Source organism: Sphaerodactylus townsendi, linkage group LG07, assembly GCF_021028975.2.
Source record: "Sphaerodactylus townsendi isolate TG3544 linkage group LG07, MPM_Stown_v2.3, whole genome shotgun sequence".
Taxonomy (NCBI): domain Eukaryota; kingdom Metazoa; phylum Chordata; class Lepidosauria; order Squamata; family Sphaerodactylidae; genus Sphaerodactylus; species Sphaerodactylus townsendi.
In genome coordinates, this window is record NC_059431.1 from 76,311,611 (window position 1) to 76,372,558 (window position 60,948).

A 60,948-nucleotide genomic window follows, 5' to 3' on the forward strand; every position below is an offset into this window, starting at 1 on the left:
GAAAGCTCACCTTAACTGGAACATAACCTGTTCCAAGAGACAATATTAGTAGCCATGATTGTTTACTAAAACTAAGTAGTACCATGGGGTGGTGATTTCAGGTTAGCTAACGGGCTAATCACGTTGGAAGAACATCTCTTAATCTGTTTTTTAATCCTACATTTACCACTGTGGGTTCAAACTGAGAACAATGATTTATCCAGACTGTTGAAGACAACTCTTGGCTCAAATTAGGTTTCTGATAGGCCAGTTTGTGAGATGGATTTGCAGTTCTTTAAGACAAATTGTAAGGAGACTTTTCTTTGACTTTTCTTTCAATCTTAGCATTACTCAAGTAAAATCTCAACCAGCAAGATTCTTTCAATCTTAGCATTACTCAAGTAAAATCTCAACCAGCAAGATTCTAACTTTAAACTTGACGAGAACAGAGTTCTAGACACTTTCAATATTGTTCTTAGAACTTTGTTCTGGAATGCTTTCAGATCAGATGAACTAGGATGTCTTCATACATTTGTACCACAGAGGCTTTGAATCCACTTGAGGAAACCATGTGAGTCATATTCCTAAGAATGGATGTGACCTGTTTGCCACCAAAAACATTCTAAAATGTTAGTGCTCTTTGTTCTGATTGCTCGGCCTTCTGTTTTCAAGAATATGTTGCTTTTTTATGTACCAGAGGCAGAAAAAAAATAAAAACACTGCAAGGTCCAGTGCATGTATTCATTTGGGTCACTTGATCCCTCTTTGATCAACATTCCTGATCAAATATTCCTGGAAGAAAGAAAAGGCACATAGAGTTTTTAAAAATGCAGATTGAAAATGTAGATTGGTACAGTGTGGCAAATTGGGACAGTGTCAGGAATCTTAAGGCAAATATGATCAATTAATTGGACTGTTCAGGAGGCAAGACAGCAGGCATTGAAGGCATTAAATGGCTAAGAATTAGGACTAATAAAAGGAAACATTTCTTCATGCAGTGCGTGATTGGTGTTTGGAATATGCAGGAGGTGGTGATGGCCACTAACTTGGATAGCTTTAAAAGGAGCTTGGACAGATTTATGGAGGAGAAGTCGATCTATGGCTACCAATCTTGATCCTCCTTGATCTGAGATTGCAAATGTCTTAGCAGGCCAGGTGCTCAGGAGCAGCAGCAGAAGGCCATTGCTTTCACATCCTGCATGTGAGCTCCCAAAGGCACCTGGTGGGCCACTGCGAGTAGCAGAGTGCTGGACTACATGGACTCTGGTCTGATCCAGCAGGCTAGTTCTTATGTTCTTAACATAGCTTGGCTGTTAACCACTCAAAATGGCTTTATTATCTGAAACAAAAAAGCAGCAAGGAGGGTCGAAGGCCTTAGCCTTGCTGTGGTCCATTTCTTCCAGGGCTTTTCTTTCAGCCTGTCTTGGTTCTGGTACCAAAGCCAGGCTGGGAGAAAAAAGTAGAAAGGAGTGGAGTGCTGTGGTAAGGGATGGGAGGAAGCAGGCGGTACCTTTTCTTGTGTAGGTGTTCCATTTTTGTTTTGAAATTAACAGTGATTTGAATGATAGATTAGAATTTTAGGATCCAGGGCCAATTCCCATAACAGAAAGTTTTTATGGCTGCCCGGGGAACTTGTAATTACAAAAGTGTTGGGAGTTCTGTGCTTCCCAGGCATGTGGCAAAGGTGCTTCTTCCTTCCAGATGCTTTTTGCAAACAGAAATGGGTTTGGTGAACTGCTAATTCCTGTACTGATAAACGTACATGAAATGACGGCTACATCTAAAATTCCTACATTTATATGTATATGTTCTTTTGTGACCGCCACTTCCTGCCTTCTTGGGTTGCAAAACACCTTCTGGTGCCTGCTCTGCAAGTGAGGATTTTTATTGCTTACAAAATGGGGTGCTTTCTCACATCAGCCTGAAATTTTACAGAGAAGATCCTTTAGTCTGAGGAAGGGGATAGAAAGCCTGAGAATGTCATTGTAATAAGACAGGCTGGAGTGGAGAAGGAGAAGAGTCAGAGGTGCAAATGACTTCTCTATTGAAATGGATGAGAAATTTTTTTTAAAGATTTTCTTTAAAATACAGCTCCCACTATAAGGCAACTCCTAGGTAGGGACTTGCCGGAAGAGATGGTTGAGCAGCAGTCCCTCCAGCCTTGAGCAACACAGGTGCCACAAGCCTCCTCTCTGCTTCTTCTCTTGGAGGACTGTGTCATACCTCTAAGACTTGCTTCTACAACTGGCCTGCATGGTGGCATCATGATTAGCACGCCTTGTTTTCTGGCAATCATTATTCTGACTATTCAAGAAATATGAGATTTGCAAGACAGATCTCAGTTGCACACATTTGAGCAAAAAAGTCTTTGAGGAAAGCATGTGTGGAATGCCTTCAGTCTCACCACTGAGCAGATACAATTTATCAACACAGACGTTTAAGACTGCATGGGGCAGGGCATCCCAGTCAACAGGCTTTGTTTCAACAGAAACTTGAGCCACAGCCTGGATTGCTGGTTGATTTCTTTGGAAGGAAGCAAAATCATTGTATCTGGCCCTTACATGGGTTTTGTAATCTAGAAAGATCACAAACAATGAGGAGGTTTTACTCTTTTGCCTGGCACCCAATTAAATGGTTTGCTTTGCTTTGGAGAGAACAGTGCCACCTTCTGGAGTAAGAGAGTCCCAGCCAATACTCTTGAATTTCTTCAGTGCTTCATTACCATTTCAATTACTTGTACCACCATGGGATCTTTCTGTAACAAGGATGAAGACTTTTGAGTAAAACCAACAGCCCCTGGTTTTTTTTTTTTTACCTAGGAGAGCTGCAAAAGAATCTACTGACTAAATTGCATGTAAAAGAAAAAACCCCAGCAACCAAAGCCAATAGATTTCAAAGTGAAATGATTATGAATTTAAAAAGCTGACTCAGAGTCTAACTCTACCAAACAAAATGTGATACTAATTAACATTTCTGAAACTGGGCTAAATAAGAAAATAATCCCAGAAATAATTAGGGATTTGTAACCAATGTTATCCAAGACTAAAAATACAGAAACAAATTATGCAAGGAGCATAGGCAGGTGGGGAGGGGGGCCTATAAAAAAACATATGTTTTTCTCCAGTGGTGATCACTTCTGTGCATTCATCAAACCACTTAACATCAGGGTGGCCATTTTGTACAGAGTCACCTGAACTGGCACCAGTAGAGGGTCACCAGCCTCTGGTGGGGCCTGTAGATCTCCTGGAATTGCAGCTGATCTTCAGACTACAGACATAAGTCCTCCTGGAGAAAATGGCTGCTTTGGAAGGTGGTCTGCCTTTGTACTATTGGCATTAGACCCATCTGAGGGCTGTCCTCATCCCAAGCGCTGCCCTCCCCAGGTTCTACCCATCAATCCAGAATAAATATCACTTCAGAGGCAACAAAAGTTTCTGGCTCTCTGGTCACAAAGGCTTATGGGGCTGACCTCTTCTCCTGCCTTCCTCTCCAGCGTTGCTCTACTGTCTACTTCCAGCTCAGTAGACAGGAACATATCACAGTGGCATAGTTTCACATTTTAGACTTGGCACCCTTGGCAAAAAAGACTGACCACCAATGTTTCACATTCTGTTATCATTTGTTGCCACTTTGAATGGCCCCAGGCCAGTGTAGTTCTCTAGGTAAGTAGATAACAACAATCAAACCAATGTAAAAACATTACTCTGTAACCAACAAAATTAACAACAATCATCACTGAGAAAAAGCTTTCAAATCCAAGCCATCCACAATTCAGTCGTCCTAAGAAGCCAAAGGCTCTCCTATTTGAGAAGCCCCTCAAAGCTGCAAGCCAGCTGTGATGCATTCCAGAACTTTGCTGTTTATAACCAGAGCAAAGATTCCTGCAAACAAGGAGTGGATGTCAGCAGCTTCTGTTTGGCTGGCAGCTAGAGAGCCAGATTTTCAGTCAAAGCTGTGAGGACTGAGATGGAGTCTGAGGCAGAGAAAACTGAGAGGCAGTAGTGGAATGAAATGCTCTGTTCTCTGAGTGAAAAAGCTCTCTCTTTGTGAGGGGATAAATCAGGCAGACAGGTTGGTCTGTTTTGAGTTCTCAGAACAGTTGTGTAATGCTAAAAACACACTGGTTACAATTATATCTCTGGGAAATATACTGAAGGAAAACAAGTACAAGGTCTTATTGGTCAGTGCCAGTGGTATTCACAGAAGAGAAAATGCATTTATTCTGAAGAGAATTAGAAAACAGAAATCCTCAGATTTCAGTGTGAGAAAGGACATTTCTGAGGACAGATTGATCTAAATCAGGGTAAAATAAAATCTGAGAAAATACATTTTACCTGAGGGTAAATAGAGAACTCTCTTGAAAGAGGAAAAGAGAAAAGTTTTCTGAGTAATAATATCTTAAGAAGTCTTAAAACTTGACTAATATTTTAAGTTTTAAGGAAGAAAAACATCTATTTGAAATAATTGAATAAGAATTTGTGAACTGTTACATAAGCCTGGACAACTGGATTAATTTGAAACAGTGTCAAAAGATACCAACATCATACTTGTATATAGTGCCTGATCAACTTACTTGTTTTATGTATATTTTTCACTTCTCCAAACGTCTTTGTTATTTTTAAATACATTTTATTCTAGTTCATCTTTTTATCAGTTAAAGAGCCTTGTCTGCCTGCTTTATTTTTTGGACTAGGGAAGGTGGTTTTAGCAAGTAACACTCTCCTGCTTTCTGAGTGGTGCCTGCAATCTGAGCCTAGAAGCCAATTTCATTATATTTATATTTTGTTTTAGTTATAGGGTAGGAAAGCAGTGAAAATATTATAATAAATTGCTCACGTGCTATGTTTTCTAAAGAATTATTCTTAAAGGGTGGCTCAGAGCCTAGCCTGAAGGGACAGGCAGTTATATTTTTGAAGGGGGGGGGGAAATTTCCTCAGGGCACTTGAGGGCAGAGGGTTTGTCTCACCATCCATCCATCCATCTTCTGGTTTCTACCGTCACCATCTTTATTATTTTAGAACCGAAGGAGATCAGAAGGACCTGACCCCTGTCGCCTGGCAGGCTCAAAAAAATTGTTGCCTATATATAATCTGAGCTGTGGGTTCTAGCTGTTTCTCCTGCAGCCAGTTCTACCTGGAACCAGCAGTAGGACCAATAGCCCCCGCCCCCCGGTAATTTTTGCTGCAAAAAGCAGCATAGAATGGAAGGCTTGAAGCTGCTCCTCCTGCAATGCCAACTTGGGTTTTACAAATGCGCCAACAGAATTCCATCCTCTCTGCCTGGTTGCCAAGCATTTGTTCTTCTTGCTGGCCTTTTAAGCTGCCACACAATCTGGGTGTTGTTGTTTTTAAAAAAGACAGTAGTACTGGTACTACCTGCTCAGAGTGCAAATCTTTTTTTTTAAAGGCATAAGTGGGAAACAGATTAAAATATCCATCCCGCTTCAGAGAAAAACATGGCATCACTGGAGAAAAACTGTGCAACATTTGCATATGAAAGATGTCCAGCTGAATATAATCACTTAATTCAGGTTTTCTGATTCTGGGCTGGAAAATTCCTGGAGATCTGATGGGAGGGAAGAACCCAGGGAGCGCAGGAGTTGGGAAAAAGAGGAGTCTCAGCAGTATATAATGCTATATAGTCCATCTCCAAAGTAGACATTTTTTCTAGGGGGCTGATTTCTCAATTCTGGGGATCAGTTGTAATTCCAGGAGATCTCCAGGCTCCAGCTGGAGGTTTGTAACCCTCATTTGGTTTAAAAGAACAGGAATTGGTAGCCTTGCATGACTGATATGCATGTTATGATAGTCTTTCAATTTCCATAAAACTGTGCTCTGTATGGAAGTTTTATTTTTAATCCCTTTCCTAATCTCTAACATTTAATTGCCATTTTCACTGCTGCAACACAATGGGTTGACACTAGGGGTGTGCATTTGGATATGCTGAATCAAAAAAGGTAGCAATCCAGATGAAGCAGAAAACCAAATGCCAAAAAGCTGGGGTGAGGGTGGGGATGGCTTTTTGACTTTCTCATAGATCACAGAAGGGTGGAAGTGGGGTCAGAAAGTTAGAGTGGCCAATAGGATTTTAAGTTTGGGACAACATGACTCTTTGACCAACTACAGAAAATGCTTTTTTGCTTGGGTTTCTTTTACTGTGCATGACCAAAAAATAAAGGTCTGATTCCAGCAGACCACATTCCAAACAGATTTGAGAGCTCACTGCACAACTTAGCTTTAGCTGCTGCTCCTAAAATTTGCTGGGCACCTACATATTGAATTGGCTTTCAACTTCATCTGGACTTGCAAAAATGCGAAAGTTGCTCATAGGCATGTCTCTTTTCTTTTCCCCTGGAGGAAAAAATACTGATTTTTCCTCCAGTGGAGACAATGGGGGCCTGGTAAAATGCTTTGCTCCATTTAAATGTAATGGGAGATCTCTGGGGACTTGGGTGCTGTTTTGAAGGTAGCTGCATCAAATTTACAGTACAACTGCTAGTGACTGTCCTCAGAAGAACTGATGATCAGGAGAGCCAATTCTATGGGATCTAGTTTTCCTCCTTTTGGGTGCCCATAGAATTGGACCCCATGACCCAAACTTCACTAAACTTGGGGGTTCTTCTGAAAAGATTCACCAGCAACTGTGCTGCAAATTCAGTGCCTTTACCTTAAAAGCCAACCATCACCAATTGACTTAATTATAGCTGATGAAGAATATTTCCTGTTTTCTAGGGGGGCTGCTTTGTAAAGTAAGAGACTTTACAGAATAGCTTCTAATTACCCTCCTTAGGGGAACTCCCAAGTTTGATACAGATTTGGCCAAGCCCTGCAACCCAGTGTAAATGCATCAAAGTGGGTTTTTATGTTTACACGGTTTCCCCCCATATTCAAGTAATGTATTCATCATGGTGGTTTTAAAGGGCTGTGGTTTTAATTTAACTGTTATCCCTTAGCAGAGTATATGACACCAAGATAACAATGGAATATTGTATGTCACCCTGAGCCCTCATGGGGAAGGGTGGCTTATAAAATTATTTTTCAAAAAAAGTAACCAATTGCACATCAGGATTAAAGTTCAGGAATGAGGCCTCTCTCACCATTGTTCAAGTAATATTTTTGGAAAACACAGATCTGTTTGCTTGGCCATTTTTCTTTTGTTCCTTTCAGGTCTTCTCAAGGCCAGTTTTTTATCCATATCTGCTAAAGCCACCAGAAGATTAAAATTTCTGGATGGCCCAAAAAATCCAGAACTAAAAACTTCTGGATGGATCCAAATCTTCCCCATCCCCCTAAAGTTTAACCATTTCCACCCTCCAAATAACAGACACCCAAAATGCTAACTGGCATCTAAAGTTTGTTTATAGCCTATAGCATGTGGATAAGCCAGCCTTTCCTCAAGGTGTATACTATAAAGGGGCACTTACCATGTATGGTGCATGATTCCTGTCATGTATGCAAGTTCACCAAACTGAAGAAACCCAAGCCCAAAACTAAGTCCAAACTGAAGTCATTTGCAACAGCGGGCTTCCAAAATGCATGTTTCAGCTGTATTTCTCTTGAACCGTTATTTCTTCTCCCCCGCACCCTGCCCAAGCAAACTGTCAGATGGTAGCTAAAGTAAACACCATTTCTTTATTTTGTTACATCTGCACAAAAGTGCTCCTTTGGCACAAATGACAAGAAAGCAGCCAGAACACAAAGCAACAATCACTATTCCAAATGAATTTCTTACCCAGAAAAATGCAACCAGAAGAAGATAAGGCTTGGCAAGGGTATTTCTTCCAAAAGCAGTTTCAAAAAACATTTCTGCAAAATGGAATCATAATGTACTTCACAGCCAGCACTGTTTGCTTGTTACATGCTGGAGAGAGGGGCTGAATGTTCCCCTTTTGACATTATGCACATCCTAAATTTAATCAGCAATCTAAATAGCCCACTACCTTTTCCTGCCTTGGGCATATGCTAATTCATTTACTCAAATGCAAAGCTAAAATGAGTGTGTTCCTCCCCCTCCACTCCTTTTTTCCCCTGGTCTTAGAGTTATGCAAAATCTTCTGCAGACTGAAAAAACTGAGCCAGATGGTTTAATACTAACTGGCAGACATCATCCATAGTTGAAACTAACAAATATGAGGAAGAAGCTACAGAATACAATACCAACATTGCTTCCCATGGGAGTGATTCTCCATTTTGCTCTCATTGCTGCTAGAAATGCAAATGCCTCTGTTGCAGCAACAGAATCTCTGCACAAAGATTTTTTTCCCTTGTAGCCACCATTTCCTCTATTTGCTTCTCCTTGCATCCAGTGGCAGTAGGTAAGACATTATACTGATAATATATATACCCATCTAACATATTTTTTTAAAAAAAAAACAGCAGCGGGATGTTGGGCATAAAAGGAAATGGGCGTTATGGGTGAGGTGGGGGTGGGGATATGCAGAAACCCTTACCTTCTAGGGCAGTGGTGGCGAACCTATGGCACAGGTGCCAGAGGTAGCACTTGGAGCCCTCTCTGTGGGCACGCACACACAAAGTTCGTCATGTGGGGGGTGAAAAATCATCTAGGCTGGCCTGGGCCACTGAGCACGACATGCGCCAACGCGGTGAGCAGGGAGGACTTGGCTGGCAGGCCTGATGCCTGTGCTCCGGGTGGCTGTTGCCCAAGGGGTGGGGGGCACAGCGGAGGCAGAGATTCTACAGAGGCACAGAGCGGTGCGCGCAGGGCTTGATGGCTAGAGCAGGCTAGCCCCTGCTCAAGCGGGAGGAAGAGGGAGCCAACCGTTTTTTTCTAAACTAAAACCTCAGCATTCAGGTTAAATTGCCGGGTTGGCACTTTGCGATAAATAAGTGGGGTTTGGGCACTTGGTCTCAAAAAGGTTCTCCATCACTGTTCTAGGGCAGACTGTCTACAAACCCTTTTTGGGTTTGTATGCAGAAAAGCAGTACCTAAGCATGGGGAAACCTACCAAAGAGCCAGTAAAAACACAGGAGGTAGCTGAATAAATGACAATGTCTCGCAGAAACCTAAATAAAAACTATGGCTGTTTGTGGTACAGCACAAGAGCTCCATGTGAAAATTAGACAATACTACTGGCTCTTTTTTTTAAAGCAAATTATTCTAAGCAAATCAATGCTAACATAAAAACAGCCCATGATCTCTAAAATCTGTGAGTTCCACATAATAATTAACCTTCAGTGACTATTCAAATTATTATGGTTGTTCAGAAAATACAATGTTCTTGAATTGTCATATGACACCTCATTTTTCTAGTCAGAATTTAAATTATTTTTACAAACAGTAGCCCTGCATTTTTTGATGTAAACCATCAGGCTAAAGCCCTTTACTTATTTGTTTGTTTATTGGTCCTGTTGTCTTTTAAAGCAAAGCATACACACTCAGTACATTCAGAGGAAATAGTTGCTATAAGTAAAGTGTGATCCCTATCTTTCACTAAACCATCTCTATCTGCAAGTACTGCAGAACACAAAACACAGGCAAGGCGGCATTTTAAAGTGCTGACCTCTACTTGCCACATACAAATAATTTAAACACCAGCGTAAAGCACAGGGTACATTCAGCAGCCGGCTTCATTAACATCTTTAAACCAAAGGGTAACAAGTGAATCAGTAAGAGAAAGACAGATGGAAACATTTGAATAAACCCCATAAACCCCATTTGCAAATAAAGAGAAGGTGCTCGTGTTTACAAAGTACACACTGAAACAACTGGTCCCAATCAGTTAGATTTTCATAAACTACCTTGTCTCTAACTTATGTTTTGACATAGGACATAAGAAAACTAATCCAGTATCAAACTTGGTGAGAATCAAAATGATGGAGAACTTGGAGGTTTCTTAACAGATGTTTTTCCTAAGGGTTTGTCTTGTGTTTGAAGTGTTCAGGAATGGGCAATGAAACTCCCACAGATAACATCACTGATCTGGTATTTTTGTTTCCTATTTATTTTGTTTCCCCTCTGCAGTTGATATACATTTGTCAAGGGTTTCTGTTTTGTCTATGCAACAAAGAAAAGGCATAAAAGCATCATGACCTTTTCCTTCCAAGAAACACCAGGGACAACACTGCATGACAGCAGATAACCTAAAAGTATCTTACAACAATATGAAAAGGATTGAAAGAAGGCACACATCCTTCCAAGAGTGCTCTCTCTCCAGGCTTGGAGTTGTTTGCACCTGCCTGGCTGTCAGTGCAGATCAAGGTTTTGTAATATAATTACATTTATATTATATTATTTTCCTAAGTGCTTCATATACATTATCCCACTAATCCTAAAACCTTGACTACTATCGCTGTTCTCATATTACAGAGCAGGGTGTTGAGGCTCAGATATGGCAGTTTGCTTAAGGCCTCCAAGTGAGTCCATGGCTGAAGTGATATTTTAACTGGAGGTACCTTCACAGTGCATGTTCTTAATATAACACCCCAGCAATTTAGAGTGCTTTTATTTATCAACCAGCTGCACTGCATATTAACAATCAGAACTGCTACTAAAAAGGAGCAGTAGCAAAGGACCCTTTCTCCTTCCAAATTCTTGAAAGGAAACTATTCCCTCTCAAATGAGCCACTGTCACTCCTAATTCATATCTCTTGATTTGACTCCCTTTCATCAAGAACTGTAGAACTCCAGAGGGCATCTCTGTAAGCTCTGAAGGATGTCACTGATTGTGATTCTGAGCCAGGATTCTTGCTCAGATGGCACTGGGATTCGGTCACACAATTTGCTAGATCTAAAGCAAAGAAAGGTTGTTGTTGGCCACGCAGCCATTATCTGACTGGAAGGCTTGTTTAGGTCAGAGTGTGAGACTTTGGCAAAAGGTGCTTCTATACATTTTGCTTCCCCTGTACCAGCAGCTTCTAATATTAAAAGGTAGGAAATTTTGTAGGGATTACAGCTTTAAAAACTTTTTTAAAGACAAACATTGCAAACCTATTATAAAAATACACATTTAACTTTAAAAGTACGCTTGCAACTATAAAAGGAGATCAATATGTGCAGTGTTTACACTGGGGTTCATATTTTTAATATTAAAATTAATACAATGTGTCCCCCCAACACTTTGTTCAATTTTTACATGCAATGTTACCCTCACTTGCCATCATGTGAAATTTGCTCTTCCTCTTGCATGGCAAAGAACTATGGGGAGGGTTTGGATTGAATGGTAAGTAAAAATTGAGTCACTTTAGTGCAAAATGTAATTATTTTAAAAGGCATTGTTCGTAAGGCCAAATTAGATACTAAGTGCATCCACACTGGTGTAAATTCACTCCAAAATACTTTTGAAACCAGAAAAGCCACTTCCATTGACATAACTAGAAAAGCACTCCATGAGAAATGCTTCACTTTGTCTCTGGGCCTTTCCCCACTCGAAGCGATCCCCCCTATGCCGTGCGCTGCTCTCAGCGCGCGGCATCCCTGGCGAGCGCCCCCTCGAATTCCTCAAGACTCTTCGCGTATGCTGGGTCATCAAAAGTGCTACCGTTTTTCTCCAGCGCCAGGGATGCCACACGCTGAGGGGGCGCGACCGCGGCAGCATCAGGGCGGCTTCGCTGTGGCCGCCCCTGTTGTGGGGAGTGCCCGAGGACCCCGCGCTACTTGAAGAGAGTAGCGCGGGGCTTAAGGTAAGTGGGGAAAGGCCCTCTGTCAACTCTTGCTATTCACCAAATCTCCCATCCAAACAGCATCTTCTCTTGCAAAGGCTTAAATACAAGGAAAGAGGTATTTGAACTGTCACAGAGAGACCAAATCTTAACTGATGAGGGAAATGACAGGGGGAGAAAGGATTAGCACCTCTTCCCCTGCTACTCCTCTGATCCCAAGTAGATGAAGTGGGTTTTTTTTCCTATTTCAAATGGAAAAGTGGTGTGATGTTACACACAAGGGCATGTAATGTTTGGTTTGGTCCTTAAAATTTTATTCATAAAACATTTGAAACAGAATTAAGCAACATCATTCTCTTAGGCAATGAACATGCAAATGCTGTTGCTGAAATAGCACTGAAACTATTCAGATGGCTCCCAGCCTATCCAGTGTGCATTCCCATTGTCTATTGAACCTCTGAAGCTGCCTTAGACTGTGGGCCGTTTAGCAGCAGCAGCAGCAGCTTTCTCGGGTTTCAAGAAAAGGTCTTTTTCTACATCAGTTACCTGAGATTCTTTACCCAGATCCACTGTGGATTGAACCTGAGACCTACTTCATGTATAAAGTATGTGTTCCTGAGCCTCCTGCCCTAGAACAAGACAGGTGCCTAGATCGGTAGCAGCTTCAGAACTGAGATTAGGGCGTGTGAATGTTCTTCTGAAATTGTTTGACCAAACAAGATCCATGACAAAGATAAAAATGCACAAATAGTTACTAGTACTTTAAGAAAGAAGTGGGCCAACAGATTGTGATCTTACTGCTGGCCTTTCAACCTCAAGCGAAAGTGATTCTCAAGGGAAAAGGAAAATAAGATATTACCAAAATGCATGGATGGTTACAAAATAGGATTCCACAGAACTGGGAAAAATATGGGTCTGTGCTCAGCTCTCCCTGGCCTGTCCCTACTTAACCTCCTTGTGAATAATTCCTGAGTAGTTTCTATCGTCATCAGGGATGAAAAAATGGCTTTTTGTTTTAACAGTTTAACTTATATTTTTCTGTGTCAAATAGCGTTTAAAAATACAGTTTGGCTGTTTGAGCCCCTGCCCCCCCCACCACCACCATGTGTACCTTCTGAAAAGCCATTCCAGAGGATTGAGTGACTCTCTAGAATAACATGCACAAGTCAGTACAGTTCAGTGGCGGACTCATTCCCCTCTCCCCCTTCCCAGTCCTATGAACATGCAGAAGTGTTTTTCTGCTCAAATGTAACCCAGAGCTTTCCAGCCTCCCTTTATGAAGGTAGCCCCAATAAACTGATGGGACATAAATATTAGGACTATTAGAAAAATATGTTAAGGGATGGGGATGTATACATGGAAGGGGCTCTTCATATAAGTGGAGTAACTTTTTGGCATAATACTTATTTTGTATCAATATTTGTGCAAATCAGAAACATACTAAACAAAGTGAGTACAGCATCACAACAAGGCACCGCATTTTCACCCACTCTTTCCAAATCACAGAGTTACCACCAGAATATTATGCAGAAAGTCAATCTAATCTTATACAGAACTTGAAAATGGGACCACCAGTTTGCCAGCCACATAGACTTCTTCAATATTCCGGTCATCACCTAAAATCAAACATACACAGAAAGACTTAGGATGATGTATGCATGCCTGTGCCTTTACAAATCAAGGGCAGAAAAACAGGAAATAATTAAAACATGTTTGGAATTTCAGCAAGATATTTCACTAATTCTGAACTCTAAGCCTATATACCCGGTAAGTCTTCACGTCTCCACATATGAGTCTTCCCTAATTATGTCTAAGATGGGGTGCAGTTAAAGCAACAAATGAACACATTTCTGAGTTGTGTGTATGTGCTGGACTCTCTCCCTGTTCTCTACTATTACCCCTACAGAGAGCAGTGGAGGTGGTGCGTGCCCTACGCTGGTGGAAATGTCCTCCCTGAGGCACTTACCCTGACAGAGAGGCAAATCTACTGATGGACAGTTGCAGCAGCCTCCCAGGGCTCCCCTCTTGACTCTGAGTGCTACAGCAGCGCCCCAGCACCATTGCTGGCTCCATCAGCATAGCAGAGGCATTCCAGAGGCATGGCTGGGGGCAGAGCTGATGTTAGTCAGCTTCCACCCCAGCTTTCCCTCCTGATGTGCTGCCCCTTTGGGTCCATGGAGCCCTATGAACGTTTTTCTGGTGGTGAGGAGGTTTTTTTTTGTCTTTTTTCATCCCCTTGCCACCAAAAAGCCCTCCGGAGATGGTGGCGTGGTACAGCAACACCACTATACCTGCCCACCTGGGCCTCTGTATTTGGCTGTAAGTATACTAGGATAGATCCAGTAGTTTTTAAATCTATAGCTTAGAAAATTAAAGACATTTTAATTGTATGGAAATACATTGTATTAGATGATACAAGAAGATTTAGCTAAAACAAGGCAGAAGGGTATCTGGTTTATAGTGAGGTGAGAAGAATATTTGTACAACTAATACATACCCAGATACAGGAACTTCTGGATAATATCCTTAAGAGGGAAAAAAACAAGCATTTTTTAAAAAGTTATTCCTCGCTAGTAACAACCACCACCGAATTGTTGTCTATCAAACCAAACAATAATCACACAAAATGAGATGAAAATTCACTATTATAATAAATGGCCTTCTAATAATGCATTTTATTATTTCCCACCACATCTTCTATTGTTTCTCACACTGTCAAATTACCCTGTTTTCTTTTTTTTCCAATTGAGTCTTTTAATGATAACTCCATCTTTGAGGAACAATAGCATGTTTGAACTAATCCATATTATTGTGAGAAATCTTCTGGGATGATTTAATTTATCACTGATAAATTGCCTCCATAATTTTTTTTAAAAAACCCTCTTACATAAGGTAGAAAACAGGGAAACAAATCCAGGATTTTCATTGTTTACTTTAGCTGATTTCTTAATGGTCAGTAGTGACAGCCTTGACATACTATTCTCACAGAGTAGAAGCAACCAGAAAGACAGGCAGTCCAACCCATTGGCCGGTACTCGGGTCTTTCACATAGTGACAACTTATTACCATGATACAATAGCGTATTACCTCAAATGTATCAGAAGCAAACAGGTCAAAAGGGCTATCTGAAGCTTTGGTGTTGATAAGCAGTGCATCAAATTCTTTGCCAACCTCAAAGTTTCCAATGACAGCATCTATACCTAGGGCTGTGAAACAAAATCAGTTAATATATTAACCTTTTCTCTTTTCATGCAAGTTCTAATATGATCCCTGCTCTACTAAGAAACAAAAATTTTAAACCCTGTTTTGTTAAACCAGGGAAGGCTGGAATTATGTCAGTGACAAATCAAGGCAAACTCAGAGAAGTCAGATGACTGTTATCCTGGTTGTTATTCTCAGTGAGAAAAGTAGACTATAAATGATGCAAATAAATTCCATGAGGCAGTCATACAAAGAACTACACACTCAACTGGATAGGATAAATACATATCACCAATCAGACAAGTTCTAGGGGCTCAGTCAGACATCCTAAAATATATAGCCTGTTCCTGAATTACTTCTGTAAAAGATTCTAGTGCTGACCACATGAAAAGTAAAGGCATGACTGGAAGAAGACTTGTTCCTCTACACAAAGCCACAGCCACTGCATCTACCTTGGGAGTGCTGAAACACTTTCCTTTGGGAAAGAATGTGGCCAATTGCACATGGAACATCTCACCTCAAACTGAATTTCCCTTCGGGTTAGATTTTCAATTATGCAAGTGTTTCCAAAGCCACCACACTTCTTGAAGGAGAACTCTGCATTTTATGAATGCGGGCACCAGTGTGTTTGCTCTCTCTACCATTGTGAGCATCCCTTACGCTGGCAGAAAGGGCAAATGTGCCAGCAGATTCCTCTGCCGCTCCCAAATGCTGTTCCCCCAATCTGAATTGGGCCATTGGTATGTCTTCCTAAAGCATAATGCCAATTAAGGCAAGGCTAGGTTGTTTAGTAGATCACAGCTTACAAAAAGCCAAACATTTGGGGACATTTGAACTTCTTTCCTTTTTTCCACTTTTGATTGAAATAAGGTCTGTGTATTTTACCATAGCATCAGATGAAAGAAGAAAATACATTTCATTCTTTTATTTTTATTATTTTAAGTACTACACTCTGGCAGAAAAACTGAAAAAATTGGCAAAATGATACAAAAGAAAGTATAACAATGGTGCCTTTGTAAGATTCACAGACAGTAATTAATTAAATATTGAATAGGCAGGGCTACCAATGGGTATAATTTGTTGTCTCTCTGGTGCAGTTTCCACGTTAAACACAAGAGGGAGGCCAGAGAACAATATTGTTGCATGCTAGCTCTATCCAAAGAAAGCTGATGAAGTTGATATAATATTGCCCCAATTCTAAAATGGAAAAGTGGCTTCTGGAGAGATGGGATCAGAAAATGTTCAGTCTTCATTCCCTGTATTCAAACAGAACTGAAAGGACTCTCCTAAAAACCCTACAGGGTTGCTGTGACTTGATGGCCAAAAACCAAGCTTCTTTACATCATCATGTTCACTTGCAGCATGACAAGCAGGGAAATTAGGAAATGCTACGGACAGGGCTTTTGTGTAGAGGGTCAACACAGTCAATCTAAGGAGAGGGTGGAGCTAAACTCTGCCTTCAAAACAGCAGAGCTCCACTCTCATATCCATTAACAGTTTTTTCTTCTTTTTTCACAGCTGAACTGCAGTGCACTGGGCACTGCAGCTGACCTGTGAAGAAGAAAGGGGGAATTTTTCAAGCTGCAGGGAAGCCTAGCAGGAGATTGGTCTCACGTCAAAGTTTATGCATTGATGCAGCACTGGAAAAGGGGAGGTGCGGCCAGTGTCAATTGCAAACACTACAGAGATGGGATGTGCAGATCGATCCTCACCTGCTTTATTCTACTCACTCCTGCTGCCACAGCAAGGACATGTTTTCACTCCTTATTGTGACTAAATGAGATTGTTTCTGTCCAAATAAATTGCTTTATTGAACATTTTTTTTGCCTCTCAAATGGCAAAAGCTAAAATGCACACACTAAGGTAGTACTGGATCCTACACTCTTCAACTCTCTCTTGCACTGGGGATATTTACAGTTTTATGTGTAAAAATTTAAGCATTTATACCTATAAATTACATTAAAATACAAAGTAGAAAAATGGCATTTGGTAAGTTACAAATTATGCATTTTTATACTTTTTATACTGTAGAGTCTAGTGGTTCTTTGACAAAATTATCCTAAAACATGTCTGCTAAATTGGCATTTCCTAGTAGTGTAGAGGTCGAAGTATGTTTCATTACCTTGGCTTCCTCCAAGAGTTGCTAGTCGAAAAGCCTCCTTCAGAGTTAAGCCTTCTTCATTCTCTTTACTAATTTTCAAGGCATTTGATACAATAACTGCCTTTCTGATGGCATCAAACATGGAAGCTGAATAGCCACCAGCAACATCTGTAACAAAACAGAAAAACCAGCCTGTGAAAATATGCACCATGTAAAACTATTTCATTAACTGTGTGGATTGGGAGCCAGGGGATCATTATTAAGACACAGATGTGTCCAGGGGAGAGTTTCCACTGGACAGCATTTCTTCTGCCACTGCCATGCTTCTTGTAGGAGTTTCCCAGTGAATGCTGTATGGAGTGTGAGCTTTCCCAAATATCACCCACACTATGAGACTTGCAAACACATCTGAAAGCAATCAGAACAAATCAAAAGCATATGCCCATCTTCTAGTTCTGTATTAGTCAGTCTTCAGCAACAGTGGGCAACCTTCATTATAAATGCTTATAGACTGGCAGGCAGGCATACAAAATGGAAAGGCATGCTTGCCTATGAGGGTGTCTATCCCAGCCAGAGTATGTAGCAGTTGTCAGAATAGGACCTGGAAAATTCCTGCTCTGCCATGGAAACTTGATGGGTGGCTTGGGCCTGTCCCACACTCTCAGTCTCAACTCTGGTATGTATTAGGATGGGAGGCCTCTAAAGGATGCTAGGGGTGTTCAGACAATGGCAAACCATCTCCAAATGTTTCTTGCCTTGAAGCCCTTCAAGATTGCCACAAGTCATCTGTGATTTGATGGGGGAAAATACCAAAAAACCCAGCTTAGCAGACCTTCCATTATTCCTGCTAATTAGGTGATTAAGGTCAAACCTACACAAGGATGTGTCCACCCCAGTCACCAGCTACATAAAGCTGTACTGAACTCCATCTAGTCCTAAGTTTGGTTATTTATTTATTTCAAATGTTTATACCCCATCTTTCTCCTGAGACCCAAGACAGATTCATGGGTTTCATCTACTGCAAAATTTCTGCTTTTTCTCCAGCACAAAAGCAGAAATGTAAGAAAATGACCATGGCAGACACTTGCACTAAGTCAAACTAATTGTAACCCCACTTATACTCCAGAAGTGAACTGGCAGCCAGTTAAGATGCTCCAAAAACAAGTGTCAAATGCTGAAAACAGGTAGTGCCTGTCAAAAGTCAAGGATCTGCATTCTGCATAAAAAGACAGCTTCTATATTACCTTAAAGGGCAGTGCTACACAAAGTGATTACAGTAGTCCATTCCAGAGGTTACAGTGGCATGGAACAACATGGCTGCTATGTCAAATGAGATCAAGGAGGGAGACCCAACTGACATGACATATATAATTGACAAAGGGAATGTGCCAAAGCCTTCCTTAACTATGACAGATTGGCACAAGGCAAAACCACGAAGTACTGAAGTGTAAATCCTCACACTCCAAAATAATGCTACTATCAGTATTCTTACTACCCCAACAGCATGAGACTAAGCTTCTCTAGCCCTTCTGGGTCTAAGATGAAGGTCAGGATGCTTACAAGGTGAGTTCCAGAAAGCAGTTATTCTGGTGGCTGTAGCCAATATGGGCTAAGTACTAGAGTCAGATTGAAGCCCCAAAACCCAAGAGAACAATAAAGTATAATTAAGATGATTTATTAAAGGAATGTGCAGAAATATACAACATGAGAGCAGTGAACAGTGAGCGATGAAATAATAAAACTAGATAGCTAAGCATATTTGCAAGCATTGGTTCAAGATCCAGATGTTACTCAGCACCACTGTGTTCAACAGAATTCCAAAGTCCAAAAGAGAGGCTCCAGTCAACATGGTCCACCCAGAATCAAGAGGTATACTACTAAGATTAGATGCAATCCTGACAAAGGGTGAAAGACTTTTTCCTTTACACTGAACAACCCAATCAGATGAGTTTCCTTAATGAGACTATATCCTCTACAGCAATTTAGGGTCCAGTCAAGCAAGTCCCCATAGACATCTAATAAATAATGTAATAGGACTAGAACTGCATAAATCTGCATAAACAAGTATTAAATATAAATAATAATGGAAACTCAAGAGATCCAATATGCTAGACCATGAATATCTGGAGTGCCATAGGTTTGCCACCACGGTGCTAGGACTTAAAAATAAACTATTACATCATAAATTACTTACCTGTACCAAGACCAAGCTTCACATTGTACTTCAGAACCTTTCTTACATTCAAAAAACCACTACACAATCTAGATTGGGAGAAGGGGGAAAAGAGAAAAGCCATCTTTAAAAATTCAGAATTACAGAAGACTGTTGAGACAGATGTATGGCTTTTAAAATTTCCAGCATTAAAAGCCTTTCAAGAGTGAGAGCCTATAAACAGAGAAGAAAGGGCTTGTGTACACTGATCTCTACCATAAATGTTTGTCACTAAATGGATTTTTAAAATAAAACTGCTAAGTTATTTTCCATTGCTCACATTCCTTGTTCCATTTCACTGTTTGGAGCTAGGAGTAAGTCCAGAATTGCATACTCACACATGCTTTGACAATGTTGCCAAAAACTGGTTCCATTTGGAGCTCTCTCACCACCCTCATTATGGCATGTAAGAACATTAATAATTTAATATGTTGTTCTCACATTTCCAGTTTCTCTGATCCTGATGTACATAATTTACTGCTGTTAGTAGGAAAACTCATATCATGATCATGCCACATCAAAAGGTAAATGTTTATGGATGCTTTGAGCCTCACGTATGGTCTCTATGTAAGTGAGGACTGAAGTGGCAGGCATGCCTCCAAGGTTAAGGGGAACTTTTCTGTTTTTCAAAAGTTTCCCAGATTGGCACACTAATGCTGCCTTAGAAGCCCTGGATTGGATACAACACAAAATCTCCATTAACAGAATAGGTTTCTGTTAGCAGAATGAGATTTTCTGCCTTTCCCCATGTTTCTGCAGCCTAGGACCACCATGAGAATGCAGATGGAGATGTGCTGTGGGAGGGGGAAATTGGCAAAAAATGCCCCTCCTACTTTTGTCAAAAGAAAAGTTCACATGATCCAACCCTACCTTCACCTTTGGCGCAGATTTGGTGCAATGTCCCATGCCACTCCAGTTCAACGTTTTTACAAGCTGACATACTTCAGTCTTCCTTGTACCATAAGAAGATGCACTCACCCTATCACTGTTCCTGCAGCTGTTCCCATTATTTTATTTTCTTGCTAAAAGAAGTTTCACCTACGTAATCTGCAGTGAAAGCCTATCCACAGTTAATTCAGTCTAAACTCATTGAAATCAGTAAATTTAGAATAGATTAGTTCAGAAAGGAATCACACTTCCAGTGTGTTAGACTGTTAAAGGTAGAGAAGCAGGGCTGAATTTTGGTTTGTTTTAAAAGGCAACTCTACAACATTCAGAAATCATACCCCAGTGCATATCAGTGGATTGAGGAAACCAGAAATAGATGGTTCCTTCCTTCCTTCCACACATTTTTTTCCCTATGGGGTTGCCATTAGTCACAGTTTTAAAGGCAAGAGACATTTGGAAGTGGTTTGCCGTTGCCTGCTTCTACATCATGACTCTGGTATATCTTGGAGATCTCCCATTCAAATACTAGCCAGCATCAGGGGTTAGAATGTGTAACTGGCCCAAGGTCACCCAGCAAGCTTTCAGGGCACAAGTAGGGATTTCCTTAACCACTATACCACAGTAGGACACCTTAACCACTATACCACACTGGCTCACTCATTCCACAAGTAGATTGTAATAAATATCCATTTCCCCTTTGAGGCTAGTCCTATGCTTATTCTATTTTAAAGTTATATAAATTGTCAGGTTATCTATATCGAAACTTCAAAACATAGATATGAAAGACAGCCTTTTCGGGGGGAAACCCCCATCTACATTATTTAAATCATTTATAATAAATAATACTATTGTTACTTACGCTATGTTTGAATTGGGGCAATGTGCAATGGCAGTTCCTCTAAGAGTTAAATGTTGCAGTTCTTCATCCGAAAGATGGCAGCCATGAGCCAATATTGTCTAAAAATAAAACAGCGTAATTTGTTTTTGCTAGTGCTTGTGAATTGCTACTACTTCATTTGTCCTTGTACTTAGGAAGAATATGTAGCACTGAAGAATTCTCTGACCAGGCCTGGTGTCATATGATGAGTTTTATTGATTCTGCTACTAACAACTTCATACCTCAGCATAAAGGCTGCTGTCAATTGCTGGCAGAACCAGTATCCTTCCTACTTCAGTTTAAACAGAAAATAACAAAATGAACAGGACATAGTGCCACAAACTCCAAGGAGAAATTCAGTAGTTCTTCTCAGGATATTTTCATAGGTGATAAAAAATTGGAATGTGTCTCTTTTAAATTTTGAGAAGGCTAGAATAGAAAAACTAAGGATTCCTTAAAATGGAAACACTCAGAAAACAGTGGGAACATTTATCATCTCTATGTCTTCTGAATTTTAACTTACATCACTATTTAGGATGCTTTGACACAGCAGGCCTGAGAGATTGCTTTAGATTCTCATGTAAATCTACTAACATGCATTTTTTTCACTGATCCAGTTTACTTACAAGTTCAGCCTTGAAGAATAATGAATAGTTTTATGCTTAGAATAAGTAAAAAACAAATGGAACAGTTTGCAAAATTTCTTTTGGAGGAGGTGATGCTCTAAATTGTCTTACATTGTGCTTTTAGAGGGCATGGATCAGAAGATTTAGTAAAGTCATTTATTGGCCTGTGTAATGAGCTGTATACGCTGCCCACACCTTGTAACCTCTGAATCTCTCAGATCTGGAATTCAGTGAAATCTGCTCCCGCACTTTTGACAAAGCTCTGGGGTGAGAAGCTTTGAATCTTTTAACTTTTTTCCCTAAAAGTCAACAGATAGATTAAGAATGAGGAATACTTATGTAGGATTGATTTCCATAAGTCAGTATTCTGTATATCTATTTAATATTTTGTTTAATCAAATCTACAGTAATTAGATGATTTTTAAATAAAAGTTTTAATGAATACATTGGTTGTTTTTTGACTGGGAAATACAGGGATTCACTCAGAGCAAACAAAGAAAAAAAAACCCTCAATATCTTTCTTAGAGACTGAGAGTTGTCCCTGGCATAGATTGAATGTTATAAAAGGACTAAGGTGCCATCCTCCAGGTGGGAGCTGCGGATCCCCCAGAATTACAGCTCATCTCCGGATGAAAGAGATCAGTTTCCTTGAGAAAATGGGTGCATTGGAGGGCAGATTCTATGGCAGTGATGGCGAACCTTTTCGAGACCGAGTGCCCAAACTGCAACCCAAAACCCACTTATTTATCGCAAAGTGCCAACATGGCAATTTAACCTGAATACCGAGGTTTTAGTATAGAAAAAACAGTTGGCTCAGAGGCGCACGTTACTCGTGAGTAAGCTTGGTGGTAGTCGGTGGCTTTGCTTTGAAGCAACTGTGCAACGCTCCAAACGGGTGAATCACAACCCTGGGAGGGTTTACTCAGAAGCAAGTCCCATTGCCAGCAACCAAGCTTACTTCCAGGTAAAGGATCACACTTCAGTCCTTCCCATGAAAATCAGTAGGGTTTAACAGCGCTTAACAGAGTTATGTATACTGCTTCCCTAAAGCTAGGTCTTAGGTTTAATGCTAAATTTCTGCAGATGAAAGCCAGGACTGTTTCCACCAGTACATGCACGCACGCACGCACACACGCGCACACACCCAGATGGGGGTCTCAGTCTTCATGCAGCATTACAATTGTGTTAATGTGTTGCTTTAAATGTCAGTTAAATCTCCATGACTGTTTAAAGTAATATCCCAACTGTTTAAACTAAGTAATATCCTGTCATAGGTTGATCAAACCTGAACATTCGACAACAGACTTAAAAGGTCACAGTCCGTTTCAAAGGGAGATTCCAGTAAAATGTTGTTCAGCATTGGCTTTCATCTGCAGAAATGCCCTCCCTGGGGCACTTTCCCTGGCAGACGGGTGAAACAACCATATGGCTACCAATCTTGATCCTCTTTGATCTGAGATTGCAAATGCCTTAACAGACCAGGTGATCGGGAGCAACAGCCGCAGAAGGCCATTGCGTTCACATCCTACATGTGAGCTCCCAAAGGCACCTGGTGGGCCACTGCGAGTAGCAGAGAGCTGGACTAGATGGACTTTGGTCTGATCCAGCTGGCTTGTTCTTATGTTCTTATGTTCTTAGAAATTCATATGCATTCTTGATAGTATCACTGATACCGTATCAGACTTTGACTCAGAAAGGATTTCAAATAATTAGTATACTGCAGAAAGTAATTATTCCTTCTAACAGGCTTAAATTCATTATTCAGATTAATCCTAATTTGCCATTTTATCAACAGCTGGAAGTGGTCCACATCCACTCTGAAGGGCATCTTTCTCTTTTATCTAGATCTTTTTTCACACTGGGCAACCCAATCTAGGGAAGGGGCTATAGAGTGGTGGCCAGGGACAATGTCACCACACTGCCTCCAAAGATGTAATCAGTGGCACGGGCACCGGTGGAGAAAGGGAAAACCTTTACTCCCCAGGAATGCCCGTTGTGCAGAGTGACGCACAACAACTTTTCAGTGGTGTAAATCTGTACCACTGGAAAAACAGGCCCCAGAATGGCCCCCATGATGCCGGTGTTGGCAGTTGTGGCAGAGACCCACCACCGCAGGGGCCAAGTTCTGAGTTTGGCCACCATGCATCTGGGCAGTGGCCCAATGCCAAGGTAAGTGGCCCAATGCCAGTAGTCATGCCACTTTATGCAGCGCAGTGAGCACAGATGTCAGCATAGGGCTCCACTGCTTCCAGTGCAGCTTCAGCCCCCCCTTCCTGGATTGCACTCTTAGGGTGCTATCCTGTATCAAAAAGGTCACCCTCATGTGTGCAATGTGTTTAGTTCTTTAGTTCTTACATGATCTTATGCTAACTACTTGTCTAAATCCATTGAGGTTTATGGCCTTAGAAGGGGGTAATAGTATTGTCAAATTATATTTACAATTTACTACTGAGATCACAATTTTTCTTAATGTCAAAGCACTTCTTTGACAAAACTTGTCTGGAAAACTCTATGCATTTATGACAGGGGCGTAACGAGGCAGCCCTGGGCAAACTGTAGCCCTGGGCAAAACCTGAGTTGGATGCCCCCCCCCCCCCGGGCGGCCACTCCACCACGACCAAATTTTTTTTGCACCAGAACATTGGTGCCTGCAGGGGGTGCATTTTTAGACACATCAGCACCACAATTTCAGCATATCATCAGGATACTGTTCTTATGCTACTCCCCAAGTCTGATGAGGTTTGGTTCAAGGAGTCCAAAGTTATGGACTCCCAAAGGGGGTGCCCCATCCCCCATTGTTTCCAATGGGAGATAATAGGAGATGGGGGCTACAGTTTTGAGGGTCCATAACTTTGGCCCCCCTGAACCAAACTGCACCAAACCTGGGGGGTATCATTAGGGCATTCTCCTGATGAGACCCTGAACGTTTTGAGACTGTGCCTTCAGAAATGTCCCCCCCGCAGCCTGCAACCACCATGGACAGCAATACAGAAAACTCAATGCAGAACAAAGATTATTGGGCAAATTTCTGGGATGTTCCTGCAGGGGGCGCATTTTGGATGTATCAGCACCAAAATTTCAGGGTATCATCTGGAAACTGTCCTTATGGTACCCCCAAAGTTTGGTGCAGTTTGGTTTAGGGGGTCCAAAGTTATGGACCCTCAAAGGGGGTGCCCCATCCCCCATTCTTTGCTAAGGAGATGGGGGTTACCCTTTGAGGGTCCATAACTTTGGACCCCCTGAACCAAACTGCACCAAACTTGGAGGGTGCCATCATCTACAGATGATACCCTGAAATTTTGGTGCTGATACATAAAAAATGGACCCCCTGCAGGAACATCCTAGAAATTTGCCCAAGAATCTTTGTTCTGCATTGAGTTTTCTGCATTGCTGTCAATGGGGGTTGCAGGCTGTAGGGGGCACATTTCTGAAGGCACAGTCTCAAAGCTTTCAGGGTCTTATCAGGAGACTGCCCTAATGATACCCCCCAAGTTTGGTGCAGTTTGGTTCAGGGGGGCCAAAGTTATGGACCCTCAAAACTGTAGCCCCCATCTCCTATTATCTCCCATTGGAAACAATGGGGGATAGGGGCACCCCTTTTGGGGGTCCATAACTTTGGGCTGCCTGAACCAAACCTCACCAAACTTGGGGGGTAGCATAAGGACAGTCTCCTGATGATACCCTGAAATTTTAGTGCCACTAGCCTAAAAACTGCGCCCCCTGCAGGCCGAAAATGGAAAACCACTAAAATACCCAAAAACGAACCCAGCATTTTGATGCCCCCCACAAGGTGATGCCCTGGGCAGCTGCCCACCTTGCCCAATGGGCATTACGCCAGTGATTTATGATTTGTGTTATGTAGTTTCAATTACCAGTTATGCAAAAACTGTATCTTCACAAGTTACAATATATGGACTTAGAAACATTACTGTTCTCTTCAGTCTTCAAAAGCCCCTTACAAATAGGATCAAGTTGAATATAGATTTATGACCATTAAACTTTTATGCTTCTCCCTCTTCTTAGGTGCAAAAGGTGAATTTTAATTAATTACTACTTTGATAAGCAACATGTATCTCAACAGTACTTTCTTGCCTCTTGGACAAAAAAGATTTACTCATACATTCTCAATAATAAATTTGTATTCCTTAATATACCTTGTTTGTAAGAAGTTTATTTTTATCATATAACTCTGTATAATTTTGATAGGTTGGAAACATTTTTTCTACAAGCTTGATTTCTTCCTCTGTCTCACTTACATGGCTCTGTGAAGAGAAAAAAAGGAAACACTCAGCATTGTGTTTAATGGTTAATTTTAACATCATATTACATATTACACCCTGTTCAAAGTGGTGCCTAATGGCTTCATTAAACAGAGTGGAGTACTGTGGACTATTCACCAGATTAGTAACCTGGACAAAGAATCACATTTTCCCACTAATAAAATATTTGCTTGGTAGTAATATTTCTCCACAAAAAGAAAACACTATCTTGTGGAATGACACCTACCGCTCCCCCTCCCCACCACTCAACAATAACCGAGACACAATTTCACATTTATGATGAAATACAACAATAATTGTCTTTTAACAGAACTGGCACAATCACATGGAAAAGAAATGTTGACTAGAAAGGTGGGGGGGAGGTGTTGTTACCTTATTAAGATTTGAACTATGCAGGAAAATTAGGGCAGACTCAAGGAACTATTTATAATTTTTAAATCCCAGTGGCTGATCTATATATCTATGTATGTACCACACAGACAATTTTATCCTTTCTGATGCTGATCCTATGAACCTGAAAGAAATAGCTTCCATGTGATCTTCTTTCCCATGGATATCATAACAGAAGGACTTGGCAGGATAAGATGCCAATAAGGTCCTTGGATTGGATTGGATTGGATTGGATTGGATTGGATTGGATTGACAGGAGATGTAATTTTTTTTCAAATGTGACACTACTGGTTACCCAAATCTCTTGGGTGTTCCACTGACAGAACAATTGTCTGCAGAGGTAATGCAAAGTCCATTAATTTCAATAGCTTTAGACTAGAGTAACTTTGCATGGGGTTGCACTGTAAGTAAAATAAGGGGGGGGGGGGCTTACCTGCACATGAATGTCATGAGCCTTTGCCAGGTCACCAAGGCTACCAAGCATCTCTTCTGTACAGGATGGTCCAAAGCGGGGTGTTACTATGGGGTGCACCCTTGGGTACTGGGAACAGTCAAATAGTACCAGAAATAAAGAATATATATTTGCATACTCTTGTGCTATTTTTAACAATTTTTGTTTCTTTAACAATCACAACATTCTTCTCCAAAAGAAGGAAAAGTAAAAAAATAAGAACACTGTTTGGATTTGCTTTGGCCAAAGTACAATACGCACAAAGTTAAAAGGAGATATCAACCAGCTAGCACGAAGTGTCTGAGGTGTACAAGTTCAGGATTTAATCAGTTATTATTTACAAGGAAGAGGCCAATTAATTACCAGATGGTCTCTCTCCTTTGATTCATGTCTAGCACAAAATTATTCTCATTTAAAATGAGTTGTTATCTTTCATATACTTGTAAAGATAACTACATAAAATTTAAAAAATGACCAAGCAAATAGGGAAGAATAATCAAGAGAATTTGCTACTTTTGAAAGGAACTGAATGAATACCAAAATACATTATTTATAAATTACAAAGTATTGCATTATCCTCCTCTTATTCATCCACATTGAAACTCTGGGAAATTGTCCTCATACATCCATACTTTAAAGACATCAGTAATACAGTTTAAAATCTAGAATTAATAATGAACTAGGAACATAAGAAAGAGTCTGCTGGATCAGACCAGAGTCATTCTAGTCCAGTACTCTGCTACTCGCAGTGGCCCACCCAGTGCCTTTGAGAGCTCACATGCAGACTGTGAAAGCAATGGCCTTCTGCTGCTGCTGCTGCTCCTGAGCACCTGGTCTGCTAAGGCATTTGCAATCTCAGATCAAGGAGGATCAAGATTGGTAGCCATAGATTGACTTCTCCTCCATAAATCTGTCCAAGCCCTTTTTAAAGCTATCCAGGTTAGTGGCCATCACCACCTCCTGTGGCAGTATATTCCAAACACCAATCACGTGTTGCGTGAAGAAATGTTTCATCTTATTAGTCCTAATTCTCCCCCCCAGCATTTTCAATGAATGTCCCCTGGCTCTAGTATTGTAAGAAAAAGAGAAAAATTTCTCTCTGTCAATATTTCCTACCCCATGCATAATTTTATAGACTTCAATCATATCCCCCCTCAGCCGCCTCCTCTCCAAACTAAAGAGTCCCAAACGCTGCAGCCTCTCCTCATAGGGAAGGTGCTCCAGTCCCTCAATCATCCTTGTTGCCCTTCTCTGCACTTTTTCTATCTCTTCTATATCCTTTTTGAGATGTGGTGACCAGAACTGAACACAGTACTCCAAGTGCGGTCGCACCACTGCTTTATATAAGGGCATGACAATCTTTGCAGTTTTATTATCAACTCCTTTCCTAATTATCCCCAGTATAGAGTTTGCCTTTTTCACAGCTGCCATGCATTGAGTCGACATTCCCATGGAACTATCAACTAAGACGCCCAAATCCCTTTCCTGGTCTGTGACTGATAGCACTGACCCTTGTAGCGTGTATGTGAAGTTTGGATTTTTTGCCCCTATGTGCATCACTTTACATTTTGCTACATTGAACTGCATTTGCCATTTCTTAGCCCACTCACCTAATTCATAAAGGTCTGCTTGGAGCTCTTCACAATCCTTTGTAGTTCTCACCACCCTACATAATTTGGTATCATGATCATCCGCAAACTTGGCCACCACGCTACTCACTCCTACTACCAGGTCATTTATGAATAGGTTAAAGAGCACTTGTCCCAAAACCCCACTTGTCCGAAAACAGATCCTTGGGGGACACCACTCCCTACATCTCTCCATTGTGAGAAATTCTCATTTACACCCATCCTTTTCCTGTTTCTCAACCAGTTTTTAATCCATAGGAGGACTTCCCCTCTTATTCCTTGAATAAGGAACAGTAGTGCAGACCCCATTTCTAGAAATGAGTGTCCACATCTATCACGCATCAAACGGGCACAGGGAATCCAGTATTCAGAGCAAAAGGGCTGCATGGTGAGGATTGTTCAAATCCTTCTGCCACTTGTGGTTTCTTACCCGAAACTGTTCCTCATCATCACCCTTTTTTCAATTGGGTATGAAACTAGCTGCAGGCAAGGTGATGATTAAAGCATTCACTGAATGAATGGCAGCTTTTGCTTCAGGATCTGCTTGAATGGATCAGCTCTACATTTAAACAGATGGGTCTGCCATGTCTAGTTTAGCCCTCAGTTCAAACCTGAGCTCAGACCCCAACAATCAGCATTTATCATATTAGTCAATATTCATATTCCAATTATTCTAAGTACAAGGAGTACTTAGAAGGAGAATATCTAGGTAAACTGGCACCCAGGGCTCACCATGGGCATCGTGCACCCCACACTAATGCTTTTCTTACTGGCTGCCTGGTGGGCAGCAGCCAGCAGAAGTATGAGGGAGAGAGGCAGGTGGGAAGCAATGAGTGGGCGTCAGGAAGCAACAGGGAACCAGGGCACTATTAGGGGGTGTGGGTGGCCCAAAATGCACTCCCAGGAAGTGGTGTCTGGGGCTCGAGTCCCCTCATACTCCTCCAGGTACACTAGTGCTGTTGAGGTGTTCACAGCTGTTTGTTAAATCCTGTTTTCTTTTATAAGATACCTGAAATTCCCATATGACATGAAAGGTAGGATATGAATATTTTAGTGAACAGTAGGTGCCTGGGTGAAACTGAGTTCACGTTCTCTCTACAAATCGGGGTTTAATCCTTATTTAGAATTATTTAGAAATCTATTAACTCATGTGGTTTTATTTGAACATTAACTGGCGTTTAATGAAAGTGGAAGTGTTCAGTCTTCCTCATGCCATACAAAGGGAAGGGGAAGGACAGCGCAAGCCACTAATATGTCAGGCTTGTGTCCATTAAGAACGAAACTTGTTCAGGATATCTGAATAGCACAACAGAAAAAAAAACATGCAGAAGTTCTGCAAGGGTGAGAAATGCACTTCTACTTACTTTCTTTTCCAGGACTCCTTGAACAAATCTGAGAAAATTGGGAAGGGAAATTAAAATATATAAATAGTGCTTGCTTCTGTGTTGTAGTGTTTTATACATGCATTGCATATATGTGCGTGTACAAAAAAGAATTGTGAATGCACAGTAAATAATCACTTTCAGGAAGGTTAATAGGGCTACAAATAAATAAGCCAGCTAAGGATTTTGATCTCAAAAATGCACAAGCTGATAGTAATTAACGACAGATAAGTGGTCATTATTCTGCTTCCTCTGACAACTAAATAGATTGCATACACAATCAAGGAAAAGCATAATTATATACTACAGTGGCAGCTTTTATAAAAGTAAAAAAGTCAATTTTGCCAGTATACCACAAAACTGAATATGTGCTACTGTGGTAGTCCTATTTTTAGACTGCATTAATGCTTCATTTACAGTACTTAAGAATAATGAAGATTTTAGCGACAATGTAGATCTAATTTTATGCTTGCTTTAAACACTCCCTTTGATACGGTTAACCTCCCTTCCATTTAGGAAGGAGCAATCAGCCACTTTTACAGTTTGTAGATAAATGAGAATTTCCTAGAAGACCTTAGGTAACACCTTTTGGGTGTACAGCCTATATTAGCAGCACTTGATCTTGGATACTACAGGCACGCCACAAATGTACCAGATGTGTGAAAATGCTTCTGATATAACTAAGGACACTGGGTCCTTGCAGTGGTGTAGCACCAAGGGGATTGGGTGGGTGCTCCGGAGTGGGCGCGGGTGCGTGGCAGGGGCACAGGTCACACGCAAGCCCTGGGTACTGTTCCCCCTTGCTCTGGCCCTGGGTCCTTGCCAGTGGTGAGAAAGTTACGTACAGGCATGTTGGCACTCAAGCCTGGGCATTTCATAAGCCTATAACCACCTTAAATGTGGGTAATAAAAACATGAACCATGTATGTTCACCCTGCTGGTGCATTTGCCAAATGTTCCAGTGGAGTGGGCAAACATACCAGCACGAACTCATGCCAGCTCCATTGAACCATTCAGCCTTGCCCCTTGGATTGGCCTGCCTGACAGTGAAAACCAGTTTTGCCTACTGATCTAACACAGTCACTTGGCAATAAGGAAAATAGAAACAAATATTACTTGTTTTTTTTAAAAAAACTGAAAATATATTCAAGAAGAAATAATACCTTGTCAGTTTATTTCAGTAATAACTATTCAGATGGGAGCTGCACTGGATCCCAGTAGAGTTCCGGATCATCTTCAAGGTACTGGTGTTGACCTTCAAGGCCTTACGCGGCCTGGGTCCCTCGTATCTTCGATACTGCATCACCCCATATGTCCCTGCACGGCCTCTCCGTTCGGTGGAGGCCAATCTATTAGTGGTCCCTGGCCCCTCAATGATGCGGCTGGCCTCCACGCGGGCCAGGGCCTTTACGGCTCTGGCCCCGGCCTGGTGGAACACCCTTCCTCTGACTGTCTGGGCCCTGCGGGACCTTAACGAGTTCTGCAGGGCCTGTAAAACGGAGTTGTTCCGCCGGGCCTTTGGAGGGACCAGCCGCTGAAATGGTGCCCCCCAGCTGGCCCTTCCATCTGGGCCTATTATTCAATGTGACTCGCCGCCTTCCCCCCCCTTTTTGGGGGGATAATTTTAAAAGTGGGGTTGGTCGGACGCCTCTATTATCACTATTATTATTGTTATCGTAGTTTTAAGGTTTTAGTAATTTATTTATATTTATATTTTATGTTGTACACCGCCCAGAGCCCTTTGGGGATGGGGCGGTATAAAAGTTTAAACAATAAATAAATAAATAAATTTAGTGGATATAAAAGTAGTTGTAACATGGATATAAAAGTAGTTGTAACAGTAGAATCAGATTAAGTCTATTTCTGACAAAACTTTTAAGTCTTTCCAGTTTGATCAAGATTAGGTTCTAAATTCCAGATACTACGCCTCCCATTTCATCACATTTAAGAAAAAATATACTTTTCAAGTACATATAGGAAGAATCAGTCACATTAGTGTTTTACCTTTCAGTCTCCTTGATAGATTCTGAGGTGGTCTCTTTATAATCTGGATAACACTCATTAATATCCATGCAAACTTTACCCACAAATGCCCTTTGTCCAAATTTATCTGTGAGGAATGAAAGAGAACAATACTCAGAAGAATGTTTTCCACTTGCATTGCTGGCGAACCCTTACTTTAACACCATGCTAACAATTTCCCCCTCCTTCATATCTGCAACCACCCGCAAAAGTAGGTTGGAAGCACTAGGGTTACAAGAGTCCTTGGTGGAAGGGGATTTCCAGTTTAGGCCCTTTCCCCTGACACTGTCCAGCTGCTTCACAGGAGTCTTACTGGGCTTAAAAGGATGCGTCTCCATGTGAAGGCGCAACAGCAACCCAGATTGTTTCCGTGCGCATCAATCGCTGCCTGCATGGATGCATGTGAATGCAAAAACAGGAAAACAGGTTACTTTATCCCGACTACCAACCCGTTATTCATTTGCTGTGTGGAAGGGACCTCTGAGTGACATACAGCACAATCCTAAACTTGTCCACTTAGAATCCAATCACAGTCTATTTAAGGGGGCTTACTTACAGCAAAATGTTCTTAGGATTGTACCAGTAGTCTTACCCAGTAAAACAGGTCTTGCACTATTAACTACATCGAGAAACACATGATGAATCTGAGGCAGAGGTGGAGCTACAAGGGGGACGGGGTGTGTGCATTGCACCGGGCGTACACCTGGGGGGGCAGCAAAAATTTCAGGTTTGTTTTTTGTATTTTTTAGTGTTTTTCAGTTTTTGGCTTGCATGGGCACACTTTTTGGGCTAGCAGCACCAAAATTTCAGGGAGTTTTTGGGGGACTCTCCTAATGATATCAACCAAGTTAGGTGAGGTTTTGTTCAGGAGGTCCAAAGTTATGGACTCCCATCCCCCATTGGTTCCCCCATCCCCCATTGGTTCCAATGGGAGATAATAGGAGATGGGGGCTACACCTTTGAGAGTCCATAACTTTGGACCCCCTGAACCAAACTTCACCAAAACTGGCTGGTATCATCAGGATAGTCTCCTAAAGATACCCTGAAATTTTGATGCTGCTAGCATAAACTGCGCCCCCTGCAGGCCAAAAACTGAAAAAACACTAAAAATATAAACAAAACAAACAAAGAGGGGGGGGGGACTCAGATTTTGCACCAGGCTCCATTTTCCCTATCTATGTCTCTGATCTGAGGGAGCCGTAAGGAATAGATTGTAAAAAAAATCCACCTTGTGTTGCACAAGCTTCTGCAGAAGGAGGCTTCCCACTCCTTTCCATGACAAGGATTATCTCTGCCTTTGATTTCAAATCAATGGCGAAGCTGCAACAGGGCGGGGAGGGTGCCGCACCCTGGGCGCGCGCCGTTGGCATCATGTGGGGACCCGGAGGCAGGTCGTGGGCTGATCGGGGCGTGAGCAGATCGGGGGGACGGGAGCAGGGTGAGGGCACATGTAGGCAGGTCGTGCCCCTGGCGCAATTTCCTCTCCCTCCATCCCTGTTTCAAATACTTTCCCAAAATCTGTCCAAAGATCATTTTTTCACAATTCCAATTGCACTGTACTAGTCAGGATCACAGACACAAAATCTTCCTGTGGCTGATTACACACATGGCATCTGCTGCACGATGGGGTGAACATCTCTTGCAGCAGGATTTCTTGTACGCACATTTATCCTCCAGCCCCACTTTCACTTTTTAGTTTCCCTGCAGCAAGTGAGACCACTTATAGCATGAAATTAATTTTGATTCACTGCCAGAGTGGGGAGATTTTCCAGTGAGAACAGCTTTGCCCTAGACCTCTTTCCTTAGCTCCACCCTTCCTACTCTTTGCACTGCCGTCCATACCTTCCCCATTACCCTGCTTCCATGTTGCTGGCTTCTTCTTTCTTCTCTTAACACCCATATTGACATATCAATATAACAGAGTTGTCTTTTGCAAGGAACAGCACAAGCAAGTTCTGTTTCTGGCACCAGCCCACCTTCTTGATGATCAGGAGGGCTTTTAAAAACATTTTTTAAGACAAGCCTCTTTTTAAAAGTCTCTCTCTTGTGGCAGCAGGAAGGGACAAGCTAGGGGAGAGACAGAGAGACTGTATGAGTATCTGTGGAGGAGAAGTGGGGGAGAATATCAGCTCTACAGTATTGGGACAACTGTTATCAGACCTGTACCTTTAAGAAAGGCAGAGTTAAGAGAATCAGGAAACAGGCCTCTTGGAATTAGCTGTGGCAAGGAGTGGACTGGCTCCTCATATGTAAACAGAGAAATGCAAGGAGACCACACTTCAGACTCACCATTCAGCTAAAGGTAAGCGTTCCATGAGTAATGGGCCTGTATAAATTATTCCGTTGAGGAAATATGTGATATCTAAGTTGGCTTCAGCTATACTCACAAAAAAATAACAGTAGAGTCATATATTCCTCTGCCACAGAACAAAGAATGCCAGACCGTCTGTGCTGCAATATGCTCCACCAGGGTCCTAGTGCCTATCTTACCATGCTTCTCCCATCGGTTTGATAGTCATTTGATAAACTATAGATGCTCTTTTATCAAACCATCAAGTTCAAAAATGAACAAAATAATGGTTTTGATAAAGGCAGCGTTTAAAAATGAATATTATTTTTCATATTTGTTCAGGGGTACATTCTAATGTGAAAGCATACTATTTTCTCAACAGCTGCACCTCAAATGGCTGCACTACTATCTTTCTGTAGAACAGAGCATAACAACTGTGCCTTTTGAAATACCTGCTAAAAGCTTCCTATCATTTTACCTGTAATATCAGCCAGAAGCAAAGACGCATCTGTATGAATTGTTGCAAAATAGCAGGCTGTAGTTGTGCCATTCTTGAGAGTTCGTCTCTGTGAAAAAAACTCAAAAGTTTAATTATTTGCAGAAATAATTATGCAGTGAACTGAGTTATCATGCTCATCAACTATTGTAGGAGTCATCACTGAGATATCTATTGAATTAGTGATCAAATGGCTTGAAGACTGTAATCACTGATTAGGCATTCTCTACAGTGTATTTATCAACACTATAACCATTGGTAAACAGGTGTGGCAGATTTCTTCTAGTCATTTTTGACCAAAGATCATAGCTGGAGCAACAGAAATAAGCATATACAAGATGGGCAGTGATGACTTTATTATATTATCTGCAACTCTATAAAACTAGTGTCTGTTTCCAATCTGTATGATACTTCCAAAAGACACCTCTAGGATTCCAAGTTTCCTCTTCCTGCTTTCCTGCTCCCTCTTTCCTGCTAAGTTTGTTCTTCATTTTGTCTGTCCTTTCCTGATCATACATTCTTCAAATCCTTTTATTTTATTTATTTTACTGCTGCTTCTGTTTTAAAATGAACTGACCTATGCACAACTTTACTTGATTTATTCTATGCTGTTTCCTGTATTCTTATAAAGAACTGGCTTCTTTAGTTAAGTCATAGGTTCCACCAGAAAGTTACTTGTTCTTAATAACCTATTCCACTGAAGAGGATGCAATTACTCAAACAAGCTAATGTAAGCCAAACTCGACCAAAGAAGGCAGTCTGGATTATTCACCCCACCCTAGCAAACCTTGCCTAACAAAAATCCTTCCCGACTCCCAAGCATAAATCAGCAGCCATCTACTGAATCACTGGGGGGGGAAATCACTCCCAAATCCTCGCCTTTTGTTTTTAGGTATAATAGTATTTGATTTCCCAAAGTAAAAAAACATAAAATAAAAAAGGTATCAAATAATACATGGTAGAGAGGCAAGGTCACATTTGGGTTTGTGAAACAACCCAGTATCTTTTACCTGCAGAGAACACAATCCAGCCAAAGCTGAACATATTTCAAAGTGTAGTATTTCAAAAGGAAATAAATAAATGCATGCATAACAAGAGTCATAGTTAAAATTGGCAGTGTTTCTGTCAGAAATAGCAAGCATCTCTTAATTAGCATCACACTGGTGAGTAGAAGGTCAGACCAAGGACTTAAAGTGTTACCTGTACTAGATAGTCTTGCTCCACCCCTGAAGGAATAGGTGTGTAATTTGGCGGTGCTCTTGGGCCCAGGCCTACTGCTAGATAAGCAGTTGGCTGCTGTGACCAGAAGTGTTTTTTACAAGCTTCAACTGCTTAGCCAGTTGTTGGCCTTCCTGGATAGAAAGGCCCTGTCCATTGTAGTGCATGCCCTGGTTATATCTAGATTAGATTAGTCCAGTACACATGGGGCTGCCCTTAAAAAGTGTTTGGAAATTTCAGTTGGTACAGAATACTGCAGCCAGGGCTCCCACCTTGTAGAAATAACTCTTAAATATACTGGTGACTAAAACATGATGGCCCAGGTTAGCTCGATCCCATCAGATCACAGAAGCTAAGCAGCATTGGCTCCAATTAGTACTTGAATGGAGACCACCAAGGAAGTCCAGGGTCGCTATTCAGAGGCAGACAGTGGCAAACCATCTCTAAACATCTCTTGCTTTGAAACCCGTACAGGGTTACCATCTGTTGATTGTGACTTGATGGCACTTTCCACCTCCAACAGCATGATCCGAAGCATGTTCTCCCAAAACTAAAACCTCACTGAATTCAATGGTACATGTTTCTAAATAAGTGTGCATAGGATTTCTGAATCGGCTTCCTATTTCTTAACCTAAATATTTATTAATTTAAATACTAATATTAGTACAGTGATCAATAATGTTTGGAGTGATTTTATAGTATAGTAGGAATCTTGGTTGCTAGTTATTTTGGCCATAGTTTGATTATGATTTCTAATTCAGGCTTACAGTAAACCTATATCTTGCTTTGCATGCATTGGCGGAACAAGGGGGAACACAAGAGGGCGGGAGCCCCAGGCGCCACTTGAAGGGGTCATGTGGGGATGCGTTCTCATCATCCTGTTAATGGCATCATCCTGTTGATTGCATTGGCTTTCACTATGTGATCAGCCTTGGGTCTTAGTGAGAAAGATTAACTTCCAAAAAAAAGCAAGCAAGCAAGCAAATAAATAAATAAATAAACAAATAAATAGTGGCTCTGCTGTCTGCAAGCAACTTGCCCCCTTCCCAAACTCAATGATGGCATGTTTTACCTAAAAATGGGTGTCACATGTGAGCAGGGGCAATCTCAGTTTTTGCTCCAGGCACCATTTTCTGCAGATATACCCCTGTTTGTATGAATATATGACAAGCTGTGATTTGTTGAAGCCCAAAAAGGGAGAGTTGGATTTGGAGCATACAAGGGGAAGTGAGAGGGAATGTGACAGCTCACAGTTCACATAATGCTGAAACATATTCTGGTGTTACATCTGTACTTGAACTTACACACAAAATATGGGTTGTGGTGAAATAGCAAATTACTAATGTAGGGAGGAGCATGCTCACAATAATGCACACCATCATTAAGGTGGGCAGAAAATTTACTTACCACAGCTCTAGTGTACACCTCTTCAGCAAAATCACTGTCTTTGTATTTTGTTTCTGTTGGATACGTGTAGGCCTTCAACCACTGCAAAAGAGGCAGATCTACTCGTGTTCCTGAAAAAGCGTACTGTGGAGCATGGATGTGTGTGTCAACCAAACCAGGCATGAAGAATTCACTGAGGAGGAAAACCATGGGGAAACTGTCTTAGTTTATAAAACATCATTTGTATGAGATTCCTATTCCCTTGATCCCTATATGTTAACAATATACTTATGCAACAATCCTCACTCCGACATAGTAATAAATAACTGCACTAGAATCAACTAGGCTGTAATTGTGACAGCGGGCAGGGCACATGGTGAGCTCCGGTAGGTGAGCATGCGTGCCCTGGGCCAGCTGGGCGGCTGAGCCACACCCGGCCCTGATCGCCTGATACGCACGAGCTGGAAGGGTGGCGCACGCTCCCTATATATTAGGCAGCACGTAGTTGCACTGGCCTTCTTTGACGCCTGTAGCAAAATTGACCCACCCACCATCCCTATTTTTAGGGTTGGGTTGGCTGATCTGTTTGTCGCAGCCCTGGCAGTTTGGGCAGAGGAACACATCCTTGTGGGGAGGCCGGGCTCGCACGTGACCTCCTCACATTTGGAGGCCTCCTTAAGAGGCTTAGGGTGGGGCTGGCTCATGGCCATGCTGCAGAGGCCTCTGCAAAGTTGAGCCTGACACCCCAGCAGTTAGGAGGCCACAAAGGGCGGGTGCCCCGGTGGTCCTGACCTTTCTGTCCTCCCCAATAGGGACTGGGGTTGGTACCGGGATCAGCCAGGGGCGCTGATCAGCCAGGGGCGCTGACCGGTCGGTGAACGGATGTGCTCCTCTTGTTTTGTGGGTTACAATCGCTGCCTGAACAGGGTGCAAGAAATGGTTAAACAGGAAAACATGTTCCTTCATCACAATTGCAACCTGTTACACATTTGCTGTGCAGAATCGGCCTATGTGTGTTTCTCAGGGTTACGAGCATTGGGTTTGGAAATTCCTGAAGATTCAGGGGTGAAGTCTGGGGAAGATGGACTTTGGGAAGCAGAGAGAACTCAGCAAGGATGTTATTCAATACAATCTACCCTCCAAATATGGCATTTTCTCCAGGGGAATGGAACTTTCTCGTCTGGAAACCACTTGTAATTCCAGGAGAATTTGTGGCCCCCTGCTGTAGGCTGGCAATCCTGGTTGTTTCTTCTCTCCTCCTCTCTTACCTCTCTATATCACCCTTCTCCTTTTTCTTTCAGGACTTCCTGCTTATGTGGTTATCTCTTAGTGTATGGAGAAACAGTGCTGAATACATAAAAGGCTAAAAAAATCAAGGTTTTAATTACAAGGAATTCATGCGGGAGGTATAAAATTGAGAGTGCTCTGTTGAAGGACAAGGAGAAGTTGGGGATTAAATGTAGGCAAATGGCTATTTGATTACAATTAGCTTGCTCAAAGCTAATTACATTGGTTGACACGTATTAGTAAAATAAAATTTCAATGAACAAAAAAGCAATGAAGAAATATTATACCTCAGCCCAATCCAAATCTCCTGGGCAGGTGGAGATGGTGCCGTCCTGCCACCAAAGGGCTTGTTTCTCTGCCTCCATAGGGCTTCTCTGTGGCATGGGAAGCCCAAAGATGAAATGCAAATGCTTGCCAGCAAAAATTCTCCATAGGGGATAATGGATATATTCCCCATGGGGGATAAAATGTGGCATATGTCTGAGGCTGGCTCTGTTGGCACATGGGAGATTGGGAGGGCAGCGGAAGGGCTCCACCCTCTGGAACACCCCAGAACACTACTAGCCATGTCAGGGAATCTTTCTGCACCATTGGGTTTGAAAAACGGTTGCAATTTCTGGGGTTGGGCACTGCAGAGCCATGCGGCACCCACTCAATTTTCTGCCCCCCTGCCAGCACATTGGCCCCTTGTGCCAGCACAATAGGACTCCTATGGTGAGTCTGGCCCCCACCCCGATTGGACTGGCCATATTCTAAGATACAACTGTTCAGCTTCTTTACATAATGTTCTGTTATCCAGAACAAGTACCTTTTTTTTTAGTTCAAGATCAGCTGTGCCTAAAATTAAACAACTTTAACATTCAGGTCTATTATCACTCAGGAATTGGTTCAATGCTTACATCCCACCATGCTTGCACTACCAGTTTTGGTTAATCAGCAGAGAGACAACAGCAATGGCTCTGAACGTACAAATTCATCTTGATTGAAAAGAAGTTTCAAGAAAATGGAGAAGTTACCTCTAGAAGACTGACTTTGTGTCCTGCACAATTTCTGCAGAATGAGACACAGAAAAAGCTCTCTTGTGCTCACAGAGCCCAACTCCCCAGCCAAGAACACAACAACACAAGTAGTGTTACCAAATTCTTTATCAACAAGAGTTGTTTCTGATGAGTATTGGCAGTAGTAAATCTTGACTATTTCAATAATCAGAGAAAACAACCATGAACAAAGAGGAAACAAAGATGTGTATCCAAATTTATTTTAATGAGTGTTGGCTGTATAGTGTGTGAACGTGTTACTCAACTGGATATCAGGCAGTACATTAAACACATGTGTCTCACACACACTGAAATCTGCCTTCCTTTCTATTGCACAACAGGTAAAACAAAGAGATAACATGCTGTTCTACCAATTTTCTACTATGCAATAGAACCAACATTTATTAACTCAGCAGGGTTCTGTTCTGGCAAAGCTTGATAAATGTAAACCAATGAAAACATTTCTGTCATGGTAAAAGAACATTCCATCTTCAGTACAGACTAATACTCCAATTGCAAATGCATTCACTTGGAAGAAAGGCCCATTGATTAAAGCTGGAACTCAATTAAATGTGCTCATTTCCCACTTTTGAAAAGTGCATAATTTTTCAAATACTCTGAAAAAGAAAAAACATGTTTGCAAGCAGAGTGATGGAGAGAAAGGAGAAAATTTTTTTTTGCAGGAAGGCAAATTAAATGTATGATGACATTAATAGGGAAAAAAGACCCTCAGCAAGAAAATTCAGGGATTTGGGAAGAAATGTAAAAACCTTTCTCAAACATGTGCTCAGCAGAGTTTGGGAGGACTTCTCTGATATAAATGTGTGTGTGTGGGGGGGGGGGAGTTAATCAGGTATGTTTCACTTGTGCATAGAGTGGGAATCAGCCCATATTGGGAAGAGGGAGAGAAAAGGACAACACAGAGACACTTTACTAGGAAGAAATGGCCATCACTCCCCCCCCCCCCCACAACACACACATTAACTTACACTCCTTGTTGTGATATTTATGCTGCAATCCACAAGGGGGTGGGGGCAAAAGGGCTCAAGGAGGCACAAATGCTGGTGCTGTGGCAATTATGTTGGTGTTGAGGAGTCATGTGGTCGTGCAATGCCTGGTACCAGTGCAGTCACAGTAGCAGTACTCCTCCAGGACAGGAGCTTGCACCAGGGCTAAAGGGGTGGGCATATTTAGCAAAGGTTCATGGGTATGATGTTAAAAATTCATTTTTAGTTTTAGTTTTATATCCTGTCCATCCCACAAGGGCTCGGGGGGCAACAACATGTTAAACCTACATTAAATTAAAAATCATAATTTTAAAAATGCTCGCCATAACTTAAAAGATAGTCCAAAGGCAGGACCACGCCTGCTAAAAGATGACCTTTTTAAACATAGAGAGCCAGAAGACCTGTGTGTAGCCTGGGTGTCTGAGGCACTCATGCCTAGCCTGGTAGGGGTGTGTGACCTCGCGGATGGTGTGGCTGACAGGCCTGGATGCCATTTTACCCTGGGCTCTGTTTCCCCACCATACTCTGGAATGCCCCAGCCCCCTGGGCACTATGCCCCTGGGGTGCAAAACATAAGACATCTCCTGAAAATAAACCCTAATCTATCTTTTAGAGCAAAAATTAATACAACATCCTGTCTTATTTTGGGGAAAACATGGTAAATATAAGCACATACACTGACCTAAATCTACACCTAAGCTAAAATAAACTAACTCTACCTAACACTAGCTGACTGAGCAATGATACAATAAACACTACCGAAATAACAACATCGTTGGAAGGGAGAAACCCTATACAACCTCACTAACTACATTCTTAACTATCGAATAAGGAACTCTCACACGCACTGTGGGGGACCCTGCCACTGGCCCCCACTGCCCTTTGGGGGCCTCTGGCGCTAAACAAGAGGACCCCACCCCCAGCCCTCTCACTGCTGGTGGGGTACCAACGTTGCTGCCATCACCATTGCCCAGAGGTCTGCATCTTCGTTTGGGTCCAATCAGTTTTTGTTGTTGCTGTGTAGTCTCTGCCACTGATTCCCCGGACCAGGCCCACCCAAGAGTCTCAAGGGGGCCTTCCACTCATTACAACAAAGACACCTGTGCCGCGAGGTAGTAGCAGGCAAAAGTAAAGGAGATAAGGACAAGCCAAACCGCTCCATTCTCCTGCGTTCTAAAGTTCCACAGTTCAGTTCAGTTAATTGAATAATAAAAAAGTCCGGGATAAAGTTATAGCGGTATATAAAGGTAGTGAATATAGAGGTAGTGAAAGATTGACACACGCAATTGCACCTCATGCTCCAGGTCTTCTCTCTCCCTGGAGAGGGATGGGAAATGCTGTCAGGCAGGATTGGATACCCAAAGGGGTGCTAGCAGACTGTGCCTTATCAGGCACCAGAAAAGGGGGTCAGGAGTCCCCAAAGTGGTGCACATAGGCACCATGCTACCCACAGACACCTTTTCCGGTGCCAGGTAAGGCACAGTCTCCTAGTTATTATGTCTATTATAGTTAGCAAACTACTGATGCTGGATTATGGCTAATGTTAGAGCAATGATAAGGGGGACACTGGAACATAGACATAATAATCTATACACAGCTCGAGTGGCATCCCTCACAAATAAATGATTCTAACATCTGGACAAGGGTCGATTCCACACTTGCGTTATCGACCTAAGTTCGAGCTGCGTTCAACCTAAGTGCTCCGCACAACCACTGGGGTCAACGTGGTTTTGTACCAGCTTCGCCCCGTGTAATGGTCAAATTTCCGAATCCAGTTGGGAACTACTACTTTTTCGGGGAACCATGCTCGAATGCAGCTTCATTCCAGTAAAGTGCAGAATCTCTGGCGCCAGGAGTCATTGTTCAGCCAATCACAGCTGAGTGTTTCGGGCATGCGTAGAGCTGGAGAACCGCCGCGGCAAAAATCGCGCCAAATTTCTGACAAGAGGTGGGAGCTATGCAAATCTCACCCTCATCTGTGCGGCGCTTTGTCATGTGGCCTCTACGTAGCTCCTGCATAGATTTTTTTTAAAAAAGGGAAACGCGGGGTCGCGTTTCCCACCACAGAACAGTAGCCAATTGGAACAGAGTGGCGAAGAGGCCACAGGAATACAAATTGTTTCAAATCGCATAATTTCATTATAATTTTAATGAGCCTTGCTTCATTTGATTGGTTCCTATTTGTGTGGGCGTGGCATCTGGAAGCTCTCAACACAACAATCTTATGGTAATTTATTTTGCTTTACAAAACTTTACCAGATGAGAAAGACGCAAAAGGTGAGTGTTGCTGCCCAGAGTAGAGCAGTTGGCCAGAGTGCTTCCGTTGCCGCGCACTCTGGCTTCTTTTTTTTCTCCCCAGTGCCCCCCCCCCCATGCGGTGCTCCCCCCACTTGAATTTAGAATTGTAAAGCTAAGAACAGGCTTCTTGCCTTCCAGGCTTCAAAGGCCCTGGTGGGAACATTTTCCAGGAGACCCTGGGAAATGTAATTCCCACCAGGGCCTTTGAAGCCTGGAAGGGAACAAGCCTGTTCTCCAGCTTGCACAGTTTCTAAAGTAAGGGGGGGTTCATGGGGGGTGATTTACATCCCCCCGCGGCGCCCCCCCCATGGCACACACACCCCACACTTATTTTAGAAACAGAACAGGCCTGTTCCCTTCCAGGCTTCAAAGGCCCTGGTGGGAACTACATTTCCCAGGAGACCCTGGGAAATGTAGTTCCCACCAGGGCCTTTGAAGCCTGTTCTCCAGCCTGCTCGGTTTCTAAAGTATGGGGTCGGTGGGTGATTTTCATCCCCTGCAGCGGCCTCCCTCACACACAATACCTCTACTTTAGAAACCGAGCAGGCTGGAGCATCAGGTTCTTTCTTCCAGGCTTCAAAGGTCCTTGTGGGAACCATACTCTGTGAGCCCCCTAGGGAAATGTAGTTCCCACCAGGGCCTTTGAAGCCTGTTCTCCAGCCTGCTCAGTTTGTAATGCAAGTGTGGGGGGGTGCCGTGGGGAGAGTGCTGCGGGGGGAAGGGGGAGGAGTCTGGGGAAATTTTCCGCCCCCACGTGACTCAAAACCGTGCACCCGGTGCGCGGCGCACCCCCCATCCCCTGGTAGCTTTGCCAGTCGGTGCTGCTTTCAGCAACAGCCACCCATCTGCCAGAAAGCATACTCCTGAACAAGAGGTTAGTGCAATGGTACTCAACCTTCCTAATGCTGCGACCCTTTAATACAGTTCCTCATGTTGTGGTGACCCCCAACCCTAACATTTATCCATTTTACAGATGGAGAACACTGATGCAGAGAGTCTTAGGCGACCCCTGTGAAAGGGTCGTTCGACCCCCAAAGGGTCCTGACCCCCAGGTTGAGAACCACTGGGTTAGTGGCTCCCATCTCTTTTCTGTCTCTCTCAGTCACCATCACACCTTTCTAACTACAACAAATAGATCATTCATTATTTTAAAAGCAAGGGCATGCTTTCTCAACCACACAGTATCTCTGCTATCTATTTTTGTCACCTTGATGCAGCTTCTAAAACCAAAATTGGCCATCAGTTGTTATCTTTCATGTGTTGATGTTTAGATGCAGATTTTCAAGCCAGGTTGTCTTGTCTTGGGGCTCTTCAAGAGCCACCTCCTCCCTACCCCATCTATTTTGCAAGAATGCACAGCAACTACCCCCACCCCCATTTCCACCTCCAGGTCCCATCTCTGACAACTGAGTCACAGCAATACATACAATCGGTAGATTAATGTCCTTACCATCACTCAATTCAGTAAGAATTGTATCATTAACTTTGATGAAGATCTACACTTATCCTATGAAAACTATAGAGGAGATAATTAACAGCAAGATCACATGTCATCCTGGGACTGCTCTGATGGAGTACTTTCGGAAGGAAACAAATTTTAAAAAGTCTTATTAAGAGCTTGGTTACAGCTACAAGGATATTAATACCATCACACTGGAAACAGGACAAATTACCTAGTAAAGGTATCAGACTTTATAAAGTATGATTAAAATAGGTTCAAACCAGAAAAAAAAAAAGAATTTTTGCACTGTGTATAATGTAGTATTTGGAATATACATCATGAATAGTGCAATTCACAACCCAAGGTGGTCCAGGACAGAGCTGCTACCACACCACCACATCACCTCCTAAAGGCCTCTCTGGTGGGACAGGGAGACAGTTTAAAAAAAAAACTCACACCAGAAAGTCTTATATAGGGCTCAGTGGACATAAACCATCTCTGGACCACAGCATAACTGCCCATAAAGCTGGGAACGCCCTCCACCCCTGCACTGGCACCCAATCAGAACCAGCACAGCTCCGTGGTGACCCCAGCTTCTGAGTTTCATTGCTATAGAGCTGAGAGGCAGACAGCCGTTGGCCCCTTCACCAGCAGGGGTTCCCTTGTGCCAGCAAAGGGAGCAGATGGGTTGGCACATCCTGCATGGGCTCCACAAATGGATTCGCCCCCCCCCACCCATAGGATTGAGCTGTAAGCCAACTCAGCCATGCATTCACTACATGGTTTTGTATTAACTGCTTTCTCTATCTCTTTATATCTTACTATTCTTTCATCATAGAACACAGGGTAACATACAGAGAGTTCCCAAAAGGCTCCAATCCAGGCACCGACCAGATCAGACCTGCTTCAGGAAATTTGCCTTTTAACCATACTCATGTAAAAGAGATTCAGTGTGGTGCACTTACTAGGATATGAAAAATGGGGGTTTGACCACTTGGGCCATGATGCTTTCTGGAATATTTTTTTGAAAAACCTAACCTACATCATAGGGTTGTTCAAATGAAAAAGTAGGATCATTCCATCCATGTATACCATCTAAGTTCCTAGAAGGAAGAGTGAAATGTGAATCTGAGGAATTAATATCAATATATCTTATAGGATTTTTTGTAATAGGTCAAGGAGTATGGACAAAGCAGTTGAGCATTCAGGAATAGACTGTATTATTGTTGTTGTTGTTAATGGAATCACAGCCACCAGATCTTCAGCCAGTGTTAGCATTCATTGTTGTTGTTGTTGTTGTTGTTGTTGTTGTTAAAAGCATACAGGTGAAAAGGAATTTAAAATGAACACCTACTTGTTATTGAGCTCCCGTATTTCAGATGATTTGAACCCCCACTTCTTTGCTAGTTTCTCCTGTTCTTCAACTGGCTTCAGAAAAGCAATCTAAAAGGGGGAGAAAAAACAGCCTTCAGTCTCAATATCCTCTACCCTTAGCTTCAATATCCCACCTTCAATATGGTGGTATTAATTGCTACCTACCCTCCAAAACTAATTTAAAATTAACTGATGTAATGGCTGTAATGTGCTTTGTACACTCCAAAAGTGTGATATAAATTATAAAAATTATATTGGTTTAAACCCCTCCAATTATCTGCAGAAGGCATTCCCCTCTTCCCGGATGTACTAGGAGTGGCAGAATCCACACAGTCAAAAAGTCAGGATAATGGGGGTTTTGTCGATAAAACCACACTTCTATCAGTGGAACCACACTTGCTAGTGGAGGCTGACTTTTCTCCTTCTTCTCTTTAGCCACTCTGCTTTTTGTGGCTTTTTGTGCAAATGGTCCTATAATTTCTAGGAATCATCTTTCCTGGAGAATAAGAAATTACTAGGGGAGGGGAGCAATTTCTGTTGATGGCTGATTGGATACAAATAATTAGGTCAGACAGCTATAAAAAGAAATTAGGCAAATGAACAGTGCTAGTGGCGTACCTAGGCAAACTGGAGCGCTGGACAAAACCTGAGTTTGATGCCCCCCACATGGGCAGCCACCCTCTCCCACTGTGACCAAACAATGATTTTTTCAACCAGGTCGTTTCAAAGTCACCATCACATTATAGAACATGTCCCAACTCACAAATCTAAACACAGCAATGGGCCATGCCACACAGCAGAAATATTTTTAAAACAATTTCAAAATGCTTTCAAAATATTTTATTACTGCTATGAAAACATTTTATGGTGTTGTATCCAGTCCCCCCAATTGGGGGAAACAGCATCACTTTCAATGTTATTTAAACTGGGGACCCCAGATTCTTGCTTTACGGTGGATTTAAAAGGAGAATCTGGGTTCCTAGTTTAAAAAAGTGATGCTGGAATCCACCCCCCCCCCCCAAATAGCATCATTTTCAATGGTGTTTAAACTAGGGAGCCCAGATTCTCCTTTTAAATCCACCTTAAAGGGAGAATCTGGGGTCCCCAGTTTAAACAACATTGAAAGTGATGCTATTTGGGGGTGGATTCTCCCCCACCCTGAAACAGCATCACTTTAAATGTTTAAACTGGGGACCTCAGATTCTCCCTTTAAATCCATGCCGAAGATGGTGGGTTTAATAATAATATTAATAACCTTTATTAGGCATTAAGAGAATAAAAGAAAGAAAGAAAACAAGCATTGGCAGGAAGGGGTGGATTTAAAAGGAGAATCTGGGGAAATTTAGGGGATGCCTGCTGTCAGGGGTGCAAGTATTAAGATAACAGCAGTATACAGAGTATCTTTAGGAGACTCTTCTGATGATACCACCCAGGTTTGGTGAAGTTTGGTTCAAGGGGTCCAAAGTTATGGACTTTCAAAGTGTAGCCCCCATCTCCTATTAGCTCCCATTGGAAACAATGGGGATGGGGCACTCCCTTTGGGAGTCCATAACTTTGGACTCCCTAAACCAAACCTCACCAAACCTGGGTGATATAATAAGGAGAGTCTCCTGAAAAATCCCTGAAATTTAGGTGCTGCTAGCCTAAAAACTGCGCCCCCTGCAGGCCAAACACTGAAAAAACACTGAAAATACAAAAAATCCCACAAACGAACCTGCATTTTTGGTGCCCACCACAAGGGGGCGCCCTGGGCAGCTGCCCACTTTGCCCAATGGGAGGAACGCCTCTGGGTTCTTTTGGGACAACTTTTGGGACAACAGTGCTAGTGACAGCAAGAAAAACTTCTGATAGCCACAGCTGGAAATAGAATATTGGACTAGGCTGACCTTCATCTGACCAAGCAAGGTAATTACTGATTCATGTGGTACTGACAGTTCTGAAAACTAACACTCTTACACCAATAAAGAAATTTTAGTAGATTAATAACATGAGTTTTAATCAGTCAGTCAATTAAATAGTCTGTATTTCTGAAGAAAAAGATGATGCTTGCATATGTCTTAGAAGAAGTTTTTCCTTTTGTGTACCTTACTTCCTTCCATGGGTTCATGAAGGTGGTGACCTTAAAAAGGCAGAGAGTTACTGAATCTACAGTGGAAATACAGGGTTCAGATTACAGGGGTCCTGCTTCATTAAAGTATTCATACTATTTATTATCTACTGAAGTAATTATGCATCTTTTCCAGCAGTAGCCATGTTTTCACATGTAACAATGTGGAACAATGGTTTCACATGTAATATATCAGAATAATTGTTGATGTTGTTATGAAAATGTATATGCTTCATTACCAGATACATGATTTAAAAAGTACCAAAGTAATATTCAAAAACTTCTGAGTGTTTACACACCAGTCAGCAACTCAGTGACATGTTGCTTTGCTATTTATGGTGGCGTGTCATGAGCAGCAGAATCAGAATTGAAAACTCTACCCATTTGAATACACCGGACTCCTCATCTGACCTATCCAGGCTTGCACATTATGATACATATTCCAGTGATGGCAACTTACAACCACAGTTGCAGAGACAGGTTGTAAAACCTCTACAATAGTGACAGGCTATCAATTCCCGCTGAAGGGCTTCGATGTTCATTTGCCTTCTGAGGGTGGGAACCACCTGGGTGAATCCTCTCCAATAACCATACTGGACTCTTTGCTGGGATAATCATTTTGGCCATAGCCATTTTATTAGCCAACCAAAACAGAAGCGTGAGGCGTAGCATGGGTCTTGATCTGGCCTGTCTGCTTCAGAGCGAAGCTCCAATGGGTGGATGCCCTGTATTGGACTTCGCTCCACTGAAGGGCTCTGCCGGGTGGACGCTCCTGGCAAGAGGTGATCCCCATTTGCCGGTTCGGCAGGGCGGTTGCCTCTTGCCACCATCGGCACTTCCAGATCATTACCCATGCACCACCGCTGAATGGCTATGACAGAAACATGCAACAACCGAATAAACCCAGGGAGAGGTGGGTGGGCAAATCGCCGGCTGGCTGAAGCACATGGCCAGAACAAAGGAGGGCTTTCCCCTTTAAAGGGTCAATCTGTCCTCCCCTCCTGGTGATGTCAGCCCTTGCCCAACATGGCCCAGGCTTCACTTCTGCCCTCAGTGAAGTGGAAGCGGTCACCTTGGCTCCACCCATTTCACCCCCAGAGGCAACCGCAGCCAGTGGGTGACTCACAGCTGTCTTTTAAAAATCATTTTAACTGTGGTGTCTTACAGAAATAGAAAATGCTCTGTATTCCAAACATGATAAAATATGAGAATTTCATTTTCATACGTGCTAGCTTTTGTTAGAGGGGCTGTGTTTCAGTGACTCAGCATATGTTTTACACAAAGAAAGCACTAGGTTCAAATCCTTACATCTCCATTACAGACTCACAGGAAAAAGTTATTGTGAAAGACCTTCTGACTGATACCCTGAAGAGCTGCTAACTTGAAGAAGAGGGGGGTGAGTTTGGATTGATACACCACTTTCCTCAACCATAAGGAGTCTCAAAATGGCTTACAAACTCCTTCCCATCCTTTTCCAATAGACACCATGTGAAGTAGGGGGGGTTGAGAGAGTTCTGAGAGAACAGTGACTGGCCCAGTCATCCAGAAGGCTTCGTGTGTGGGGGGCGGGGGAGGGGTGGGGAATCCAGTTCACCAAATAAGAGTCTGCTGCTCATGTAGAGGAGTGGGGAATTAAACCTGGTTCACCAGTTTAGAGTCTTCACCATGCTTTCACTGAAATTTTTGCAGTGTGTTAATATATTTACATTTAACAAGTAATCAGTTCAATAGTTTATGTTCAAACCCACTGCAGATTTAAAAACTGGTCAATAGTCACATTTGTACTTATTTCCCTCCAAATCATTTGATTTTTCTCTTAATATTGTGTGATTGTTGTGAGGTGCACTTTTCATAATTCACTCAGCCTTTGGCTGGGGTAGGGTGGGATGTACATTCAAATAAAGTAAATAAAATCTTGTTTTAAATCAATTAGGTATTGGGTTGGAATTAAATATAAATATTTGTTACTGATTATACTAAGTAGAAACTATGGAATTATTCACTAAGAGTTCATACAAGGCAACAGCTTTGGGTTTTTAAAATTATTATTCAAAGAGGCGTTTTTTGGCGTATGTGTCCACACTACCTAATTGCTTAGAGGATGCATATGCTTTATAACTCAGATTTTCTGATGAGAATTTTTTTTTAAATGCTACAGAGATGCTGAAGTCAAATGGAAAGAAGGATGACTAATACCACTTATTGGATACAAACTAACTAGAATAAGTGAAAGAAAGAGAAGTAACACCAGATGGCAAGTCCTGGAAGCTGACGTCATAGAAGAGGAGTTGCCTACATAGCAGTGATGGCGAACCTTTTCGAGACTGAGTGCCCAAATTGCAACCCACGTATTAATCGCAAAGCGCCAACGCGGCAATTTAACCTGAATACTGAGGTTTTCATTTAGAAAAAACAGTTGGCTCCAAGGCGTGCATTACTCGGGAGTAAGCTTGGTGGTAGTCGGTGGCTTTGCCTTGAAGCAACTGTGCAACTCTTCCAACGGGTGAATCACGACCCTAGGAGGGTTTACTCAGAAGCAAGCCCCATTGCCAGCAACCTAGCTTACTCCCAGGTAAAGGATCACGCTTTAGTTCTTCACATGAAAATCAGTGGGGTTTAACAGCGCTTAACAGGGTTACCTACACTGCTTTCCCAAAACTAGGCCTTAGGTTTAATGCTAATAATTGAGCCTGGCGGCCCATGCCAAGATGGGGGGGGGGGGCACTCTGTTTGTGCGTGCCCACAGAGAGGGCCTGAGTGCCACCTCTGGCACCCGTGTCATAGGTTCGCCACCACTGCTATGTAGTATTCATAGCAAGGTGTATTGAAATGTTTCAGCTCTGCAGTTGAAGTATCGCTATACTATATGAAAATGCCACTTTGGAAGAAACATACTATAAAAACAACAAAGTTTGTGAACATTAGCCTATTCAGTTCATCAGTTCAAACATGCATGTTAAACATTGCTTGGTTTCTTATCACTAGATCACTCAATATCTCATGGCTGAATATGTGAACTAGCACCACAAAAAACCCCTCTGTGGTTTGATATAGTGGTATGAATATTCTGTATCTGATGTTTGGCAAGAAATCTACTCAGGTCTACCCAGAATCACACTTAAGTCTATACAGTGGAGCTTACTCTCAGGAAAATATCCTTAGGGTTGCCAACTTTCAATCTGGTCCCTATAGCTGTCCCTTTAATATCAGTTTGGTCTGCAACAAATGAAAGTATATATTATTTACCTCCATCACCATGAACCAGAGTGTAGCTAGGAAAAATGGAGCCCAAGGCAAAATCTGAGTTTTCCGTCCCCCGCCCCCACATTGGCAGCTGCCCTCTCACCATGACAAACAATCTACTAGCAGCGAAACCCATTGCTGGGGAGATGCAATGGGCCCTTGAAAAGGATGGAAGAGGAAGGATCCCCCCAGCAATGAGCTTTATTGGGGCTGTAGCAGCCCCCACCCCACCCTTGCTCAAGGTGTGACACTTACCTGGGTGTGCATCTGTGGCTCAGGAGTGGGACAGGTTGAAGAGTGTGGCTTGAAGTAGGAAGGAAGGTGAGGATAGGTGGAGGGTGGAGAGGAGTGGGGTGGGAGGAGGGTGGCAAAGCGAGAGCTGGAGTGGAGGATGGAACAGAGTGGCTTGGAGTTGAAAGGGCAGGCTTGGGGTGGCAGATTGAGAATGGCTTCAGGTGAGGGTTCTTGTGGGACAAGGTTGCAAGGTGAAGCACGGGGGAAGGTTGAAAGGTAATGGTGGGGGGTAGAAGATGTGGCTAGGGGTGGTGATGGTTGTAGGAAAGCATGATGGTGGATAGGGTTAGCAGGTTAGTGTTGGGGTGGAGCAGGGTGATGGTTGGGGTGGGGGAGGGTTGAAAGATAAGGTTTTGGGTGGTGGCAGGGTTGGAAAGTGAGGATAGGGGATGAGAGGGTTGATAGGGGTGTATGAGGGTGGCGAGGGTTGGCAGGTTAGTATTTGGGAGTGTGGTGAGGAATGGGGTGTGGGAGGGTTGGCAAGATGAGGCTTGGGGCAGGAGAGTGTTAGAAGGTAAGGTTTGGGGTAGGGAGGATTGGAAGGTGTGACTGGGGTGGGGGGATGGAAAGATTAGGATTGGGGTGGAGGAAGGTGGAAAGTGGCTGGGGGCAGGTAGGTGGGTATGAGGGTGCGGAGGGTTGGGAGTTAGTATTGGGGTGAGGGGAGGCAAAGTGAAGGTAGGGGTGAGGGAAGGTTAGAAAATGAGGCTTGGGTGAGAGAAAGTGAGAAGCTGTAGGTTAGGGTGAGGGTGGCAGGTTCCAGGCTTCCTTGGGGGTGAGGAGAGGCAGGGGAGGGTCACGGAGGTGCTCTGCGGACCTGGGCTTCCTTGGGGATTGGGGAAAGCAGGGGAGGGCCATGGAGCTTCTTTGCAGGAGTGGGGGTGAGCCCGAGAGGGTTTGCTGAGGGTTGTGAGGGGGCAACAGGGCTATTAGGGTTGTGAGGGGGCAACAGGGCTATTAGGGTTGTGAGGGGGCAACAGGGCTATTAGAGCCCCAGAGCAGCAGTGGCCATGTGGGGGTGATTTTCTCCCTTCCCCATGACTGAACGGTGGCCGCCCAGGATATTTGTCACCAGATGTCCCAATGGAAGCTCCGCCTCTGCCATGAACAGCTTCATCTGCCAATTTCCTCACATCAGTTCTCTGTTAAAGGAACAGAACACTTTTCTGCTGACCACTTAGTAACCCTACTGTTAGGGTCTTATTCACAGTCAATTCATCATTTGATGCTGTAGTAAGTGAGAACTAGTCTAAGGATTGTCATTCCAACCTATGAGCCATACAGAACTGGCAATTAATCTTGGTATTTTCAGTAACCTGAAGACATATTTATGGGTCCATGCTTTCCTCCAATGGAACAGAGTTTTATTTGTGGAAGGGCAGGCAACAATTTTTAGCAATTCTCTTTCCTACTCCCCAGTTTGCCCACCTATACTTGGGATCTCCTACTTCCCAGGACTGAAATCCAAGGGTCTCAGGAATTGCAAGAGGAGGAAGAAAGGGGAAAGTCCTACTTTGTGAAGTTTAGTGGTGGTTGGGCACAACACTGTTTTCATGATTTTATGACTATTTCATAACTATTTTAGATTACTATACAACTCTTTGACTACTAAACTATTTTGTGAAATGATTGAATTGTTAAATGCCTACTATACATAAACCTCTGTGGCACAAGACACTGGACTTTGGAACTATAGCACAGTTATCAGGATAGAGCTAATTCTAATATAGTTAGTCTGTTGCCACAAAATGGGGTCTTGTGACACCTTAAAGACACTAACATTTACTGAAGCGTAAGCTTTTGCAGGCTAGATCCCACTTCAACAGATGAATAAAATTGATCCAAAATATATACAGAAAGATGGAAAGGGAAAAAAAGTTGAAATTCAGGTTGTGACTTTTATATGCAAAAATCAGACTTATGTAAGTAGTATGACAATTCACACCAACTTGGAGATAACAAGCTACCCTACTTATATTAAGCAGTTTAACAACTGCAGTGCCTTAGCTCTGTTTAACTCTTCAGTGATAGTCAAATTACTGAAGAATTCTAATTCAGCAGTTTCTCTTTGAAGTTCCTTTCGCAGAACAATACTTACATACGTGTCAGGAGGAAACCTGGTGTAAATATTTTCCCACATTTCTAAATTAGCTTTTTTATGTTTATCCTGTGTAGATTACAGATCAATATTGTTGACAGATAATTGAATATACCATTTCAGATAATGAAAGAGCCCCTGGTATTATTGATAATATTTAGCTCCTGTAACAATGTGTCCTGAGTGGATCGAGAGACAGAGCTGAAATCTGGCCTTATTTCAGGGTCTGGTATCTGGGCAAATATCTGTTAGGCAGTCCATTGGTAAAGTTTCTGTTAGGAAAATAGGAGAGTGCATGGCTAAACTGTGAGAGGCTGGCTAGGGTGAACAAGTCATACAAAAGTAAAAAATGGTGAGGGATGGAACATTCTGGAAGAAGACCCAGAATACACTTTGGTTTTAATTCATATAAAACATTACACATTTGCATATTTTTCCCTTACATCTTAAGATACGGAATATGCTGCCACAGGAGGTGGTGATGGCCACTAACCTGGATAGCTTTATAAAGGGCTTGGACAGATTAAAAGAATTTCCAATTAGCAAAACCTTCAAGGAGGGAATACAAGCTGCCCACCATATACAAGGTCAGAGCAGCAACAAGAATTTTCTCCTAGAACTGCAGTATAGCTTAAACTGGCCCTCCCTATCATTCCTCTAAAACAATTATCCTTAACACAGTCATCTTATTTATTTCAATTATTTCTATGCTACCTCTGCAGAGTCCTGTTCAAGGTGGCTTAATGATCCAAATAGTGTAAGAATATTAAAAACAAGCTATTGGACATAAACAGTGTAAAAACTATCCATAAAACAGAAGCAAATTGTTAAGCTGGTAAGATAATTAAAACCCTGGGTAAAAATATGTGTTTTGGCTTAACACCTAAAAGGAAATAATGAAGGCACTAGATGAACCTTAAGGGTGTACATTCCAGAGGCAAAGTGCTACTGCTCCTCACATCTGAACATGGAGAACAGGACCCAAGAGGTGGATTTTAACTGGCAGGCTGGATAGTATGGGAGGAGAAGGTTCTTCATAGGAGTTCACTCCAGAAACTCATGGGTGTGTTTCAGGGCCAGCCTCTCCCATCCCTGTCTCAAAAAACCATATTTGATTCTAGTCTCCTGATTAGCAATTGTATATGCTGACCGCCATTTTCAAAAAAAGAGTTGAATAATGAGCCATTAATTACCAAAATAATTCACATTTGTTGTTAGTGCCATTCTCTCCCTCTCTCTCTCTCTCTCTCTCTCTCTCTGTATTATCAAGTAGGTAAGAAGCACATTTCCAAGGAATGGTTTTGGTCATAGGACAACCTGATGCTGATTTTTATTATAGTCTATACAGGGTAAATAATATATGACAATAAGGAAAACCAGTTTGCAAAGTATCTATTATTATTGTAGCAGAAATAAAATAAGTGATGTGAGATAAGGAAGAAAAGGACTATGAAATAGCCTGTAGAACTGAGATCAACAAAGCATGAATTAGATATCACTGTTATGCTTAAAAGACTCATGTATTAGTCCCTGAAAATCATGTTTTCTGCATGTATTGGCAAATGTATAGTATGAACAATTATCTATTGCATTAAGACTTTAAGTACTTACTTCAAAATGAACTTTGAGCATATAATTGCACAACTCTAATTGCACAACTCTAATGAGCACTTAATTAAACAAGTATTTGCTGGCTTTAAGAATACATATGGCCAGATGGCCACAGCAGCAAAGTCTGCAAGCTTTAAGCAATATTGTGTGAGTAATGGCTCAGCAAAGATTGTATTTACAGGTTCAAGAAGTGAAAGCAGAAATCTGACGTACTTTCTGAGAAACTGAGTGACATGAAATATATTATAACATGAAATGTACTATAAATGTACTAGTTGTACAACACAGATGAACAGTGCAAGGGTGTGCAATTTACAACAGATGGGTTATTTAATAGACTGATACAAATTATGTTTTGTGTGATGTTGATAAATTAGGTGAGTGGGCTAAGAAATGGCAAATGCAGTTCAATGTAGCAAAATGCAAAGTGATGCACATAGGGGCAAAAAATCCAAACTTCACATACACGCTACAGGGGTCAGTGCTATCAGTCACAGACCAGGAAAGGGATTTGGGCGTCTTAGTTGATAGTTCCATGGGAATGTCAACTCAATGTATGGCAGCTGTGGGAAAGGCAAACTCTATGCTGGGGATAATTAGGAAAGGAATTGGATAATAAAACTGCAAGATTGTCATGCTCCCTTATATAAACGCAGTGGTGCGACCGCAAGACTTGGAGAGCACTGTGGTTCAGTTCTGGTCACCACATCTCAAAAAAAGGATATTGAAGAGATAAGAAAAAAGTGCAGAGAAGGGCAACGAGGATGATTGAGGGACTGGAGCACCTTCCTTATGAGGGAAAGGCTGCAGCCGTTTGGAGACTCTTTAGTTTGGAGAGGAGACGTCTGAGAAAGGGAGTGTCCGGGGGTCGCCCAGCTGGCTGCCGCCGACCGCTTACCCCGGACTTCCGCCTGGGCAGCCGGGAGGGGGGGCCAGCGAGAGGCCGGCGGCGGGACCCGGCAGCCGGGCCGGCCCATCGCTGAGAAGGCGCGGCGAGGAGGCCGCAACAGCCCAGCTGACCAGCTGGCCCCGGACTTCGGCCGCAGCCGAGGCGGGGCCATGCGGGAGGCAAGCGGCGTGGGACCCGAGCAGCGGCCGGCCTGCCGGTGAGCCCGCCCGCCCATGAGGGAGGCAAGGCCGTGGGCGGGAGAGCAGCCCCGGTATGCCACAGCTGCGCTCTGGTTGGAGCCGGCAGCGGCGGGCGAGACCAAGCTTAGCACAGCCAAGCGGCTGGAGATAGTCGAAGACGGTGGGCCGGGAACAGCCCCAATCAGAGGGGGAAACCTAATTTAAGAGAGCGGGAGATGGGAGGGCGCGGCTCGGTCGCGAACGGGTCCGAGGAGAGGGAGCTGCGAGGGCTGGGAGGAGAGGAGACAGACGTGGGACGAAGAGGGAGAGAAAGCAGACAGGGAGGAAGAAAGGGAGGCTGAGGGAAGAGAGAAGTGAGGGCTAGAGGGAGAGAGGGAGAGGCCGGAGGAGACCCGGACGCTCAAAAGGGAGTGAAGGAGGGAAGGGGAGGCGGCTCAGGGGATTAGTTGGCTCTGCACTCGTGAGGCTGACAACCCCGGCCTGAATAGCCGTGTAGGCGTGGGTTTGGCGCATACGAGGCGTGTGAGGAGGGACTCTGCTACCTCCTCCTGGCTGCCACCCCTGTGGTTTCTGAAGCAGCTGGCAGTAAGAAGGCCCCAAAGACCGGCCCGGCCACTGACCGAGGGGCACATCACCTCCGGTTAGGGACGGAGGGGAATGGCTTTGCCAAGCCCGGGGCTGCAGAAGCGGGGGGGCAGGGGTTCAGCCACAGAGGGGGGGGAATATGGATTGAAGTCTATAAAATTCATGCATTGGGGTAGAAAATGTTGACAGAGAGAAATTTTTCCCTCTTTCTCACAATACGAAAACCAGGGGGCATTCATTGAAAAAATGCTGGGGGGAAGAATTAGGACTAATAAAAGGAAACACTTCTTCACGCAACGTGTGATTGGTGTTTGGAATATGCTGCCACAGGAGGTGGTGATGGCCACTAACCTGGATAGCTTTAAAAGGGGCTTGGACAGATTTATGGAGGAGAAGTCGATTTATGGCTACCAATCTTGATCCTCTTTGATCTGAGATTGCAAATGCCTTAACAGTCCAGGTGCTCGGGAGCAACAGCCGCAGAAGGCCATTGCTTTCACATCCTGCATGTGAACTCCCAAGGGCACCTGGTGGGCCACTGCGAGTAGCAGAGAGCTGGACTAGATGGACTCTGGTCTGATCCAGCTGGCTTGTTCTTATGTTCTTATGTTCTTATGTTAATGTACATTAAAAAAAACAGGCTGTCTTGGTAACATGTTTTGTAAGCCGCCTATAAAAAAGATCTGCAGATAAATCATATCCATTTATTTTTAATTTGGGAAGCAACTTCTAGGAGTATGATTATTCACAGCCACAGATAAGATCAAATCCATTATACAGCAGAAAATTGTCAGAACAGCTGTAGCTTTATATTTCAAATCAAATTAAAAACAGATTTGCCACAAATATTTAACATAATTTCTATTTAAAAAGCTATTAAGCATGTTCCATTCAAAGATTATTAATACAGAGGCTTTTCAAATATTAGTATATAAAAACTTCAGATATAATAAAAGCACTATGTTTATAGAAATTATCTCTACACATCCCAAGCATATATTGTTATTGGGGTGCTGTCTGGTTTCCGGGCTGTATGGCCGTGTTCTAGCAGCATCTTCTCCTTGTTATTATTTATGACAAACTATGCCAAGAAATCCCAACGATTACATTTTATATCTCAGAATAAACCACACACACTTTCAGCAGTAATTTCTTATTTGTAGTCATCATGCTAGCACTCAGGGTTCCCTTGCAACACATGCTCAAATACTCTCACAAACACTTAAAAATATAATTACACATCAGAAAACTTAGCTCTTATTTAACCCTTACAATGAATAAACACTACTGTATCTCTGAGAGGGAGTTCTCATAAACACTTACTGCAGAAGAGTTCACTCTTAATGTGGATTCATACTAATTTCCTAACTAACATGTATAAGAAACAGGATTGTAAAAAAACTGTAAAACAAGTCAGTGTTTCATTATTTCAGTGCATATTTATCCAGTCACATTTGAAATCCACATAAGCAATGCAAGCTTAGGCAGCAACATCATTTCTACTTTTAATAAGCCATTAGAAGGCTAATGCAGAACCTTTTTAGCATTAAAATGACTTCATATATGGAATGCCAGATGTAAGAATGTGAATGCACATTCTGAACACATGTAGTCCACATTTAAGACAAGAAACGTTCCGACTTCATCATTTCTATCACTTTTCTCTCGCCTATGCATGTGGCTTCTCCCACTCACAATGCAATAAAACCTATCCTGCTTTCCAGGACTATCCCAATACGCCTCGGCGCAACCTGTGTTCATTTGCATTTGGCACGATCTCATCTAGTCAGCTTGCCAAGGTCTCTCCGGATCGCCCATTTTAAGATTATGCCACACTGCAGGCTGGGTTTCCAACATGCCCCAAACCGGCAGCATCATATCATACTCGCTCTCTTTCTGCTTAATACTAAACCTGAAACACCCAACAGGTAGAATTCAGCTTTGTGTGCTTGTGTTTGACCCTGGTTCACTGTGTCCATTGTCTTGCTAACAGAAGACGGACTGACTCCCTGTCTCCTAGGACTCCTCGTTCCAGTTAGGCCCCGCCTTCCCTCTTCCAATTTCAGTCACACCTCCACCTCAGCGTCGTCGTCCCCCCCCCCCCCCGTCCGTATTATATAACCCTCGTCGTGGCACTTTACACCCCACGGCCCCTCCTCGTTTGCCACGCTCTTCGCCCAGTGCCACAGGCATCGAGCAACCAGACCCTCCCCCCCTCCGCACCCGCGGGTTATATAACCTCCTGTCCTCTCCCCACGGCTTCCTGCAACCCCCCACGGCTCCACCTCTCCCTTCAGTCCCGCGCTGCTCTACCACCCACGCCCTCGTGTTTGCAGAAGCGCCTCCGCCGGCCGTCCACGTGCCAGAGGCTGCGGCCGCCTCCCCTCGCGCCGGGCTCACCTTCCCGCTTTCCTCCACCCCCAACAGGTGGCCGTGCAGAATGTCCAGGGGCGACGTGCTGCTGGAGTGCACGAAGCTCCCTCTGAAGATGTGCGCCAGCGGCGAAACCCGAGGAGAGCCCATGGCGCGCGCCTCAGGGGCAGGGCGGGAAGGAGGTACGGCGGGGGGCACCTGCTGTGGCTGCCGGCCTCGCTGCCGCTGCTCCCCGCCGGAGCCGGCGTCCGTCCTCTTTCGGTGCCAAGAGCCGCTCTTGCAGCACCTGTCAGCATCTCTCCACCCCCATCCGAAGACTTTCCCCCTTCGGGGTGTGGTTACGAGCGCTGGCAGGCTCCCCTCCCTCCGCTTCATCCCGCCCAGAGGAGTCTGCAGCTCCGGCTTAAATCTTGAGGAGATGATGATCGGCGGGGGTGGGGGACGCAAGTCTCCTTCACCTCCGAGTGTCCTGAGCTCGAGAAGAGCCAGGTGACTCTGACTCACTAACCAAAACCTCCCTGCGCTGGCAAGGAAGCAGTGCCACAAATAGTTTCCCAAGTCAGACTGCAAAATCAAGATCATCAAGGAATGGCAATTCTGAGAGCTGGAACTGATAGGTCCCAATTTGCACGCTCCCTCCCCCCCCATTTAATAATAATGTTTCTTAAGAAGGAGATTCTACTGTCCCCACTGGCTAGGATCTGGGAAAGAGGAGACACTCTTTTCTTTTGACCCATGGGTTTCCACTCCTGTCAATAACAGAGGATTAGCATAAAGAATCTGTTCTGTGTATGACATCTCAAGGTCCTGCTTGGTTCTTGATTTTCAGGGTGAAGGAGGAGTGGAGACAGAAGAGTTGCCATCCAAGACAGGATGTAGTCCAGTTACCAAACACATCTGGAAGCTACTTTGATGGGAGGCTACCTGGCCTGGAAACTATGCCTAAACTCTTCTGGGCTCCTTGAGAAACAGAGAAAAAGGAATATATAAATAACTTTTAATGAAGTTCTCAAATCTCTGTCTGGAACTTTTGAGAAAGCTGGAAGACAGTTTAGAAACTGGATGGCTTCAGTTTAGTGCAAGACCACTTCTTCTGTCCCAGCCAGGATTTCTATGCTTTGCATCAAGACAAGGGAGGAAGCCAGTGGACCAAAACAAGACTTGAGCTGCAGCATACAACCAGTAATAATCTGTCTAGCATTACACATTGTTAATAGATTTGCAGTTTTCACTTTGGAGTGTTTACTGTGTTTGTCTTTAAGAACAAGGCAGATCAGTATTACACCTAATCTTTTCTTCTTTCAAGTCTTTTCACCTGAAGACCTGAGAAAGGATACCTTGCACTGGGACTCAATTTCACATTTCCCTAACCAAGTCCACCTGCAGTTTTCTTCAACTATCCAGTCACATGCTAAGTAACAAAAGCTATTGAAAATTTGCCAGTTAAGCATATAAACTGACTAGACCACCTATTTATAAATATAGTAAATACACTGAAACTAAATAAAATTATTTCCATCATTCAGGAGTAAGTGGAAGTCTTCTAATCTGCTGCTTGTTCTGGCATCTTGCTGGCTGATTCCAGTTTCCCTGACAGCTGTAAGGGGTGGAATAGTGATGACGAGAGTGACTCTCAATTCACACTGTGTTAATGATGGGGACATCAGAAACATGATCATCCTGACTGGCACTTTTGTGATCAGTATCTCTCTCACTCTTTTTTTGGCCAGTCATTGCACCTTCTCATAGCTTATGAAGGGTATTCTGGTTGTAGATAGCCATGAGTCCTGGTTGCATAAGCTATTCCATTATCTGGTGGTGCACATGTGACAGGTAGACAGAGGAACAGTTTGATTATATCTGCTGACATTCATTTAGGGCAGATAGGATGAACACAGAGGTGTAGCAAGGGGGGAAAGTGCAAGGATGCACTGGTGCATCCGCTGCCCCCGTTCTGCCCCGGAACACCCTTGCCACACACCCCACAGGGGTGCTCGCCCGGTGTGTCGTGCATCCCCCCCGTCTCCTTGGAGCTACGCCTCTGGTTGAACAACTTATG

At 43.0% G+C, this 60,948-nt stretch overlaps 1 protein-coding gene across 1 annotated transcript; it reads right to left on the reverse strand.

Moving 5' to 3' along the window:
- Positions 1–11,641: 11,641 nt before the first annotated feature.
- Positions 11,642–59,201, reverse strand: GDA (guanine deaminase). The gene is made up of 14 exons (XM_048504217.1): positions 58,917–59,201; positions 45,470–45,558; positions 37,067–37,238; positions 34,424–34,511; positions 31,638–31,743; positions 29,616–29,643; positions 26,606–26,713; positions 25,657–25,764; positions 20,859–20,956; positions 19,094–19,161; positions 16,921–17,067; positions 14,685–14,803; positions 14,095–14,122; positions 11,642–13,213 (listed from the first exon to the last, which is right to left on the reverse strand). The coding sequence occupies exons 1-14, from the start codon at positions 59,037–59,039 to the stop codon at positions 13,143–13,145; spliced, it is 1,353 nt and encodes a 450-aa protein (XP_048360174.1). The 5' UTR covers positions 59,040–59,201; the 3' UTR covers positions 11,642–13,142.
- Positions 59,202–60,948: the final 1,747 nt, after the last annotated feature.

What these genes read in the sequence shown, in the direction of transcription:
- GDA (XM_048504217.1), bottom strand. Translation starts at nt 59,039, where the DNA reads ATGGGCTCTCCTCGGGTTTCGCCGCTGGCGCACATCTTCAGAGGGAGC. An exon ending in GCTTCTGGCTGATATTACAG is followed by an intron (nt 31,744 to 34,423) that starts GTAAAATGATAG and finishes CATTCCTCACAG; the next exon opens with ATAAATTTGGACAAAGGGCA. An exon ending in TCTATCAAGGAGACTGAAAG is followed by an intron (nt 29,644 to 31,637) that starts GTAAAACACTAA and finishes CAATTTTCTCAG; the next exon opens with ATTTGTTCAAGGAGTCCTGG.